The 70,352-nt window shown below is 53.4% G+C and overlaps 1 protein-coding gene across 2 annotated transcripts; it reads right to left on the reverse strand.

The window, feature by feature from the left end:
• Window positions 1–20,550: 20,550 nt before the first annotated feature.
• On the reverse strand, window positions 20,551–45,723 carry SDC1 (syndecan 1). 2 transcript variants are annotated; one of them, XM_039476772.2, is made up of 5 exons: window positions 45,364–45,723; window positions 25,686–25,767; window positions 24,217–24,695; window positions 22,844–22,979; window positions 20,551–22,692 (listed from the first exon to the last, which is right to left on the reverse strand). In XM_039476772.2, exons 1-5 carry the CDS (start codon window positions 45,427–45,429, stop codon window positions 22,523–22,525), a joined length of 933 nt encoding a protein of 310 aa, XP_039332706.1. In that variant the 5' UTR covers window positions 45,430–45,723; the 3' UTR covers window positions 20,551–22,522. The 2 variants fall into 2 exon arrangements, with proteins under 2 accessions (XP_039332706.1, XP_074250522.1); XM_074394421.1 differs by lacking the exon at window positions 45,364–45,723 and adding an exon at window positions 28,899–29,132.
• Between the last annotated feature and the right edge of the window lie 24,629 nt (window positions 45,724–70,352).

Genomic DNA, 70,352 nt, shown 5'->3' on the forward strand with positions numbered 1-70,352 from the left:
GTTCTGGCTCCCACGATGCCCTCATTCTCTCAGGACGCCCAAGGCTCCGGCCCTGATGTCTGCCACTCGGCCTCTTTGCAGCCTCTCTGGGCTAAGCCCTGAGGATGAAGAGAGTAGAGAGAATGAGCTCGCTGCCCCTGGGGACTGCACCCCAGTTGGGGAACCAGGCATGGACACGGGCCGCGCAGCACTAGCTACCATGATGAGGTCCTTAGCAGCACCGTCTGTATACCACACCTTGTTCTGAGCAGGTCACACGTGTTTGTTTGTTTGTTTGTTTTGAGATGGCGTCTCACTCTATCACCCAGGCTAGAGTGCAGTGGCAGGATCTCGGCTCACTGCAACCTCCACCTCCCAGGTTCAAGCGATTCTCCTGCCTCAACCTCCTGAGTAGCTGCCTGCCACCACGCCAGACTAATTTTTTGTATTTTTGTAGCAACGGGTTTCACCTTGTTGGCCAAGCTGGTCTCGAACTCTTGACCTCAGGTGATCCACCCACTTAGGCCTCCCAAAGTGCTGGGATTCCAGGTGTGAGTCACTGCACCTGGCCAGCATATGTTTAATTATGTATTGCATGGGCTTCACAAGCCTGTGAAGCACATAGATCATTTCATGACCACCATTTTAAGGATGAGGGAAAGGCATAGAGACATTAAGACACTTGCCCAAGGATGTACAGCTAGTTCAGACCCAGGCAGCCGGTCCCACACCCGGGCCCTCAGTCTCTGCAAGATGCTACTTTTGGAGCAACACGCTCCAGGAAGACAGGGCCAGGGGCAGCTTTCAGAGAGTGTGGACCAGAGGGCGGCAGCACTTGGCCCTGAGGTGTGATGGGATTTTGTGAAACAGAAGCAGCTCAGGGGCAACCCAGACAGAGGGAGCAGAAGCAGTATCTGCAAGGCTCGGAGGTGTTCATGGCAACTGCCCCAGGAAGGAGGTGGGGACAGGGGACTCCTGATCTTTCCCCCACACCCTTGCCTTGTTAGAATCTTCCATAATGTGCATATATTCATTAATGACACTTGAAATTTAAACACACACAAAAATACAATGAAGACTGAGTTGTAAGTCACAAAGCCATACGACTCAGCAGGAGTTGGCAGAACTTTCCTGTAAAGGGTCAGATAGTAACTACTGGAAAATATTTTCAACTTCTCAACTCTACCAGGGCAGCTCACAAGTGGCCATAGACAGAAGACACACAAATGGGCGGGGCTGTGTTCTAATAAAACTTTATTTATGGACATTGAAATGCCACATGGTTTCACATGTCACAAAATATTCTTCTCTTCAAGTTTTCAATCATTGCAAATGTAAAAAGCATTTTTCCCTCACAGGCCATACAAAAGCAGGCACAGAGGCAGTACTGTGGCCCGCGGGCCGTCACTTGTACACCCCTGCCCAGAAGGCTCAGATAGGTGAGAGAGCAGAGAGGCTCCAGAGAAACAGTCACTCAGATTGGCTGCAGCCTGGGAGCCCCAGGACCAAGGAGCGGCAGGGCTGGGTCAAGAGTGAAGAGGGCTGAGGACAAACCCACAGGGCCTCGAAGGCCCCAGAAAGAGGTGTTGTCACAGCTGACTCAGCCCCACGCTTAGACTCCGGTGTTGCCAGGTCCTGGATGTCAGATGCAGGCAGCTGCTCCTCTGAGCTTCAGTTGCTTCAGCTGTAAAATGGGACACCGGCATTGAGCTTGAAGGTCATCATGCACATGGAACGAGAGGGTTAGATCTTGTGAAAGGGGCCGAGGCTGGTGCCTAGCCCACATCAGAGACCCACAGGGGTGGCGGAGGTGTGTGTTGTTCATTCACACCATTGTCTTGGTTATTCTCAGGATGTTAAGCAGGCTCATGTCCAGGTGTGTGTTTTAGAGATGTCTTGCTGGTGCTGTGTGGTGAATGGGTCTGCAGCTGTCTAAATACCTTCCCTTTACCTTCCAGACCCATCCTCTACCCTTCTCTCTGCTGCCCTGTGCTAGGAAGACCAACCTGAGCAGACGGCTCCCTCACCCTCCTGCGGACAGATGAACTCAGGCACTGGGGAGACCCACCAGCAGACGGTGGGGGAGGAGAGCGGGGTTCTCCCTGATCCCCTCCTGCAGGCTATGTGTCAGCTGGCTGCATCTTTTCAGAAAAGTCACAGAAAAGTCACAGCACTCTCCTCAGCTCACCTCAGCGCTTGACGGGTCTTCCTGCCCCTTGCCCACATCTCTATACACTCTTCTCAAATTACCCAAATTTGAGTTTGACCTGCCTGATTGATAGAGGGCATGAGACTGAAGAAAGATATCAGTTAAGAGACTACTGCTGTCATCTTGATGAAGGAAAATTAAGCAGTAAGCCAGGAGAGTGGTGGTGAGTGTGAAGGAAGAGCTGGAACTGAGACATGTGTAGACATTGAACAGGTGGAACCAGGAGCATTCCAGGGAGGGAGGAAGCCCCGGGAGCAGCTGCATCTCTGGCTCAGGAAACGGAGCGGATGGAGATGCTCAGAGAGGATACCCAGGGGAGAGGCTGGTGTTTGGGAGGGAAATGGTAACTTTGAGGCAGCGCCTGCAAGATATCCAGGTGGCTAAATGCACAGGTGTACCTGGCCTTCCTGAAGCCCTGATTTTCCACCACTTTTAGCCAGGACCCATCCAGTTCTCCCAGACAAGCCATGTCAGGGATGGCCTGGGAGCCATGAAGAGGGGTCAGTGACTAGACCCCTGGCTTCTTCTTTCCCCATCAGATGCAGGAAGAAGGCTCTTAGATGCATGAACTCAGCCCAGAGCTCCTGGATCTCCTGCTGCGCCCACAGGAGAGGTCCGGGAGGCCTCCATCCCCCGAGGTGCCAGTGGTGAAACAAAGCCAGAGCTGCCAGCCAAACAACACCTATGCCCATCAGCCAGCGAAGCTGAACAGGATGGAGTGCTTCCATTTGGGAGGTATTGGCTTTAGATCTTCCTTTAGCTGCCCATTCCTTGGGGCTTTCAGGAGGCAGGAAGTCAGATCTAGGCTAGGCTTTCTTTTTTTCACTCTGTCACCCAGGCTGAAGTACAGTGGCACGATCTTGGCTCACTGCAACCTCCAACTCCCGGGTTCAAGTGATTCTTCTGCCTCAGCCTCCCAAGTAGCTGGGACTATAAGTGTGCGCCACCATGCCCAGCTAATTTTTGTATTTTTGGTAGAGATGGGGTTTTACCATATTGGCCAGGCTGGTCTCAAATTCCTGACCTCGTGATCTGCCCACCTCAGCCTCCCAAAGTGCTGGGATTACAGGCGTGAGCCACCGCACCTGGCCAGATCTAGGCTTTCCTTGGAGGTGGGCCCTGGCGCTGGGGCAGGATCACATGTGGCAGAGGGTGGGGGCTTACCTCCTCAGGCCTCAGTGGTCGTTCCTAATTGGACTCCCTTCTGATAACACTGTTCTTTCAAACAAATACTTGATGGCATATTTCTCAGTTGAGTCACTGCTCAGTTTGCCTTCTCCTAGGAAAGCAAACACTCTCAGGCTTCACCTCCATCCTGACCACAATCATGCCTGAGCCTCTCCTGGGATGGCCTCAGAGGCATTTCTACCCTTTCTCACCCACAGAATACCCTGTGGTCAGTCCCCAGAAGGGATGTGCCAGGTGCGGCCTTAGAGGCTTATCTTATACTCACTGCTTCTGAGCGGGTGGTAGTTTGCACCATGTGTCTGTCCACCTAACCACGATGACTGACCATGTCTCTCTCTCACTCCTAAAAGGCCAGTCTACCTTGAGCCCCCCATTCCCACCACCTCTACCCCCAGTCTGGTATTCATTAGTGTCTGTCAAGGCCTGAGCCGGGCACATGCTTCATAAGCAGCCCAGCGGGCAGACAGCTAATGCTGTGGGCAGCCCAGGTCTGACCAGCTGGTTGGTCACATGCGATGTCATGCAGCTAACGGGCAGCTGTGTGGACGTTAGCCTTGGTGGGCTGAGACAGTGTCAGGGCCCATGGAACAGTGCCCTGACCTGCCCCAACCTGCCAGGTGATGCTGAGACTTTGAAAAACTCAGGAAGGCTTTTCTCCCAGGGAGCTCCAGGCTCCGGCACAGGCCAACAATCACTCCTGCTCTCCGCGTACAGCATCAGGTGTGGAAGCCGTTGAGCGTGGCAATCTGGATCTTTCTTCTTGGGCACACTGGAGACTGCCAAGGACCAGGACCTCCCAGAAGACTGTCAGTCAGGGGGTCACCAATGGAACCCACACCATACTGGGCATGAAGACATTAAAATATAATTCCAGGGTTTCAGTTGTGGGAATCAGGATGGAAGGTGGAACTTAATGTTGCTACCCAAGAAATTAGGGTCTCTGTGCTTCTTCCAAAACGTTTTCTGCTCAGATTCCACACAGGAAGCAGGACTCCCCACCACAGAATTCTCCATAAATACTGGGAGGGATCATAAGCCCCACAGACTGCACCCTCAAAGCTCAGATGAGAGCTGGGGGCCCACATCGTTTATCGGAATGGCCGAGGTACGGAGTTGGAGGACTGCGCGGTCTCGGTAGAAACCAGCAGGCGGAGACTTTCTTAAAGCAAGGCATGGACCGCCCAGCCCAGAGACAATGGTGTTGAATAAGAGCGCTCAGGGCGGGAATTGGCCAACCTGGCTTCACAACGGCCCCTGGTATGGACAGGGAGGGAGTAGAGAGTGGGCTGAGCCTACCGCCCATCCTTCAAGGTAAGTAAGGTCAATGACAGCCACGGTCCTTACTAGAGAAGGACCTTGCTTGGTCATTTGCAGAGAATTTTCTGAGGCCCCCAATAAACCCTGAGTTAGGAGCCCAGGGCAGATTTACACACGAGAGGTTCGGGGCCCAAAGACTCAGCACTAGAGTCCCAGAGCCCTTTTTAACACCCAATTTCCCTAGTGCTTTGAGGAGGGTGGGGGCAGCAGAAGGGCCTCTTGCTGGGAAGATCTTCTTCCCATTGGCATCCCTCTTTTGACGTTTTGAGCCACTGACCACAGGGCAGGTTCCACAGCAGGAACTCAGAAGAGCCCTCTGGAGTAGGAGAGCTGGTGCCCCGGTGCCCAGGGCGGGCCCAGCCTGCAAGCAGCTCTGCTCAGAGAAGTCCCATTTCCTCGGATGCATTCCGACTACGAACATGACACTTTCGGGAGTAGGTCAAGAGCCCCAGGGGTCATTGGAACAGGAAGTTCTCAGGTCACATCAAATGTTCCATGTTGCAAACCCTCCATGTAACCCCTTTTCAGGAAGTCATCAGTCTCAATGACAGGGTAGGGGAGAGCCTGGCAGTGTAATTGTCATGAGTCTCCGTCTCCAGTGTCCCTCTGTCCAGTGCATTTGACTAAACCCCCAGCTGTATGCACTGGGCCCCCAGGACTGCCTCTCCCAACACCCCCCCACCGCAGCCCAGCATGGGGAGAAAACATCCTAAAATCACCAGGGGCTCCAGGGAAAAGCCACGAGGAGGCACCTGGCCAGTGTGAAAGTCAGGAACCCCGTGTGTTCAGGATGGTGGAGGCAATGAGGAAAGAGTGGCCCAACTTCTCTGTGCCGTCCCTGTCACTCCCACTGGGTTCTAAATCCCCCAGCATGTTCACGGGCAGCTCGCTGCACCTGGAGACCCCACCAGGCAGATCAACTCCTTTGTCCCACAGACAGAATTCCTCCACCTAGTCCTGCCTTCTTCTCCTGCTGTCACCCTCACCCCACTTCCAGCTGTGCCTGAGGAGAATGTGGGGGTCAGAATGAATGGAGGGTGGGGAAGGAGAGGCCGAACTGCCCCATTCACAGCCTTCAGGACTGTCTCTGTCCTTGAACTTGAACTCTGTCAAGTTCCCTGACTCCTGGAATTTTCTAGAGTCCTAGAGAGGTCCTCCTGGCACTCCAGGAACCAGCTCAGGGCCTGCCTCTTCCCGGAAGCCCTTCTTATGAGTGCTGATGGTCTTGAAGTCAAAGCACAGCTGCTGAGGAAGTACCTGGGAAAAGCAAAGGCCAGAACTTCAGGGTTGAGGAGGAGAAGGAGGAGGGAGACGGAGAAGCCCACAGTTCATCTCCAGGGCTCCTCCCGGAGTCTGGCTGAGAGGCTGAGTGGCCCGAGGACTTCCTTTCCCAGGAGGCTGCCCCACAGACTTAGAGCTGTGGGGCAGGGTGGCAGGTGAGACCGAAGGCTGTCTCCTGAACAGCACAAAGGAAGCATCCAGGGGGCCCAGGACAGCTGTCTCACTGTGCTGTCTGAGCACCCCCAGTCCAGGCATGTGAGTAGAGCTAATTCTTGCAGGAAGTGGCCCCGAGCTGGGAGGGAATGGTGGGAAGGCCGTCTGGAAAGTGGGGCTCAGGGGGTGCTCCTCAGCCTGGCCCGGACGCATGGGAGCCCACGGTGGCCGTTGAGGGTGGCCTGCTCTAGCCCTCTGTGCAGCTGCTGCAGGGGAACAGGAAACGGGAAACCAGCATTGCCCGTAGCCTCCCGCCCCAGCTCCCACCTTCCCACCAACTCACCTCCCTGCCCGACCTGAGTTTCCTACTTTTTCTGTTCTCCAGACTTTTCCCATGGGGAAATCCCACTCATCCTTCCAGGCCAGCCAGAAAGCCCCTCCCTGACACCTGGCCAAGCATTTCCTGCTGGCTCTGGTGGGGATCTGAGTCTGGCTCATAGGTCACCAAGTCCCCGAGGTCTGATACGTGTCTTCCCAGCAGGATGCTGGGATCTCCAAGGGCAAAGTCCCTGGGGGAAGCCGAGCTGTCACCATGTTGGCGCTCAGCAGGGCCTCGAGGCAGGACTGCTTCCCAGGTCAGCCCCTTGTTCCTCCACCCTGGCTCCCATTCCCTGTCCTCCCCTCCCTCCCTCACCGGCCTCAGGGAGCTGACCAGGCCAGTGGCCCTTGAATTCCTGCCTGAGGGCTCAGCAGTGCCCCAGACCTCACAGAGCATCTTTGTGTAGGTCACTGTTGCTGAGCTTTCGAGCCCAGCACAAACCTGGGGCCCAGTCTTGGTGACTGACCCACCGGGGAGCTCCCAGTAACTTCTCTCTGCCAGTCATGGGCTGCTACGCCTTCCCTTTTGAGGAACTAAGGACTGTTCTGTGAGTCAGTAACTGGGGACAGAGGGAGTGGTGACAGACTCACTGTCGATGTCATGTGAACACTGCAGCCGTGAAGCCGAAGACGTCCCTGCTTCTGCTTCCCCAAGAGGACAGTGTCCTCCCACGGGGGAGGTCCCCAGTCGCTATATATTTGTGGCATCTAAACTAGACGGGCTAGAGAAAGCCACTCTGCACAGCAGGAGCACTGGCTGGGAGCAAGGAGTCTGGGCTCCCCACGGCTGGCAACTGACTCCCCTTCTCTGAACCTCAACTTTGAAGGGTTGGCCCTCAAAAACCCTAAGAATGCTCACAGCTTTGTGACCTCTTGAAGTTCATGCACATGAAGCAGCTGCGGGGCCAGCCACATCCTAAAGGATCCCATGAGAGATGAGTCCTGGTCAGCATCTGTCTGCCCTGACTCCTAGAGAAACTCATGATGCGGCAATGAAGCGTTGAAGTCAGGCAGTCCTGGGTTCAAGTCCCGGCTTTGCCTCTTACCAGTACATTTTGCACCTTTCTGAACTTGATTTCCAGATGAGGAGATCTGAGGCCCCAGGAGGGAAGGAAAGCACCCAAGATATCAGGCAGGGCCCTGGGCCTGCTGGCCTGCAGCTCTGCGCTGCTTCTGCAGGGCTTGCCCTAGAGGGCCAATGGTCAGAAGAGAAGCCAGGGTGCTGGGAAGGCGGTTCCACTCTCAAGGGCTGAAATGAAGGTGGTGGTGTCTCACAGCCAGGCTGGCAAGTTCCTCTACCCCGGAGCATCTGTGGATACACCACAGACACAGTGAGGGGAGCAGACAGGCTAGGACCACCTGGCCCTGGAGGGAAGCCCTGGGAAGACTGGCTGGGTCTCCTCCTGGGCGGCAGCTGGAGTTATAGCTGGTCCTGTGGCTTTCATCTGCAGATACCAAGCCTCCCTCCCCACATGGTGCCCAGAAGGCCCTCGGGGGCTTCCTCTGCTGAGAGCTGCTGTCGGCAGGGGGGTACGCCTCCCATAGCCCTTGAAGTGGGAGCATTTCTGCTTTTTTTTTTTTTGAGATGGAGTTTCGCTCTTGTTACCCAGGCTGGAGTGCAATGGCACCATCTCGCCTCACCGCAACCTCCGCCTCCTGGGTTCAAGCAATTCTCCTGCCTCAGCCTCCCGAGTAGCTGGGACTATAGGCGCGCGCCACCATGCCCAGCTAATTTTTGTGTTTTTAGTAGAGACGGGGTTTCACCTTGTTGACCAGGATGGTCTCGATCTCTTGACCTCGTGATCCACCCACCTCGGCCTCCCAAAGTGCTGGGATTATAGGCGTGAGCCACCGTGCCCTGGCCCATTTCTGCTTTTATAGTATGCCCGCCCCAGGCCCCAGCCCCTTGCATCGCTTTAAGATATGTCCATTGGGCTGGGTGAGGTGGCTCACCCCTGTAATCCCAGCACTTTAAGAGGCCGAGGCGGGCGGATCACAAGATCAGAAGTTTGAGACCAGCCTGGCTAATATGGTGAAACCCCATCTCTACTAAAAATACAAAAATCAGCCAAGCATGGTGGTGGGCACCTGTAATCTCAGCTACTCAGGAGGCAGAGGTTGCAGTGAGCCCAGATTGTGCCACTGCACTCCAGCTTGGGCAACAGAGCGAGATTCTGTCTCAAAAAAAAAAAGAGAGAGATGTCTATTACCTGAAGAATGGGGAATGGGGCAGCCCATGAGTGGAGGAAGGGCAGACAGGGTGTGGAAGCAATAGCTGTGTTTGGACAAATGGAGCCCTCCCCGCTGGCCACTGGAGGACGCGCTCGAGGGTCCCAGGTGTTTCTGTTTAGATTGGTCACCGCACCTTCGCTGTGTCTGCTTGCAGCAGTGCCCTCTTTTCTAATTTCAGTAAAGCCCATGCCCGCTCACCAAGCCAGGTGTCTGCCCAGAGGGGATCTTCCCCAAGGGAGCGCTGTTTCTAATGTGCACGGAGACACTCCCTGTGCCCCTGCCTGCCCTGAGACTGTGCCCGGGCAGAATGTGGGTGGGGAGGAGGGCGCAGAAGGTGCACAACAGGTGGAGCTGAGTTCACAGATGAGCATGCCCCAGGACAGAACGTCCTTTTTCCAAATCCCAACCCAATTGTTTGGTGACCACTAGCATTCCACCCAGGAGCCTGAGTCCGATGCCAGCCAGCACAGTGCCCAGGAGCCCATGGCTGCTTCCAGGCCAGCCCTGAGCCATCTTGAGTAGCCAGAGAGCAATGCTGCCTGCCTGGAAGTGCCCGCCCACCGGAGGCAAGTTCTGCCTCTTCAGCGCCTCCCTCCAGGGAAGGGTGGGCTGAGGGCCTGCAACCCAGCCCCTCCCACAGATACCCCACTCTCCAGGCTTCAAAGGCTCACAGGTAATTTCTGACCTGGAGGCCAGCCTGGACAAGGCCAAACCCCAGTGGGCTGTGGATCCACCATGTCTCTTTCTGGGATCTCACATGCTCTGTCTGCAATAGTCTCCAGCAGGAAGGAGAAAGGCTGAGTTCCACCACTCCAGCGGGAGAACCTCAGCCTTCAGCCTTCCTGCATTCTCACCAATCAGCTCCTCCCCTCTCCTGACTGCAATGTACACACACACACACACACACACACACACACACACACACACACACGATTCTGCAGGGAAGGGGAGACCCAGGACCTAGCCCAGTCATGACTCTGACACTGTGACCTGGCCTGGAAGCTTCCATAGAGTAAGCATCAGTCCATGAGGCAGGTGCCGGGTCAGTGATCCCTAGTGGCCCCTATACTTCCTTAGCCCCTTTCTTCAGCTCCGCCTTCTCCCAGGGCCAGGCGCAGAGAGCTGGGTGAAACAAGAGTTCATGAATGAACAAATGAATGGATGGAGCAGGGTCCCTCTCCACCCTCACTTCCGATCCCCTAATCCCCTTCCCATCCCCATCTCTAGGCCTGGCTCGGGGCAGAGCCCCAGGTGTTTTTCATTAAGGGTTTTACTGGGATTCTCAGGCTCTAGCTGAGGAAGGCTGAAAGAGCCACCTAATCCTCTGCCCCTTCCCCAGGCTGAGCCCCACAGCGGGAGTCGGGTTACACAGCGGGAGGCTGGGGCCTATCCTCTCCCACTCCCCAGACCTTTCCTGGGCAGCCTTGCACCGTCTCCAGGAGGTCACCCAGGGCCCAGCTCCAGTCTCCAAGCCCGTTCCCCTCCATCTGCTCTTTATCCCACAATAGCCAGGATATCTTTCTAAGAAACAAAGCTAATTATCTCATGCCCTTACTTTAGAATCCACCCAGACTGCCCCCTTCTTCCTCTTCTTCTTTTTTAAACAACTGGCTCTGATTTGTGGCACTTGCCAACGTCCATGGTATACATATTCCCATCATGGCCAATTTCAAACTACCTTGTGAGGTCACTGAACCCATGAGCTCAGTCAGCTCTCAAAAGCTAGTAGAGCCGGGCGCGGTGGCTCAAGCCTGTAATCCCAGCACTTTGGGAGGCCGAGGCGGGTGGATCACAAGGTCGAGAGATCGAGACCATCCTGATCAACATGGTGAAAACCCGTCTCTACTAAAAATACAAAAAATTAGCTGGGCATGGTGGTGTGTGCCTGTATTCCCAGCTACTCAGGAGGCTGAGGCAGGAGAATTGCCTGAACCCAGGAGGCGGAGGTTGCGGTGAGCCAAAATCGTGCCATTGCACTCCAGCCTGGGTAACAAGGCAAAACTCCGTCTCAAAAAAAAAAAAAAAAAAAAAAGCTAGTAGAGCCGGCTCCCTCACCATCAGCCACTCCCTGTGCCCTTGACCTTGAAAACCAGCCCTCCTTTGCTGGCTCCAGTTGTCCCTGCAGCCTCACTTCTCACTGCTTTTCCACCCCCAATATAGATACTGCACACTGGAGGGGGATCCTTTGGGTCCCGGGGTGCACCTAGCATTTTCCAAGAATGCCTGCCTCTCTCCTCTTTTGCCATGCCAGCCCCTTTGACAAAACCCCATTCAGATGCCTCCTCCTCCATGCAGTCTTCTCTAACTCCTCAAGCTGGGTGGGGTGCCCTTCATCTGTTTCTGCAACATTGCCCTTGGACATCTGTGTGGTTTAAAGATGCGTGTGTGTACTGCCACAAAACTGTGGGCTCTTCGGAGGCCAGGGCTGTGCTCCTGTTGTTCATCTCTGGGTCCCCAGGCCCTGACCCAGAGGAGGCCTCAGTGACTGTGCTGAAGGAGTGAGGCGCACGTAGGGACGTGCTCAGGCCACCGGGCTCCAAGGGAGGAGCCACCTGGGGGGCTGCAGTGATTCTCTTGGGCTTCCCCAGTGCCGCCTACATAGATGGCTGCCTGGGAGGCTGCAAGACAGACAGAGGGCACTGCCCATGCTCACCCCACCATGGAGAAAGGGGTTGCTCCCCAATTTCTGGATCTAACAGACACCAAGTGACATCTCCCACCTGCTCGCTGGCTCATAGGGACACGGAGCTGCCTGAGGCTAGGCAGAAATGAGCTGCCATTTGCCCCCCTGGCTGTGTGTGTACTCATGACTATGGTCCCCTGCAGGGAACCTCAGTATTGATGTGGTGCCAGCGCCCAGGCGTGTCAGGGAGGCCACCCTTTCCCATGCCTGGGAACCGCTTCGGGGCTTGCTGGGGCATCTCCAGCCTGGAAGAGCCTCTCCCACGCCTGGCCAGGTGTCCTCTGGGACAGAGCGGGTAAGCAGGAAGCAGCTGCGGCACAGGAGCGGCTCAGACCCGGGTCTGCAGGTCCGCTTGGCCACTCAGGAGCTGCGTGAAGAACCGGCTTGGATCTCAGTTTCCTCATTTGCAAAAAGGGGGTATCAATTTCTGCCTGTCAGCGATTCTGTGACCATCAGAGTCATAGCCACTATTTGTGCTGTACTTGCAAAGTGCCCTCACCAAAATGCTAAGCAGTTTACTCCCATTACTTTATATAACACCCCTAGGAGATGAATTCATTTCACAGATGAGAGAGCTGAGGTTCTAAAGAGATTACGGTCCCACAGCCAGTAAAGTGGGGTTGAACCCCAAAGCCCCTGCTTCTGCCACTGTATTACTCTGTCACTGAAATCGGAGAGTAAGCATGGATAGGGCCTGGCATGTTCTGGGCACATCGGAAATGGTTGTCCTTATTCAAATTCACCAGAATCTTGATGCCTGACCTTCACTGGCAGGCTGCATTTTCTGAAATCACTTTCGAAGTCTCATCTGAGTCTGAAGGTGGCCACCGGCCCTCCCGCTTTTCCTGTAAGGAAACCGAGGAGGAAGGACTCCCCGTCAGGCCTGGTTGAGGAGTGTCTGAGCAGCCAGGCCAGCCCCTGCAAGCAGTCCCACTTCCGTCTCTATCAGGGGCCACAAAATCAAGTCCAGCAGGTCCCGAAGATCCAGGCCTGCCACTTTGAGCAAACCCTCATCCTCTCCAGACCTGTTTCCTCGCCTGCAAAGTGGGAGTGGTAATAAGGCCTGCACCACCACGCAGCTCCAGAGTTGGTGTGAAAATACGGTGAGGGAAGGATGCTGATGAGCCCCAAGCACTGTGGACGCGAGCCTTCTCTGTGGAGGGGTCCAGCCCTGGCTGGTCAGCCTTGTGTCCCTGAGAAGCACATCTCAGCGACAGCTAAGTTCCCTGGGAGCAGGGACTGTGCCCCATTTCATGCACCAAGCATGCTTAAGTTCCCTCTGAGAGAAGCCCTGCTGTGTGTCCGGATTCTGAGGCCTGAGAGCCCTTATCTTTCACACCAAGAGAACAGACTTTTCTAATGGGTTCAAGTGGTAGCACATCTGATAGGGCAAAACAGCTTCTTTAAAAAGAGAAAAATAAATAAAAATGTTAGACAGCCTTGAGAATCTCGAGACACAGAAAAAAGGAGTTGGAAAAAGTCTTCTTCCTTCTGCGAACTCTGTCCAGGCAGCCCTGAGCTGGAACTTAGCCCAGCCCTTGTGCCCAGGGCTGTTTTCCAACCTCAGGAGTATCGAAGCTGGACCCAGAGGGTAGGGGGGCACCCAGGGGCCAGTGTGGACCTTCTCCCCTGGCCCTCAGGCTGCAGGAGCAATTATCAGGAGGATGGGGCTGGAGTCTGCATCCTTGAGGCCCCCCAGCCTGGTTCTCACTAGACCTGGTTACCCTGCCCTGGCAGAATCGTGGGCAGTGTGAGAAGTCATCTCAGCCGGGGCCACATCTGATGGGTGGGGGGAAGCTGAGGACCAGAGGGAGGCAGCCCGGGTGAACAGACGTCTGAGCTGGGGCTCCGAACTCCTCAGCCTGTGGCGCTGTCACTGGGCCAACAACGACGTCCATCAGGTGCTGAGAGGCTGCAGTGGCCCACGTGCGGCCATGCCACCCCTCACCCAGGCTTGCAACAGACACCCTGTGCAGTAGATCACGAGGCTGGAAAATGCCAGGACCAGGATTTTGAAACCAGCCATCTTGCTACGGAGTCTTTCTCTGACCCACCGCCTCCTCCATGAGCTCTGAAGGAGTGACCATGTTTTTTTGCTCCCCGACACCCACCTTCATATTAGGTGCGAACATGGGGGTTAAAAGCCCCCACAGAGGGAAGCTGTTTGCCCTCAGGTGTCCCAGCTGATGGCCCGTATGGGTACGGTCTGGTCAGGGATCTGTCCTAGAAAGGGCTCTGCTAATTTGAGATTGAAGATCCTGGCTGGGCTCAGTGGCTCTCGCCTGCGATCCCTATTTGGGAGGCTATTTGGGAGGCTGAATCAGGGCTATTGCTTGAGGCCAGGAGTTTGAGGCCAGCCTGGGCAACATAGACCCCATCTCTAATTTAAAGAAGAAGAAAGATGCTGCCCCGGAAAGGTCTTTCCGAGGTTGCCCGCAGGGGGCTCTGAGGCCACCCACGGGAAATCCGGCAGGCTCAGCCCTATGCTCTCATGAGGACAGCCAGCCCATCGGCTGCCTTCTGGCTCTGCAGGTCTCAGGACTTTTCAGCCTTAAATCCAGTCCAAACCTGGACTGCCCACAGGGCTGTGCAGGCTTTGCCAAGGTCAAGGAGCCAGTGGGGGCTGAAATCCAGGTGCAAGGCTCCCCGGCCTGGAGAACAGAGTGACTTTCTCTTACTGGTCAGAGCTGTTGTCTGCTAACCGAGCTGGACCCCACCTGAATGGGGATGCAGAGGCGCCATGTGGACTGGGGCTAGGCTTGCCCCAAAAAAGGCCAGTCAGCCCAAGGTCCCTGGAGCAAGTGTCCTCCTGCCCCCCTGGCCCTGGACCTGTTCACCTCTTCAGGTCACTTCTTAGCCTCAGGCAAATAGACTATGCTTTTTGGATTCTAAATCAAGATTCGTAGGGACAAAGAAAGTATTTTGATTTATGAATCTAGAAATAAGGAAAATATGCATAGTTGAAGAGCATTTGCATTTTTCAGTTTTGAGTCGTTACAAAGTCATCATTTCCACCCCATGGAATACTACTCAGCAATGAAAAGGAACTCACTCCTGACGCACACGGCTTGGATGGAGCTCAGCTGCGGTCTCCTAAATGAAAGAAGTCAGACTCCAAAGGCATCATACTATATGATTCCACTCACAGGACATCTGGAAAAGGCAGTGCCTATAGGGACAGAAAACAGATGAGTGGTTGCCAGGAGCAGGGGTGGGGACGGGATTGACTACAGGGTGTGCAGGGAAGTTTTGGGGATGATTAAACTGTTCTAGATCCTCATTGTAGTGGTGGTGATACAATTGCATGCATTTGAACGAAGACTGTATAACAATAAGGGCAAATTTTACTGTGTGTAAAATATACCTTAGTTTTTTTTTTTAAGAAAAGCAAAAATTACATTTCCTTTTTAACATTACATGCCCCCTTTTCCTCCTTATTTTGACCTTAACATAAATTTGAATTATTGAAAAATTTCAGATCGAGTAAAGTGGCTCATGTCTGTAATCCCAGCACTTTGGGAAGCCTCGGTGGGCAGATCACCTGAGGTCAGGAGTTCAAGACCAGCCTGGCCAACACAGTGAAACCCCCTCTCTACCAAAAATACCCCCCAAAAATTAGCCAATCATGATGGTGGGCACCTGTAATCCCAGCTACTCAGAAGCTTACTCAGAACAATCACCTGAACCTGGGAGGCGGAGGTTGCAGTGAGCCGAGATAGCGCCACTGCACTCCAACCTGGGCAACAGAGCAAGATTCTGTCTCAAAGCAAAACAAGACAAAACAAAAAACATATGAAATGATTCCTAACCTTATTTGCAATTAAATAAAGGAAAATCAACATAACCATGTGATATCATCTCCACCCTCCACTCCAGTGGAAAGAAAAAATGGAACCATTTGAAGGAGTGGTCTCCGGGACTCCCACCTGAAGTCTGGGGATGGTAACAGGTGTGGCCAATGGGTGAAGTGTTTGGAGGGCAATTGTAAAGAATATCTCTTTCCATCCAGAGCCCACTGCGAGAAAAGCCTCTGAGGTGTCCGCGAGAATGATTTACTAAAACACCTGTACTTTTTTACTAAAAGAGCTTCAGTCCAGCACTGCCTGAAACAGCAGAAACCTGGAAATGAGGTGCTCACCAATAGGGAAGAATTAGATCAGTTGCAGTCCATCCACACAACTGAATGCTCCGCAGTCATTATACGAATGGGGTAGAACTGTCTGCACGTGCCAAAATGAAACTAGGTCAGAAAAAGGAGCTGCAGCTCCCGGTGGATAGACCCATCCCTTTGGTGTAACTTTTTAAAAGCATAGATTTATCCTCACAGGTATGTGCACAGAAAAAAATTCTGGAAACAGCAATCAAAAACCTATTAAATGAAATTGCCTTTGGCAAGAGACAGGTAGGGAAAAGGAGGATTTCACTTTTCATTTTGGACTTTTCTGTTCTGCTTAGATTTCGAATCATGTGCATGTGCATATTTTAATTTTTTAGAGGTCATCAGAAAATATCTAGGTGGTGAGATTTGAGGTCAATTTAATTTTCTTTTTCTACTCTATTTTAAAAAGAATCAAAATCAATGTGTTTAAATGTTTCAAAACAAATAAAAACTTCCACTGCTTTGGGGATAAAGCCCACAGTCCTAAGCATTACGCCCAGGACGGAGTTTCTTGAGCCTTTACCTCCAACCTCCTCGTGCTGAACTCCTGGCCCCAACCCCAGCCAACCCCATCAACTTCTCCACACCACAGGCCCTTGTGCTGTCTTACCTCTGGGCCTTTGCCTATGCTGTTCCATCTGCCTGGACTGCTCTTCCCACTCTAGGTCATCCCTTCATTTGACCTTGTTTCCTTTGGCTTGACACCAGGTGCCTGCCAAGTGTTTGGTGGTATTGGCCTGCCCAGTGGCTCCCCCTGGCCTCACCTCCATACCCCCAATGCTCCTACTATGCTGCCAGCCTCCCTCACTACCTTGCAACAGCCTTGAAGGTAAGGACAGGGCCTGGGTCATTGACAGTGTCCAGGGCTGGGTTCTGTGCCTGACACGTAGTAGGTTTCATCAACATTTGTTGACAGAACTGACAGATGACTGACTGAATGAATGAATAAGCAGTGGCACCCCAGGCTTATCCCTAAGCAGTCCTGTTTGTGGGGTGGGGCTCCTGGCAGGGCCCCAGACGCCGGGCCTGGGCACCTGCGGAGGCAACCTGGAGGGGCAGACACGGCCGCCGGCAGCAGAGCCGCCCGCTCGACTCCAAGGTGGCTTTTATTTCCTCTTCTTCGGGTGCCAAGTCCCTGAACAAATATTTTCCTGGAGTGGAAGAACGGCTTAGCTCCCAGCCTTAAGTGCTGAAAACACCGGCTGGGCAGGGCAGGTTCCAGGAACCAGAAGAAGCCGAGGTCTGGCTGCAGCTGGGGGAGGGGCTCCCGAGGGCTGCCCTCCAGGCAGTGCCCACCCTCCCGCTGTCTGAAGAGGGGGCCTGCCCAGCTCTCCCCATCAGGCCCAGGGAAAGCCGCCACTCGCTTGCTCTGCTCAGCACGCAGCTGTGAGAGGCTTTTGCCCTGGGCCTCTTTGCCCATAAATCAGAATCCTCTGGGATTCTGAAGAAAACGTAGACCATGTGGGCCTCCCTCATTTTTGCTGAAAAAGCTACAGTGAGATTTAAAGGAACTAATTAGAATCTCAGAAGCCCTTTTATAAGCATTTTTCTTCCCTTTAACTTTCTTATTGAGAAATAACATACACAGAGTGCATTCATCTACGCGTATAGCTTGATGATTTATTTACATATATGCTCACCCTTGTAATCACCACCCACATCAAGCCTGAGAACATTTCCGCACCCCAGGTTTTTTGTGTCCCTGCCTAGTCAATACCACACCCTCAGCCCGAGAAACCCACTGGCTTCTATTATCACCAATTAGTTTCGCCTGTTCCTGAACTTCCTACAAACGGAATCGTGCAATGCTGGCTTTGTTGTGTCTGGCTTCTGGTGCTTAATAGATACGCCCTTGATGTTCATCTCTGTTGCACTTGTGTCTGTGGCTTGTCCCTTTTTGTTGCCGACTAGTATTCCACTGTGTGAATACACCACAATTCATGCATCTATTCTCACCGTCAAGGGCATTTGGGCTGTTTCTGCATTTGAGCTCTGATGAATAAAACTGTTACACGCATTTTTATACACACCATTCAGCAGACATATGCTCTCATTCTGCTTGGATCACAGGGTAGGTATATGTTTAGCATTAGTAGGTATTTCCAAGTAAGTTTCCAAAGAGCTCCTATTAATTCTCACTCCCTCCGACAGCCTAGGGACACCTCCCCACACACATTGCCCATCCCTACATGCAGCCTTTCTGGTCGTAGGAGATCGGTGTGGTGGTGACTTGCGCTATTAAAAATCTTCTAGCCGGGCACAGTGGCTCATGCCTGTAATCCCAGCACTTTGGGAGGCTAAGGCAGGTAGATCATGAGGTCAGGAGTTTGAGACTAGCTGACAAACATGGTGAAACCCCGTCTACTAAAAATACAAAGTTAGGCCGGGTGCAGTGGCTCAAGCCTATAATCCCAGCACTTTGGGAGGCCGAGGCGGGTGGATCACGAGGTCAAGAGATCGAGACCATCCTGATCAACAAGGTGAAACCCCGTCTCTACTAAAAATACAAAAATTAGCTGGGCATTGTGGTGAATGCCTGTAGTCCCAGCTACTCAGGAGGCTGAGGCAGGAGAACTGCTTGAACCCAGGAGGCGGAGGTTGCAGTGAGCCAAGATTGCTCCTTTACACTCCAGCCTGGGTAGCAAGAGTGAAACTCTGTCTCAAAAAAAAAAAAAAATACAAAGTTAGCTGGGTGTGGTGGCACACACATGTAGTCCTAGCTACTCAGGAGGCTGAAGCAGGAGAATTGCTTGTACCTGGGAGGCAGAGGTTGCAGTGAGCCAAGATGGTGCCACTGCACTCCAGCCTGGGCAACAGAGCGGGACCCCATCAAAAAGAAAAAAAAATCTTCTAAATGTTGCTTGAGTTCCAGAGCAGGGTAGCAGTTCCAGCCAGCCTCAACGAGCAGCCCAAAAGCAGAGCCCCCTACTTGCAGTGAACCCCTGAATCCCATGCCTCCTGCCAGGCTGCGTAAGGAAACATCCACCCTCCAGGAGCGCCAGGGTGGCAGGAAGCCAGAGATACCTGCTGTTATGTGGCAAGAGGTGCCCCAGAGGCACGACCCGAAGGACTCCAGTGCCTCCCCAACCCTTGGAGGTCAGGTGTGGGGGGGGCCTGCTGAGGACCTGCACTGGGGCACATGCAAATCCATCCTTGCACATGTGCCAGCCACGAGTGGGCGCGGCTCCTGTACTGGGGAGAGGCAGCAGGGTTGCATGGTGGGAGGAAGGGACAAAGCCGGGGAGGGCTGGTCCCACGGCCAGGCAGAGCCAGCAGAATGGGACCCTCCAGCTCCAACAGCTGTAGGGCCTGTGGGCGCAAAGCAGTTTCTAAGCCCCCTAGACCCCTCACTCATTCAGCTTCGGGTGCCAGTGGCTCACCTCCTCCCGAGGCAGCCCAGCCTCCTTTCTCTTCTGCCAGGCTAGAGAGAAGGGGCAGAGGGTGAGGGTGATGAGAGTGAGGGAGAGGGTGCCTCAGCAGAGGGGGTGCAGTTCTGGTCCTGGGGCTCCTCTGTGCAGTCGGTACCTGCAGACCCATTTAAAAAACCCTTTCTCCCAGATGCTATGTGGGGGGCCCACACACCAGCAGTACCTCACCTGGGAGGGAGCCTGAGATGGCCCATCTCAAGGCCCAGCTCTGGGACTACTGTCCCTTCCGCCCTAGATGGCCCACTCAGAGCACAGCCTCATCCCCTGGCTCCCCTGCAGGAGAGCAAGGAGAAGCAGGGTCACGATGCCCAGATGCTGCCAGTTTTGGCTCTTACCAGTCCCTCCTCAACACCCATCCTACACAGTCATCAACCCTCACCTCTGCTCGGTGGCCAGGCCTCAGCCCCCAGCCCTCTGCATCTTCTTCTTTCCTGCAGCCCCTCAGAGGCACACCTCTCCCTTGTGGCCAGCCCCACTGCTCTGCATTCCAGCCTCTCCCTCCTGTACCTGCCCACACTTCAAATTCTCTACTGACATCCCTTCCCCGAGTGAGAGGCTGACTCGAATTTGTCCTTCCAGACTGAGTTCAACCACCCTCTGGCACCTCTGTGATCCAGACGCTGTGCAGATGAGGTGCCCTGTCGCCCTGCAGCCCACACCGTTTTGTTATTGACACCACTCTGTCACTCGTCTGCTCCCTCTGGCCACAACCTCCCTGAGAGCAGAGAGCAGAATAGAAATGCGGGGTCTTTATTCTGGCTATGAAAAAAACATACCGAGCAAAACTCCTAAGGCAAGAGAGGCAAAAAATGCAATTTAAAACAGAAGCTGGCTGCTTATAAGAGTTTAGCATGATCTGAGAGATGGTGGCTCATGCATTTAGAAAATAACTTGGGAGGCCGGGCGCAGTGGCTCACACCTGTAATCCCAGCACTTTGGGATCATGAGGTCGAGACCATCCTGGCAGGGAAGAAATGGTCCCTCCTGCTCTGCATGGCCCAGGCCATGCCTGGGGTCTAGGATCAGGGGCTGACCTGCACCAGGGCCAGAGTGGGCCAGCAGCCTGGACAAGGCTGGGAAGCCAGCTCTAACAGATGCTCCAGGACACTGGGGACCCCTCTGCAATACACTGCGCTTCCTCAACCTCCAGGTCTTTCACTGTCATTTTTCCCTACTCAGCACATGATTTTTTTTAGATCTCTGGCACTTAAGACTGTTGCTACTGAGTATACAGAAACCACAGTGAGCAAACAAAATAGAAAGCTTTGAAAGTCAGTAGGGAGCCCATCATGTCCTTGAGGAAGGGAATAATCTAGCTGGAGCCTAGGGAACAAGGAGTGCTGGGCAGGAGGGCCAAGAGCCCCGGGGGGAGGAAGGCGAGATGCTGAATGCCTGCACAGGGGGTTTTGGGAGGAGGGACCAGCATGAATTCTGCTGTTCTGTACCAAGCCAGAGCACAGCCCAGAACCAGGCTCCCACCCCAAGGCAACAAGGCAGGACATTGCCAGGCCAAGAAGAGACTCAACCACCACCACAGCAGCCATTGCCCGAAATGACAAGTACCGTTTATTGCCGTTACACAAATGGACCCAGCCTCTGGCTTGGGCACTGTCCCACAGAGCAGCAGCTGAGCATGGTCAGCCGACCCTTTCCCCACCCCCAAGTCACGTGCAGTCATATGCTCCAGGCAGAAAGTCGCAGTATCGAATACCAGGCACAGGCTCCCTTCGCTTGGCGGTGCGTCTCTGATCCACAGACTGGCCCCTGTCTCTGAGTGGCCAACAGAGCCGCTGAAACGTTGGTAAATAAGCCCGTGCAGGAGTCTCCAGGAGCCCCGGGCTGGGGACCTCTGGCCTCTGCAGCAGGGTGGGAGGAGGGCATCCAAAGTATCTGCGGGGCAGGCTTTGGCTTCACACCTCCGCCGGGACCACAGCCTCAGGTCAAGCTGTGCTGGGGCTATACACCTTCCTTTGCAATTTAGAAGATGGGGCTTGAAGCTTGGCAACACAGAAATTGGCTGCTGTTGCCTTATAAAACCTTGGCTGAACCTACTGACCTCCAGAAGAATTTCGGCCGAAACAAAAAAGCAAATGCACAGAGGGACCCTGGAACCAGAATCCCTCCCCATGGGAAAGACGAAGGCACAGAGATGCGAGCCAAGTTTTCCAACACGTTGGTGTTTGCAGAAAAGTCCGGTCAAGTCCATACACAGCACAGAGGCAAGAAGCGAAGGCAGTGGCATTCACAGGACTACTTTATATTAAAGTTTATTACACTTGGGAAATCTACTGTACAGGGAAAAACCCATTGGATTAAGTAGAGTTTTGCCAAAAGCAAAAGACTATCACTCTTTGGAAAATATTCCTGATTCCAGCCCAGGGCCCAGGGTGGGGCTGCAAGAGCTAACGGAGAACCTGGCCTTGGATGGAGGTGCTCAGAGCCAGCTCTGCCCAAGATGCTCCTTGTCAATTTCCAGGAGGAAGACGCATCCCTCGGAGACGGCGCCACAGGCAGGATGGGCATGGTCTGCAGGAGGATCTCCGGGCCCCTGCCGCCCACCCTACAGTCCTCTGTCCATCTGAAGGCTGAGCCACCAGCATTCACTTCTCACATGGGCTTCTCCAACGTGGCAGCAGCCCAGGCCTCAGCATGGCCCTGAGCTCATGGACGCAGTCATGACTGCTCAAAAGAGGCAGCAGCCCCACGGCAGCCTGGACTGGCCAGCCCGCCAACAGACTACCAGAAATGGGGCCACCAGACAGACAGTCCATACCCTGTTGCACACATGAGCGACAAACTCAGAGACAACACACAAACTAAGCCGATATTTTGGCTTCCAGATTTGGTTCTCCTAGATAAAAGAAAAAAAAAAGTTTAACCCTGATGCTGTCTCCTGACCATAGACTAGGGAAGCAAGATGGGGGATGCCGAATCAACTTACTTAACTTACCTCAGAAGTAACAAAGTCTACTGGGCTATGAACAAAGAACTAGGGGAAACATGTGCAAAAACAAGTTGATATCTAGATTAGACCTCCCCACGAAACAAAGCGGACTCCTGTCCCCTGCCACTCAGCGGCCACGCCCCCAAGATGCTTGGTCCTACCAGTAAGTGCTATAGATGTGTGAGCCCCAAGCCCCACCTGCAGGATCTTCCAGCCACAGGAGGCCATTTAGGTCCAAAGCAGTCAGATCTCCCTCCCCTCCAGAGCTGGGCCTGGGGAGAGGCTGCTTCAGTTTGGAGAAACCGAGTCAGAATGGTTCAACGCCAGGTGCTGGCTGTGGTGGAAAGGTCCTATGCAAGAAACCCCTGGTGCCCCAAGTCAGGCAGAAGTCAGAGAAGCAGAGTGGGGCTCCCAGCACACCCCAGGACTCCGTGGGCAGGAGCAGCCAGACGGACTGGAATGCTAGGGAGGTGGCCTGGTGGCAGGGGAGGCCGGGGCCTACAGTTCTTCAAGGAAGAGGCAAGTGGGGGCCTAGTGAGTGGCAGGGCGGAGGGGGCACATGGCTCCCACGTCAGGCGTAGAACTCCTCCTGTTTGGTGGGCTTCTGGTAGGCCCCACCGTTGGCTTGTTTCGGCTCCTCCAAGGAGTAGCTGCCTTCGTCCTTCTTCTTCATGCGGTACAGCATGAAACCCACCAGGCACACAGCAAAGATGAGCCCCACGAGGCCTCCGGCAATGACTCCTAGGGCGGGCAGACAGGGCCAGCTCAACTCAGCAGCTCCTTGGGCTCCGCCACAGACCCTCCCCCAAGTGGTGGCCTTGGCTGTGGTCAGCCCCACCCCCACCCCACAGCAGCAATTCACCCCCAACCACCCCCCTGAGAGAAAACTCACCTCCCAGCACCTCCTTCCTGTCCAGGAGGCCCTGTGAGGCCCCCGTGGCCCCCTCATCCACAGGAGATTGGTTCCGGTGGTCAGACTCCGCAACCACTACAGCTGTGCTCTCCCCGGAGGTTTCAAAGCTGAAGTCCTGTGGGAGGGCAGGGGCAGATTGGGTTGGCCTAGTCACTGCCAGCAGCAGCAACCAGCTCCACTGCCGGACCCAGAAGCAGTTCCTGCCTCCCTGATGTTCGCCACCACCCACTCAGATGCACCCAAACCAAGACCGTGCAGGGCCCGAAGCCAGGCCTTCCTGCCACGTCAGCTCTGGACCCTGGCTGGATCACCGCACAGATATCATGAAAAGTGATAGAAAGCACACATTTTTGTTTGGAAATAAGCAGGCTTATTTTAGTGTAAAGTGTAAAATCGCCGGGCGCGGTGGCTCAAGCCTGTAATCCCAGCACTTTGGGAGGCCGAGGCGGGTGGATCACGAGGTCAAGAGATCGAGACCATCCTGGTCAACATGGTGAAACCCCGTCTCTACTAAAAATACAAAAAACTAGCTGGGCATGGTGGCGCGTGCCTGTAATCCCAGCTACTCAGGAAGCTGAGGCAGGAGAATTGCCTGAACCCAGGAGGCGGAGGTTGCGGTGAGCCGAGATCGTGACATTGCACTCCAGCCTGGGTAACAAGAGCAAAACTCCGTCTCAAAAAAAAAAAAAAAAAAAGTGTAAAATCCCCACGAAGCTGTAAGATATATATAGGATGGCCGGGCATGGTGGCTCACACCTGTAATCCCAGCACTTTGGGAGGCCGAGGCGGGCGGATCACAAGGTCAAGAGATCGAGACCATCCTGGCTAAAATGGTGAAACCCTGTCTCTACTAAAATACAAAAATTAGCTGGGCATGGTGGTGAATGCCTGTAGTCCCACCTACTCAGGAGGCTGAGGCAGGAGAATTGCTTGAACCTGGGAGGTGGAGGTTGCAGTGAAGCGAGATTTCGCCATTGCACTCCAGCCTGGCGCCTGGCAACAGAGCTAAACTCTGTCTCAAAAAAAAAAAAAAAAAGAAAAAAAGAAAAAAAAAGATACATAAAGGACTTGGTATAACACTCTTTCAGCAGGGGCTGCAAGTTTGCTGTAAGTTTGGAGAGCCCTCTCTTGGATGATATTTAAGGGCACTTTTGCTCTGATCTCATAATTAGTCTGTCCTGCTCTGATCGAGGCCCTGGGAGCAGGGGATGGTGGGCCCCTGTGTCCTGTCTTCCTGGTGAGGAATACAAGATGCCCACAGGGCACAGGTGTAGGGCCTGTTGGGTGCCAGGCATTAGGGCCAACCTGCCCATTGGGCACCCAATGTCCCAAGGAATGCAGAGGCCACTCACCGGCTCCCCAGATCCCTCTGCTGATGGGAGCTGATTGGAGGCTCTGTCCTCAGCAGTCTTCTTGGTGGCAGAAGGACCTCCATCCTCTGTGTGGGGAGTGTGAAGGTCAGGTTGGCTGGGTCCTGCAGGAGCTGAGGTCTCATGGTGGCCAGGCTGCATGTCCCTGTGGGGGTGGGACGTGGTGGGCTCCTGGGCTTCAGTGGCTCTGGCCGTTGAGGCCTGATGAGTGGTTGGGAGCTGTGTGGTCTCCCTGGATGGGAGGGTGGCCTCCTGCTCCTGGGCGGTGAGGTCAGGCTCTACTTCCAGCAGGACTACGGCCTCTCCCTCCTTGGGCCCCTCTTCAGCCAGCAGGGTGGAGGTAGAGGCAGCTGTGGCCTCCAGGCTGGTGGGCTCCAGAGCCGTGGGAGTAGCTGTCAGAAGCCACATGTCCTTCCAGGTGGAGGAGGTCTGCTGTAACAAGGTGTTATGTTGCAGAGCACCTGCAGGACCAGAAGCAGAGTGTGTTGGGACGGGGGAGGCCCCAGAGCACCTGGGCCCACCAAATTCAGGCTGCAAGGGAGACTGGTGCCTAGGCAAGGCAGCTGAGGTTAAGCTCCTTGGAAAATGGACAAGGAGAGCTGCCCCTTCCCACTGTGTGTGTCCAGGGGCAGCCTGGTCTCTGGAGCCATGAGACAGGCTCCTCAGCCACCTGGGAAGGAGCTTTCCTGAGACCATAGGAATGGAGTGGGCATCCCTCCAGGGCATAACTACTTCAGTTATCCTACTTAGCCCCAGGGCACACACCTCTCTGACCCCTCCCTGAAAAACCACCCCCCACACACAGCATTCCCACCACCCCCATCTCCGCTTCCAACAACAGATATCCTGCCTTGCAGCTCTCCGGCCTCTGCCTCCATCACTTCCCCAGGGATGACCTCAGCCTCCTTCCTTAGCTCTCACCCCTCTTCTGAGGTCCACTCAAGAGCTACCTCCTCTGGGAAGCCTCCCTGACCACCTCCAGCTCACGGACTTCTCTCCCCCAGGGAAAGGGGAAGTAGAGAAGGGAGCCTGGATGGAAGAGCTACACCCCAGCAGGTTCTACGCTGCCTTACAGCTCGATGAGCTTATCGGATCAAGATATTATTCCCATTTTGCAGATGAGCAAACAGAGGCTCAGGAGTCAAATAACCTGAAGGGGGTTCCAGAGGTTTCCTAGTGAGAACAGGTATTCCTAGTGAACATGAGCCTGTGTGCCGCAGGCAGCCCTGGGGCCCTCTGGAGCCCACAGCCTTCACCTCACCGCCAAGCATGATTTCTCCTTAACCAGGCAGCTCAGGGACCCCAGTCCTCTCCTCAGCATTACCCTTTGAAGCCAGCTGGGTGGAGATGGGGTGGGCAGGGCGCACTTGGTACATGCTTAATAAACATAGGAGACATGCCCCCAGCCATGACCTGTTGCTGTATTGGGTGGAGCCCCCAGACAACCTCACCTGCACCTGAGCCAGAGAAGTTGTCAGAGTCATCCCCAGAGCCATCTTGATCTTCAGGTGGCAAATTAGTAGCCACAATTTGCTGGAAAAGGATCAGAACATGGTATGAGTGATCTCGGCCGGGGCTCTGCCGCTCCTGGGTCCTTTCCTAGAGAGCTGAGTGGACTCACCCGACCTGTGCTGCACGGGCACACAGGGAGAAGCCTTCTCGTGGGGCTCTAGGACCCTCAGCTCTGGGCAGCACTTTGGTCCCCACGCCCAAACCCCTGATGCTACAACACAGCCTGGTGCCAGGTGCGGGGGTATGGGGCACAAGAGAGCGGGCAGGGCCCTCACCCCAAGAAGCTCAGTCTGGTGAGGGAGCTCCAGACCTCTCAGAAGGGCAGACAGGGAGCTGTTATTGGGAACAGAGGCTGTGGCCCCCATGGGAGCCCATGAGCCCACTCTACACTGAGAACCAGCTCTTGGGGACGTCAGCCAGGGAGCGCTGGGGTCAAAGACTGCCGACCCAGCCCCATTAGGGGCTTTCAAAAAACCCCAAGAACAATCTCAGGAGAAGCTAAAGGCAGAGAGGCAGCCTCTAGGCATGCTGGCCCCCAGATGTGGACACCGAGGGTGACATGAGGCATGAGGGGCCAGGCTGGGCTGGGCACAGGGCTGTCTGTGCTGGGGCAGGTCTGCCCATGTAGGGCAACCCCAGGCCTGGCCCCGACGTACCTTCCCACACTCAGCCCAGTTCCCATCTACAGTGAAGACTGGGTACAGGCCCTCTGGTCAGAGTATTGCCCTCCTTGGGGAAGGAAGGACAGAGTGCCCCTCAGGCAGGGGACATATAAGGCTAATGTGGAAGGGGCCCTGCACTGAGAAAGCTCCAGTTAAGTGGGTTGTGGGCCTGGGGCAGGACCTGCTTGCAAACAGCAGCCCCAGGAATCCTATCAGCCTGCCCAGCTCCAAGAGGCTGCAGGCAGGGGCCAGAGAGTAAACATACACCTCTCCCCAGTTCGTGAGGCCGGGACTGACTGGCAAGACAGGGGGCAGGGGTGGGGGGGCAGGATCACACCACACACAGTGAGCAGGCCTGTACAGAACCCTGGTCTGCATGGAGGGCAGACGGTCAGGACCGCCTCTGCCCTTCACACCGGCCCCAGGGCCTCAGGTAGGGAAGGGAGAACCCAGCAGCCAGGTGGCAAGAAGCGTGGCTTTGAGAGCCCTATTCAGCCGCGAGATTTAGACCCAAAGACCCCACTCACTACACAGTCTATCTTGAGAGGGCCCCAGTCTCTGGGACCAGAACAAAGAATGAATAAAGATGAACAGCGCCGTCCAGTGCGCGAGCTTTAGGGACTCTAGACCCCACCACTCACTAGATGCATGGTCCAGGGAAGTCATTAAGCCTCTTACAGCTTCAGTCTCTCCATCAGTAAAATGGGAAAATAATAACATCTACATTCAGGATTGCTGCAAAAATTCAATGAGGCTATGCTTAACACAGCCTGGCACGTAGTAGGCACACACAAACAGTGGCCATTGTCTAACTAAGGGAGACTCAGATGCCAGCAGACCTGCCTAGAAAGACGGTGAAAGAGAGGGAAACAGGGTTTCATGAGAAGCGGGGACAGGAATCAGTCAGTTCATCAGGAGCCTCTGCACTGACTTGCCAGAGGGGGGCCCGCCTGAGGCTGGGCTCCAAAGGAAAAGGGCCTCCTCAGCCCAAGAGGCCTTACCAGGCCCTGACCACAGGCCCAAGGGTGTCACTCCTGGGTAATGCAGAGCAGGGAGCGACAGACAAGACCTCCCGCCTCCTGAGGCAGAGTCAGACCAGGTGGAGGCTCTATTTCCAGGGGCCTAGGTCAGAGGGAAGCGTCAGACACGTGCAGAAACCAGAAGGTCAGAAATAACACTGAACTTCCTTTGAAAGTACAAAAGCAAAACTGTACCTTCCTTCCCTCAAGAGAAAGGTTTTGACCCTAGAAGGGCCCTTCATGGCCCACCTACAGTGAACAGTCACATTCCACCAAGGCTCATCTACAATGAACAGAGTCCACCAAGGCCTATCTACAATAAGCAGTCATTGGCCAGGCACAGTGGCTCATGCTGTAATCCCAGCACTTTGGGAGGATCACTTGAGCTCAGGAGTTCAAGACCAGCTTGGCCAACATGGTGAAACCCTGTCTCTACTAAAAATGCAAAAATTAGCCACACACACGGTGGCATGTGCCTATAGTCCCAGCTACTTGGGAGGCTGAGGCAGGACAATTCCTTGAATCCAGGAGGCGGAGGTTGCAGTGAGCCAAGATCACGCCACTGCACTCCTGCCTGGGTGACACAGCGAGACTCCGTCTCAATCAATCAATCAATAAAAACAAACAGTCATAGTCCATGCTCCCCCAGCATCCACACAAGGCCACATTTAACCACCCCATCTCCACGTGGTGCTGCAAACACCAGTACTGCCCCACAGAGCTCTGAAGCTGCCCTGGCCTCCCTCAAGCCTGTCTCCTTCATCAACAAAGAATACCGCCTGCCAGGGGGACACAGAGTGGGTACCCCCACCCATATTCACTGAGATCATGGCTTCATTCTCACCCAAGAACTCTGCCCTGCCCTCTCCTGCTGCACCGCCCACCTCAAGAGAGAGCTGGAGACGCGGCAGGGGTGGGGCAAGGGTGGGCGCTGCGATCCCACGTGCCTCCGCTGCGTGGAAAGAGCACCGAGCACCGAATCCTAAAGCAGAAGTCAGTCACTGGATCCCTGCCTCATTCAACAAGTGAGGTAACCAACGCCCACAGAGCAGACACGCGCACTGGGGCCCATGTAACCTGGGAGGCACCGCCCGGTGAGACCCAGGAACGCCAGGGAGGCCCCAACAGGCTAACAGGTTCCCAAGAGCAGGGCTTTTCTCCTGACCAGATAAGCATTTCAGTCTGCCGGGTCCCTAGAAACAATTTGTTCCCATAGCTCTGCCGGCTTATCCCTCTGCAATCTTATTTACACAACAAGCTCTTAAACAAACATTTTCTCCACTGAAACCAGCTCCCTGGCCTCCAGGGGCTTCTCCCCTCTCTGGGCCTTTGGTCTCCACTAAGACGATGGGCTAGAGAGACCTCCCGAATCTTCTCCAGCTTAAACCTTCAGTGATAGCCCCTCAGATGAGGAGAAGGTAAGATTTCAGGCCCCTGGGGAGCAAATTAGCAGAAACTGCTGAGTTCGAACCTGGATTACTAAGGTGCCAGCTGACTCCAGAGTTCTGGTGAGGCTTCCGGTTTCCTTTAGCAGGCCTGCTGTGCTGACAGCCTGCAGCACACCGCCTCCAGGCCTCCTGGGCAGCTCCCTCAGCATCATCTCCAACTGGGTGCTTCCGAGGCTGCTTGGCCACTGCTCAAGGCTGCTCAGGAACAGGGAACCTCAGCTTGGAGCCCACCTCATGCCCTGCCTAGGAAGGCAACAGGCAAACCAGACTTTAACCTCTGTAAGTCCTAGAAAAACCAACTGTCCATAGAACAAATCAACAACTTCGTGCGAGGTAAGGTCTAGGCTTCCACTCGTTCTGTTTGCTCAAAGCAAGGGATGCCTTGCTCCTTCCCTGCCCACAGCGGAGACCCTGGAAGTTCATTGATTAGAAAGCCCAAGGTTTGGCTCACCTGGAAGCTTGGGGATCAAGGGGCAGCTGCCAGGAGTCTGGGAAAGGGAGTAAGAGAGGAATGGTCAGGTCAGCCCAACTCCATCTCGGCTACACCATTCTCCTACCCACACCCCAGGGACTGTGGAGAGTCCTGGAGTGAGGGCTCTGACCCAGCAAGAAAGAGGGTGTGAAAAAGTGAGGCCTTCTCTAAGGCTGGAAACACTTTCCACTCATTCCTTTCTCATCCCTGCAACTCCCCTGCAGATGAGGCAGCAGGGCAGAGATCACTGTCTCTAGCAGATAAGGACTAGAGCCTCTGAAAGGCGAGGGACCCGTTACCCAGGCTGGAGTGCAATGGCGTGATCTCAGCTCACCGCAACCTCCGCCTCCTGGGTTCAAGCAATTCTCCTGCCTCAGCCTCCTGAGTAGCTGGGACTACAGGCACGCGCCACCATGCCCAGCTAATTTTTTGTATTCGTAGTAGAGACGGGGTTTCACCATGTTGACCAGGATGGTCTCGATCTCTCGACCTCGTGATCCACCCGCCTCGGCCTCCCAAAGTGCTGGGATTACAGGCTTGAGCCACCGCGCCCGGCGGAGCCCAGCAGTTTTAAGGGAAACCCATTTAAGACTCCTCAATGGGACAGAGCTTCACTGACTAGGAATCACTGAGCCTGCCCCAGTGATGAAGCTATCCAGGGACCAGCCCACACTTGCGAGGTGGAGAGGGAATGGTGTGGACCAGAACAGGACCTGTGCCACCAGGGATGGGGAGTTATCATCACCAGCTGCCAGCCACTCCAAAGAGCACATCTGGAGTCTGTGGGCAGAGGGCTGGCAGAGAAGCTTCCAGAAGGCAGCCTCAAGCTAACTGCCAGCTGTCATTCCCATAGCAGAAATAAAAAGGGCCACCCTCCTGGGCAACCTCTGTCTCAGCAGAGCCCCTTGCCCTGGGGAGTACCCTTGAAGCCCCCAACCCAGGAGAAGATAAGGAGCTGGGGCTGAGGCCAGCAGTGCTGCAGCTCCTCTGCAAAACAGCTCAAAAGTGCCTTGGCTGCATTAGAAGCCAGGATGTCCAGTGGGCATTTCAGACAGATTGAAGGGAAGGTGGCAGGCCCAGTCACTAACCTGAGAGACTGCCCATCCATCCCTACCCCATCAGCCTGAGGCCACCAGGTCAGAAGGCCTTTGGTTTCCAGCCCGTACTCTGAATCACTGACATGGGTCACCTGCTGCTTAAAGTGAGTGATGAGTAAAACCCAAACTCCTTAAAAGGCATTACTGACAGAGGGTGAGGTGGCTCACGTCCATAATCCCAGTACTTTGGGAGGCGAAGGTAGGTGGATCACCTGAGGTCAGGAGCTCAAAACCAGCCTGGCCAACATGGTGAAACCCCATCTCTACTAAAAACACAGAATTAGCCAGGCATGGTGGCGCACAGCTAGACTCCCAGCTACTTGGGGGCTGAGGCAGAAGAATCACTTGAACCTGGGAGGTAGAGGTTACAGTGAGCCGAGATCACGCCAGCTTTGGGAGAAAAGAGAAGAAATAGTCTGGTCCTGGCCCGGCTGAGCTCTCAGCCACCCAGGACATATGACCAGGTGTCCGGCTCTAGGGGGATTGAAAATGGGGGCGCTTCAGAGGCTGGAGTCCAGAGGGCTGCCCTAAGGAGGGTGCTAGGGCCAGGCCTTGAAGCCCCTGACCCAACCCAGGAGAGGATAAGACAATGCTCATCCTGGGCACTAACTTGGGCAGCGTGGGGGGCCTCTGATTCCCAGTTGTCCTGTGGTGGAGCAGGAAAGAGAAGCTGACCTGTCCGCTGCACCTGCCCTGTGCGGTCATGAAATCCCCAGCTTCTGTGGGAGCTGAGTCACTGAATCAACAAGCCCCATTAGTCACAAACCAGGGATAAAGAGCTGCCCCTTATCAAAGGAGCTGGGTCACAGCCTTTCACAAGCAGCCTGGACCAGGGGCTGTGGCACTGGTTCTGGGACCTGTTCCAGGAGCCCAGGCTTCAAGGTCAAGAGGCAGGAGGACCCATGGTCATGGCAATCTGGACACCCACCCTCCCCATCCCCAGATTCCACACAATGGCAAATGTCCCCGAGAGGCTCGAAGCAGGGTCACAGCTGTTTAGAAATCTTTTTTACAGCTCAGTGTGGTGGTTCACGCCTGTAATCCCAGGACTTTGGGAGGCCAAGGTGGGCAGATGACAAGGTCAGGAGTTTGAGACCAGCCTGACCAACACGGTGAAACCCAATCTCTACTAAAAATACAAAAATTAGCCAGGGGTGGTGGTGCATGCCTATAATCCCAGCTACTCAGGAGGCTGAGGCAGGAGAATCTCTTGAACCTGGGAGGCGGAGATTGCAAGGAGCCAAGATCGTGCCACTGCACTCCAGTCTAGGCAACAGAGCAAGACTCCATCTCAAAAAAAAAGAAAAAATCTTTTTTACCCCCTCGGTTTCTCATTCAGATCTACAAATGTAAGGAAAACTGGCTGACTCTCCCCTCCCCCAGACTTCAGAACTTGGAGTCTGAGGTCTCTGAGCCTCAGAGCCCCAGCCTTCACCTCCACCTCTGCATCAAGATGCCATACCGGCTGAGGGTGATATCCAAACATCCAAACCGTCACCTGCATCCAGACTGGGGGCTCTCAGCTTCAGGGTCTCTAAGCACCACCAGGAGACCACTACAAATGCAGTCTTCCCAGCTCCCCACCCAGAGGCTGATTCTGCCATTCACAAGCCCCGGGTCCTGTAGGGGGTCTTCAGACTGCACTTTGAAAACAATGAAGAAAGGAAAAGGCATCTCCCAGAGTGGCCCAGCCTCGGGGAGGCAAGAGCTGGCTTCACTTAAGTCCGGTGTTCAAAGTCAAGGCAGTGAGTAGCAAGAGAGCCCCATGAACAAGCTCTCATGGCAAAGGAACCAGGGCAAGCCCAGCAGTGTCCTCTCTGCATCTCCGACACGTCCACTGGCACAGACAGCACACCATGGTGGCGGCCTGGCCTCCCTCCCCCCGGGGCTGAGGACCCACTGAACATCCAGGGGCACCTATATGACTGGGAAAGTATCTACTTGAAGCTGAGCTGAGGCTCCTTCCTGCCTGGGGCTGAGCCCACCGCCTTCCCACCAGCCGGCCTGGCTGGATCCAGTGGAGCGAGCAGGAGAGAGCTATTGGAGCTAAGAGGCAAGTCGGCTCCAGGGACGAAGGCGGGGCCTGGAGGGCAGCATAGGCTGAGGAGCTGGGCCTGCTCCTCCAGGGGCAGCAGTGGAAGGAGAGGGAAGAAAAAGCTGCAACAGCCCCTCCCAGTCCCACTGCCTTCCAAACACTGCTGTGCCCCTGGATCTGCAGCTGCCCTCCCTCTGTGGGGAGACTTGTAACCCTCTCCTTCAGCCCAGACTGAAATGGCCTAAGCACTGAGCAGGCAGGTCAGAGCAGCGCGCCCAGGAGCAAGGGCCTCCGGGAAAGGGCTGGAATCCGCCACGCGGCTGTGCTGGGGAACTGGGCAGCTCTCAGCCTCTCTCTAGACCTGTTCCCCACCTTGACGCCAGAAGGGGCTTGGTGGATAATGCTGAACTGCCTAAATTACGGCCAACAGGCTGGCCCTGCCAGCTGCAGTCCTGGTGCTGCTCTGGGAACTGCACAGCGGTTCTGTCCCCCAAGACTCATCAAATGCCCCCTCCTCAGGTACCCACCGCACTGACCACTAGAGGGTGGCCCAGGGAAAACGACCAGGTCCAGCATGGGGACGGTCTGGTGATAGTTTGGTATCTGTCCCTAAATTACTAGATGTTGCTGGAAACACCTTGCCTCAAGTTGCCCATCTGTACAACAGGGGTTTGGCCAAAATGGTGGGACCTGTGGGAGTGGGCAGGAGGGCAGGGCCACAGGCCAGGAGACTGGGCTCCCCCAGCCTTGGGGTTGAGGAGGAAGTGCTCACTAAGGCCTGTTTCCTAACTCAGGAGCCGGGAAAACACGGCCCGCCAGGGAGAGAGGCTGAGGCCGCAAATTGGGTCTAGGCCTCAAGACCCGGAATGTCCCCCACTGAAGCCATTCCCAGGAGGAAGGAGCCTCACCAGCACCTCAAGGCAGCATCAGCATTTCCGATGACAGGCACAGCAATTTATCAGCTCACTGGGTCTCTACTGAGAACCAGGCAAGCTGGGGCCTGCTGAGGATATGACAGGCAAGGAGTAATGGGCCTGGCCGGGGCAGGAGGAGGACGGAAATGGGCAGGAAGAGGAGGGTGTCTCCAGCGCATTTCCGAGGGGAGGAGCACCTTTCAGAGACACTCTGGATGGCACTGCACACACACAGCCCCACACTGCCACTCAGAGACGGACCCCTCACTGCGCTGGGGGCTTCCAGGCCAGGGCCGGGATGGAGGGACAGCATTCACACTTGGCCTTCAAGACTGCTTTCGGGTAACATTTTCCATGTAACGTGATGTCAGGGCTTTACAGGTGGGAAACCTGAGGTCAAGGTCACAGACCCAAGCCTCCTGGCCCTGGGCCCTCTGCCCTGTACTGCACTGCCTGCTCACAGTACACCTGGGGCATTTATTGAAAGAGGAGGGATCCTGGCAGCCCCATGCCAGCTCTGATGCCCAAGCCAAACCAGTGCTGCCCCCGGCATCCTTCCACAGAGCCGGCGCCTGCTTTGGCAGCCCACATGCCAGGACTGGTCTCAGAATAGGCTCAGCTGAGGGCTGGGTGTGGAGCCGTAGAGCTGGGAGACCAGTTCCTCTGCTTTTTTCCACCTGGCAGAACCTGGGCCAGGCCAGGCAGGGCAAGATTTCACCCAGGCAGGCATTGAGCAAGACAGCTGAGCCCAGGCCCTGCAGCCTCAGTGCCTGGTACCGCTCCGGGAGCCAGACAAGGGTCTGTCTGGCAAGACTTGTCAAACACCCCCTCCTTAGGGACACACAGGGACACCTGATCACACTGACTCAGTATCATCACCCTCAGCTTCCCAAGGGGAGTCATGGCTTAGGCAGGATGCCAGAGATACCCTAAATCAAGGTGACTATGGGGCAATGGGCACCCTATGGGGACAGAGGGGGCAGCCAGGACTCCAGAGCGCTATCCCTTCCCCAGCCCTGGCTGCCCCTAAGGAGCCCATCAAGGCCAGAATCTCAGCCAAGATTTCCCCAGTCAGCCCCTACTGGGAAGCATAGCCCCATCAGTCCCCAGGAAGTCCCCTGGAACAGGTATCCACTGGGCCTGGGGACTGGACATCTCTGCCATATGGACTTCTAGGGACATCCTACCCTTGGACTTGCTAAATCAAGTGTCCTCAAGTTTCGCAGAGGCAGAAACTGCAGCTTTTGACACACCTGCAGCCAGCCAGGCCTCCAGCTGTGTGTGAAGGTGGGGGAGGGGAACAAGCTCCAACTTTTACCGAAATCTCTTCTATCAGTGTCCCTGTCCTTGTACAATATCCCCTTGAAAACAAGTCTTCTGAGAGGGCTAAAGGGTGCCAGCACTCACACTACAGCATAAATCACTTCCAGGTGGGGACGGGCTAACTCTGGAACTGGGGCACTGAGGGTGGGTGGGAGCTCAGGGAGATGGGACAGGATTACAAAAGAGAGGCTGAAGGTGTCAGGGGCAAATTTTTTAACCTTTGTCAAAATGTGGATGCCAGCAACGCCATACCCAGGAACGGACAAAATTCTTTGCTCTTCCTAGAGCCATGGATGTACATGGTTTCTCCTCCCAGGTAGACAACAATGGGCTAGCCTGGGAACGTGCCTCCTAGATAAAGCACAATTCAGACTGAGCAGGCGCTGAGGCTGCTGGGAAGCCCAGAGACACAGGAAGGGCAGTCTTTGAAGGAGTCCCATGGGAGGGCAGGGCTGGTGCCTCCTGGTTTGGGTGATGGGAGACAGAATTTTCTGTGAAGGCTGTGTCTGAAGAGGCTGGGTCGATCCTCCAGATGACTGGTGGAGCCCCAAGCCAAGTGGCTTGCCCTCCCTCTGATGGGCTGGCACATCTGCCCAGCCTTGAACCCCCAGCACAGAGCTTCTGGCCCTCACAGCCTCTGCACACGGTTGGTGCTGAGATGGCTGAAAGGAAGACTGTGGATACAGCTCCCGTCTGAAAAGCTCAGCGTGATCCTGGGAAAGGGAAGGAGCCATACGCCTTGCCCAGATCTCAGGGACCACCAGGATGCTGGGCAGGGCGGGGCGGTGTGGCGGGAGAAGAGTCTAAGCATCCGACCAGGGCTGGAGGTTACTTGAAGAATAGAAACAACTGAATTAGGCTCTCGGGGGCAGAGTGAATAAAAGTGACCACAGCTAATGTTCATTGAGTCCTCTGGGCCAGAGAGCTGGCAATCAGTTTTCTCCAAGGACTTTCTCTGAATTAATTAATTTCATCTTCATGATCACCTTAGGTTCTAGTACCATGCCCATTTTACAGATGAGAAAATTGAGGCAAAGGAGCTATGTCATCTGCCCCAGGGCACACAGCCACAGAAGCCAGCAGTCTTGCTCCAGCAGGCATGCCATGAGACACCCATCACAGCGAGGCCCACAGGGTTCTCTCACTCTCAGGAAGACAACCACCATGGCTTCCACTGGCGGCACCCTGCAGCCTGGCCCCGCTCTGTCAGTGGCCATGGTGAACCCAAGGCTTCCACTCCAGGACAGCCATTAGTCTCAAGTTCTGAGGGCCCTGCCCGGCAGGCCTGCACCCCTACCGGGGTGCCCCAATGTCTGGGTTTGCCTGGCCTCCCCTCCCACCTGCCAGCCCAACCCATACCTTCTCAGGTCAGAAGGCAGTCCCTGGCAGAGGCTGGGGTGGAAGAGAGCAAAGTCTGGCCTGCCAGTGAAGGCTCACGTTTCTGAGAAGGGGCAAAAGCCATGTTTGCGGGTCCTGTTAACATCAGCACCACTGGGGGTCAGACCAGCGGGCCATTCACAGAGTGACTCCACGTTTAGGCTGGGTCAGACCCACCCCTTCCCACAGGTCAGCCTCAGTGCTCCCCTAGACTTGCTTCTCCGTGCTCCAGGCAAGGAAGGGACCCCAATCATATCACATGTGGTATTTCAGGGAATCTCTGCAGAAGCCCTCTGGGGCAGGATATGAGAAACCCCATTTTACAGATGGGGAAACTGAGGCTTGGGGTAGGTGAAGAATCACACTCAAGATGACACAGGGAGGAAGTGATGAAGTCCAGATGTGATCCGGGTAGGCCAGACTCCATGTCCTGCGCTCTTCCCAGCCTCCACAACACCTCTCTGCTCCAGCCCGAGCTGGGACTAACCAAGCCAGCCAGTTCTGTCCCACCTTGCCTGTCAAGCCCCAAGGTCTCAAGACTCAATATCAGCCCTCCAAAGGCAGGCAGACCCAGACCTTCAGACTCAGGTGACTACCCTCACATAGAGAAGACAGGCGGGCACACCCAGCTTCCAGATAGGATTTATAAGAGTGAGCCTCATTCACGGGGGCACGGGGAGGATGGCAGGGGGCTGTATCCCCTTCCTACAATTCTCTGAGCCCAAGACACCCCAATTACTGCTGCAGATTCACCCAGGGAGACTCAGGGGTGAGATTCCTGGACTTTCCAGGCCTGGCCCCAGGGAAACTCCTTCTGTACTCTTCTCCCAGGCCCCAGGTCCCTTTCAGGGAGGGAGGTGGAGGAGGTGCATCCCAAGTGGAGCCCATGGCTGGTCCTCAGCCCTGCATGCCCTGGTCAGTCTCGAGGTCTTGCTGCCAGGACCCTCCCCGACACCCCGTCCTGGAAGAGACATGGTCACCGCCACAGCAGCACCACGCCCTGCGGCTTTCTCTGGGAGAAACTAGAGTGACGTCAGCCTCTAGGACAGTCTCAGAGGCTCCTGAAACACCCCACAGCCTCGGGCTCCGGGCTCCGCAAGCCCAAACCTGACCATTGTATTCATCTGGAACACTCCAGAGAGATGGGTCCTCTGAGGTCTCGGACAGTTTCCTGGGCAGTCGGGATGCCAGGAAGCTACTGGAGGTAGAGTCAGTGCCACTCTGACACAATCAAGTTCCCAGCCAGGTAAGGTCCCTGGAGCACTAGCAGCCACCACTGGCATTGGTGGCATGGGAACAGCAGGGCCAGGGCCCAAGTCCAAAATAGCTTTCTGGGACCCAGCTCATGACAAATGCCATGGGCAGGCAGGAGCTCCTCGGCCCTCCAGGAGTTCCTCCAGCCTCCCCACATCCCACCCTGGCAGACATACAATCCGCACCCTACACCTCCCAGGCCAGGCGCCAGAGTGCTGTCTCTCAGCCTGCTAGGCAGCACAGAAGATGCTCAGAGAGAGCCAGGCAGCCCCGGGTGGAAATGACTATGAACTCCAGCTCACCCCACTGTGGGAAGAGTTCCCTTAACACCTGTGAAGATCCATGGTACACAGAAGCGGTCCTAGCGCAGGACAGGCAACTCTGCAGCGCCCTTGGGAAGACCCCCTGCCCTGACACTTCCCATGGCCAGAAGGCTGTCCTGCATGTTTGGGGCTCCATAAAATGTCCTGGCTGACAGCCCAGCTCCTAGTTCGATACTGCTGTATCACGGGACTCTGGGGCAAAACCCTTCCTCTGACTGAGAAGACATGATGGGTGCTGAATCACGGACCCTGTTCATCGTCACTGCCACTCTGGCCTATCTGCAGAGATATCTGTACCTCTCTCTATCTCTATCTGCACCTCTCTCATCTGGTTCCAGTAACAGCCACCCTCTGTCACAGGAATCCCCTGGACCAGACATGCACCTCTCCCCACCGCACAGGGCTACACACACAGCAGATGCCCAGGCTCTGGGCTTTAGATCTTGTCAAGCCAGGTAGGGCTCATGAAACTCTCAGAACTGGAGGCAGCAGGAGCACAGGCAGGCCCTCAGATACCCACCAGTCACACGACACAGCCACAAGAGGCCACGCGCACACAAAAGCATTGCCTCTCTGCCCCTTCCCTCCATTTCACAGATGGGTTCACTGAGGCCAAGAGAGGGCTCTGTACACAGCCATTCGACAGTAAAGAGGCAGGGCCAGGAGGGAAAGCCAGGCCCCTGGGCCCCAGTCTGTGTCTTGCTGCACTCCCCGCCTCGTGCCAGCCCCCAGAGGGCTTGCAGTGGGTCAGGGTTGGTTGAGTGAGTCTCTGGAGAGGACCCATGGGCCTGGTGCCATGACTCAGCTGATGAGTGGACTGATCAACCGCCCACCTTCCCCACTGCCCCAACCTGCCCACCACAGCGTTCATTCCTGCTGCTAAGCGGACCTCGGGCAGGTGCCAGGACGCCTGGGTGTGTATGCAGAGAACATCACGCAGCCCCACCCCTGGCCTGACCTCACCCAGGTGCCTCTGTCCACAACAGCTCCCCAAGGAGCTCAAATCCCCGCCTCAAGCAGGCTGCCTGCTCTCCACTGGCTGGGGCCATCCCACCAATGGCCCCTCGGGAAACCAGTTCTCCCTCAAGTCCCCAGAAGGAATCTTGGCAGAGGAATGTGAGCCCCCAGCAAGTCCTTCAGTGCCACCTCCGCCCTTCCCAAGATAAGGTCTCTCTCTAGCCATGTGGCTCTCAGAACTGAGGAAGGGAAGAAGGACCCTTCAGCAGAGGAGGAAACTGAGGCCCAGAGGGGCAACAGCCTGCCATAGCCACACAGTCGAAGCTCAGCTAAACCAGGAAGGTCAGGTGGAAATAACTTCCAAGGCCAAGTCCATGAGAAATGTCAGCGTCACAGTGAAAAAGGGAAAAGACCACCAGCAGAGATAGGAGGCAGAAAGGAAGCTGGTGTCCAAAAAGGAAGCTGCAGCCAGGTAGTGAGCAGGCTCCCCTAAAACTGAGGCTGCCACCTGACAAGCAGGAAGGCCCAAAGGGAAAGAGTCAGGGGTGCCCAGGCAAGGCATAACTTCAGTGTCAACCTGTGCAGTAGGCACCCCACACACACACACACGTGCACACACACACACGGAGAGATACACAAGCACACAGATACACACATACAAACAGACACATATGGACACACATACAGACAAACACAAACACAGTGACACAAACACACAAACACAGGGATGTGGACACACAGAGACACACACGCGCGTGCGCGCACACACACACACACACACACACACACACACAGAGGGCATCTCATGGGGTTGGAACCCGCAGGTGAATCACTGGGCAGAGTTTTTCACAGGGCCGATGGTCAGAGGAGGCGCACCCTCTGCGTAGAATTAGGCAGCCATGAAGCCATAAAAGCCAGGAGCTGAGAGACCCTTGAGGGGCTCCCATGGGGAGAGGAACCGGTGGCAGCCGTGGGAAGCCTGGAGCGCAGCAGGAGCGGTCACCGGGCAAGTGCAGGAGCAGGTGCGCCCGCCGTCTCTTCTGCTCTTCTGACTCAATGGCCCCAAGTCCCAAGATTTCCCCTGGCACACCCTGCTTTGTCCTGTGAGCTTGCCCCCACCCTTCCAGGCCCTGCGAAAAAGCAGGTCACTTTCCAGGGGAGTCTCAGACCATCCCTCCCCAAGATCCCCACAGCACTGAGCACAGGCGAGCTGGCCCGGTGCGCCCGTCTCAGGAGTGCCCGGGACCTTCTCATACTGTCTCCCCACCCAAGTAGAAGCTTCCTGAGGGTGGTCAGAAGCAGTAACATCACAGATAAAGCTCACCCTTCCAGGGGAGGTGACAGCGTGGGCTCCCCACGACCACCTGCAGCTGGACATGACAGTTGCTGAAGCGGCCACAAGCCCAGGGTCTTGCCTCTGCGGCCTCATCTCCACGACCCCAAACATGCCTCCTTGTGGCCCGCCCCTGGAGCCTATCATGGTGTGTCATGTCCCACTCAGTGGAAGATTCCAGAATGCATGCTCCCATCCAAAACCCAGCCTCTGCTGGAACAACTGAGAGAAGTGACCGGGTACAGAATCCTGGTGGCAGAAGCCCTCTTTCCACAAACTCCCTGAATCTCATTCTCCTCTAGACACACTCAGGCAGGGCCTCAGGGGCCCTTTCAACCCAAGACTCCAAAACTGGCTGGTGAAAAGAAGAAGGCAATCGGGCAGCAGTTCAAGCCCAGAAATCATTTAATGACCAGTTCCTCATGAGCTGCCCCGCCCCCAAAGGACCTGGCGTTGGAGGGAACCAGGAGGTGACTTTGGCACCAAAGCCAGGAGTCCTGAGTTCTGGCCATCACCTGTGCCATGCTGCCCGCCTCTCAGGCTTACAAAAGAATCTGCTAATTCCATGAATGTTTCCTCAGCGCCCAAGGTAAAAGATGGTGCAAGCTGGGCACTACCTGGGGCCTGGCCTGAGGATGCCATCTAAACAGGCCCCTCCACACCCAGTCCACAGTTCCCACCCGGCTCTCTTAGCTCCCCCTTTTGATCCTATGAGGAGCTCTCGCCTGTTCCTGAGCGGTCATCAGTTGAACCCAAAACAACTCCAGAATGTTACCCAGTGCTCAGTTTGCCTGATGGCACCATTCGGGCCAGCTCAGCCCGGCCTGGGCCTCTCCGCCCAAAACGCTCACACCCATGGTTCTTCAGGACGAACAAGCAAATGCCCAGCAGAGCCTTGCAAGGTTCAGCCAGTTCCCAGATGCCAGGCTTCTCAGGGCAGACCTGACAGCCTTGCAATGTATTCACACCATACCCATACACACGCACACACACACAAACCCTGGCTCAGCCAGTGGCAGGGCCCGCCACCCTAGGCCTCAGCTTCCTCAACCACAAAATGGGGCAATGATACACATTGTAAAGATTTGGGGTCAAGTTTAAATAAGAATGAAGGAAAAGTACTGAGCCCTCAACAGTAGGCGCTCAAAACAAGGTAACCTTAATGATATTGACAGCTAACTTTCCTCAGGCAGTTTCATCACAAAGTACTTTCACATATCTATTATGAAATGAATATGCAAATGACAGAATGAGGACAGGGAGAACAGGTATCATGATGTCCGCTTTACAGATGAGGACAACAAGACTTGGAAGAAAAGTGACTCACCCCAGATTAGGGAGTAAATTAGTGGCAGAGTTGAGACACAGTCCTGGGGCTCTACTTAATCTAAAGCCATTTCTGGCCTGCCACACAGTATGGATGCAGATTACATAGAAACAGGAACTAAAATCCAAATCAAACGTGATGAAGCTGAGCGTAACAGTGAAGGCTAAAGAATAATGGTCCTCAACTGTCAGTCCAGGCTACCTGTGACAAGCAAGTCACTTACAAGTTGAACCAGGTCGAAGAACTTGAAACATGGGGGCCAGCAAGCACTTCCCCAAGAGGTGAGAGCCCCTAAAGGCCTCATGTTGGCAGCACTTCTTTGTTACTCTAGGTGGGGTGCAGCGAGGTAAAGGGGAGACCAACAGGTCCCAGCTGAAGTTCATGAAGGGCACAAAATCCACATATCACAGATCAACGGTCTCACTCACAGGCGAGAACCTTACTCAGAGCCTAAAACTCTCAGCCTGGAAATGAACCTAACCCAACTGATTAGTTTCTTAGTGCCACTGGAGAAAAGTAACAATTTGAACAGCTGAAGTAACAGTTGAAAAGTTCTAATTTGAACTGAACAGAAAAGCTGCTGGCTACACTCAGGCATGTAAATGTCACTTCTGGCTGCTCTCAGACAGAGACTGAAAAGGGAAAAAGACCAGAATTCAAAACAGAGCGACCTGGGACACCAGGCACAGGGGCAAAGTGCTCTTCAGAGCACAGTAAATCCAGGAGACAATGTCCTAACCTGGCACTAATGAGGTCAACGACCCTGGCATGCAGAGATTAAATCATGCCTAGCATTTTTTGGTTGACAAAGGGAAATAAATATTTCAGAGAGTCCTGCCCAGAGTAAGAATACTTTTAAGGGTAATAGGGATTCTTAGATCAATGAAAAAACATGAATACACAGGACAGATCATTCCTAAGGGATTTCAGGAATCCAAAATTCTGCTACAACAGAAAAGATTCCCCTAAAAAAACTGCAGAAATCAAGCTTTTCATTAATTCTTTCCAGGCTCTCCTTTCTTACTGTCTCCCTACCAATGTGTGTTAATGAGGTTTTACTGGAACCCATCAGGAGCCACAGGTAGAGACTTAAACCAGCTCCACCCTCCTTGTAGAGCCCAAGCCAGGGGTGACATCACTTCTAAAAGGCTCTGAGCCTGAGCGGAGGCAGCTAGTGCCTCCCCCTCTACCCTCTCTGCCAGGCTGTGGGAAAATGTCTCTACTAGCCCCCATAATTAGGACAAAAGGGATTTTATGCCTTTCAAGAAAGAGAAGAGAGAAAGGAAGAAAAACAACAAATAGCTATTCCAGAACAGGCAATTTTTCTTACATGGCAGAAACAAAAGACCACAGGAAACACACACACACACTCACACGCACACAGAAAGAGAGAAAGAGAGAGAGAGAGAGAGAGAGAGAGAGAGAGAGAGAGAGAGAGAAAGAGAGAGAAACCTTTTTAGACAAACCTGTTTTAGTCTCTTGGGAGTGGTTTTGAGCAACCTCCTCTCCTAGCGGCCTCCCCTCACCCATTCAGTCGCTCCCTGCCTCCCCAGTCCCCAGGGGGTTTCTGACCTGCTTCCCATTGGGGCCATAGTGAACTTTCAGAGAGGGGCAGATCTCTGCCACTTTCGGACACCTTCTCCCATCTTAAGCAAATCCCAGCTGCCTGATTTCTTTGAGGAAAGGGATGTCAGAGCTCTGGGAAGGCACTGTGTGTCCCCACCTTTAACCCAACATGGACAGTCACTGTAAGAGGGAGAGGGCAGAACTGGGAAAGAAAAAAAAAACTAAACTTTGTAAGACCAGATAAAGCAAAAGGAACACCTAAGCTACAAGCCAGAGTCTGACCCCAAAGCTCAGGTGGGGCTTTCACGCTCAGCTCGAGCACCTCCTCCAGGAATCCTTCCCTCCCTGCAGCTCCAGAGAGTCTCCCTCCCTCCTTTCCCTTTTTGAGACTTTCCTGCCTCCTGGGCCCTATGACCAAGTTTCTGGGCAAGAAATAACGCCTCACACTGCAGCCTCTGCCCCAGCCCACAGAAAACTCCAGGAAAGGCAGTCCACAGGGAATCCCAGACTCCACCTGCCTCTGCAGCCTTAAGGGATGCCGTGGGATCCCAGGGCTCTGGAATGTCTGCTACTCTACCCCAGGCAGGCAAAGGAACCAGCAGCCCTCCTAAATCCAGCGGGAAATAGGTAGAGGACCCAACTTCAGCCGCCCCTACTGAGGCCCCAGCATGTTCCTGGAGAGAATGGGGCAGTGAGGTGATGGCAGGCGGTCGAGGAAGGTAAGCCACGGAGCTCCACTCTCTTCTCTAAAGTTGGAGCGAAGACTCCAAGCACAGGCTCAGTCCCACAGAAACCACCACCCTAGAGAGCAGCTTCTTGAACCTGAAAGCCAGGAGTGCGTGAGACCCAGCTCGGAAATCATGGCCCTCCCCGTACTCCCAGATACGGCACCCCACACAGTCCAGCCCATCCGCAGTTCAATAGGCACTGGGACCTTATCCGGGACCTGAAAGTGTCTGGAAGCAAGAGTCACCTGGGAATCAGGAGGGCACTTTACACATCAGCCTCAAAAACGACTGTCTCCACCTCACCTCCCATGAGCCAGACCCTGTAAAAACGTCCCCAAAGCGCTCAATAACTGGCAGCTATTAGAGAGGGCAACCCCTACGGAGGGTCAGTGTTGCTGGGACTTGTCCAGATGTCACATTAGCAGTGAAGGACTCGCGTGCTCACCCTGCCCCCGCCCCTTCCCTGCCCACGTGCCTCCCTTTGCCAGAGCTGGGGAAGTCGAGCTGTCCAGATGTGGTGGCGAGAGACCGCCACTTCCGGAAGGGGAAGTGCCCCTGGCTCTGCACCTCCGCTCTGCATCCCTGGGGATGGCCAAGCCGGCCCACCGGGAGGACCCCGGGACGTCAGCACCGGTCGCGGTGACTGGGGAGGAGGACGCGGGCACCCGGTGGCCCGCGCTGACACCTGGCAGTGGCCCAAGTCCCAGTCCCCGTTAAGGCCGGCGCTGCGGGGCGGTTCCCAGGAAAGGGTTACAGGGGCCGAGAACAAAGCGCCCCCATTGGGGAAGGCGGACTAGCGGCCGTAGGCCGGGGCGGGAGAGCCACTTTCTGGGGACCCTCGGGCTGCGCTTTGTCGGCCACGTCCCTGTTTAGTAGAGCCTGAGTCCCGCTGAAGGTGGATGCTGCATCTCCCTCCAAAGGCCTCCTCCAGCCTCGAGCTCCACATCTGTCCCTCTTTCCCCCCAGCTCCACTGGGCGGGCCAAGGGACCCGCCTTCCCTCGGCGCGGCTTCAGCACAAAGCCTAGCCGAGGAGCAGGAGGCCATTCCCGGGTCCCCTCGCGTGGAAGGCGCCCGCGCCCCGGCCATCAACTTCAGCAGCCCAGAAGTTGGGCTCCTGCGGGTCTCCAGCGTTCCGAGGCCAACTTCCCGGAACCTCCCACTGCCGGGCCGGCCCCGCTTACCTCCAGCGGCCCACCGCAAGCCCAAGGGCCCCGGAGCCGCTCGCCCGCGTCCCCCACGCAGCCCTGGCCCGTCTCCCGGGGCCAACACGCCCGCCAACCGGCCCACTCCCGCGCCGGCTGCGCTGCGCCCAAACTTGCCAGGGCGCAAGGGGCTGAGCGCCCGGGATCGGTGGCGCCGGGGCGCAAGCCCGCGGGTCTGGTTTGAATTAGGGTCTGAGGGAGGGGCGTTGTGGCCGCGGTCACTGCATTCCCCCGGGTCGCCGACGAGGGCGGCGGAGCGAAGGGGGTGGGAGCGGGCGACCCCGGGCGTCGCTGTGGGCTGGCGGGCTCCGACACATGTGGAGACGTTTTACATAATTGAGCGCGGGGCCCCGGCCCCCTCCTCCCCAGCGCGGGACCAGTGCGGCGCCCACCGACAGCGGAGGGAATTGGGGCTGGAGCCCTGGCCTCGGGGGCTCACCGTCCCGGGACCCGCCAGACCAGCGCGGGAAGAAGTCCCGCTCCCCTTCCCCCTCCCCCTCCACGTGCAGCCGCCGGCATCGGCGGGTGACCAGCCCTGGCTTTCCGCCGCCTCCCCGCCGGGCCGCGGGCCGCACTCACCGGCAGGGCTGGCTGCAGGCTCAGCGCCAGCGCGTACAGCCAGAGCCAGAGCGCCGCACGCCTCATGCTGCCCGGACCAGCGGCGGGAGCGCGGTAGGCTGCGCGGGTCGCGGCTGCGGGCCGGCTTCGCGGGTTGCGCTGCTCGATGCTCTCTTGGGCGCCTGACCAGCGCGCCGCTGTCCCAGGCGAGGGCTGCTGGGTCCGCCGGCTGGAGTGCGCTCCCTACTGCCGGATTCCTCTCCGCTCGGCTCGGATTCGGCCCGCACCTTTCCCGCCGAGCTCCGCCTTATAATAAACCCACAGGCCGTTCCTTAGCCCTTGCGAAAACTAGCCCCCCACCCCCAGCTCTGCCAGGTCTCGGCCAGCCCCAGCCCACACCCCCCAGGACCCCGCCCCCCGAGCCACCCCTCCCGGCCCCTTTGGAACGCCCCGCCCCGGCCCCAGCCCCGCCCCCGACCCGCCCCCTAGGGTCAGTGCCCGCTCGGCTCCAGCTTCGCGGGTGGCCGAACCTCGCGTCCGGGAGCTGTGGTCCCCACACGCCGAGGTTCTGGGCCTTTCAGCTCGGCTACTCCCTAGGTGGTGGAGCCGGGGCGCACCCCTTTCTACCCGGGCCCGGGGTGCGGAGGTGCTGCCCGGGAGAGGAGCTGAAGGGGTGGCAGTTAGTGCCCGGGCGCGAGTTCGCAGCGCCCTCTGGACGTGGACGCAGAGCGCGCTCCAGGTGCGCAGGACTCCTGGCTCTCTTGGGGAACGCTTAATGGGGCTGGGCGGGGACCCGGGGGGCGATGGGGCCTTCAACCGATGGGCAAACACACACCGACACACCCCGACTCTCCTCCGGCTGCGGATGGGGCTCCCCGCGCCCGGCCGGCCCAGATTCTCCCTTGTGCTTGCGTTCTTCCAGCACTCCACAAAGTGCTGGAGACTCGGGGCCTTACTTTAAACAGCTGCACCCGCGCGGAAGGGCTAAGAAAAAGGGGGACGAGGGCGGAGTTCGCAGCGTCTTTCTGTGGAAGACAACGCCCGCTCTCTTCGTCTGAGCTAAAAGGAAAAATAAGTAACTTCTTTGTTCCCCGGTGACCTCGGGCACGCGGATCTGAGGAGCACCGTGCAGTTCCTGCTCCTTCGTGATTACCTGCGAGGCCCTGGGCCTCAGTCCAAAGATGGAAGGCCTGCGGGTGTAGGGGAAACGGCCGAGAGAGCAAAGGGAAAGAACCTGACGGGCCCTGCCCACATCTGGCAGGCAGGAAAGATATCTGGTGCCAAACGACCTTCGCACCTGGGCTCTGAGACCAAAGATGGCCTCTTCTTCACCTGTCTTCCCCAGGCCGAATGCAAGAACTGGGTCGGCCTGAGCTGGGGACCAAGAAAATCTTGGGAACCGTCCAGTGTTTCTTTTTAAAATAATTAAACCTTCCCGAGCCAAGCAGGAAGTGATCATGGGACCCTGGGCTCTCCTCCACCGTCTACCATGGAGCAGGCTCTGGAGCCCAGCCGCCCTCTGCGTCCCCATCTCGTCCCCACACTCCTCTTCACAACACTAAAAGATGGTGGCCCAGCAGACAGCACAGCCCTGCTTGTGGCCCTGCTCCTAAACACCTGTTTGACCTCAAGCAACTCTCGCTTTGGGGATCTCCGTTACTCCAAGTATGTCTAAGGGATAGGAAGACCCTCATCAGGGTTCTTGGGGGCCGAAGTGGGCTCGCTGAGTGCCTGAGTGATGGATGGTCTCATAGCACAGCACCACGGAGGTCCAGCCAAGCTCAGAAAGTCCCCGTGGATTAAAAATGCCCTTTTCGACGGCCTCTACCAGAGGGTAAACTCCACAGATCCTTCAACCCAGTATGGTGAAAAAATAGGAATTTTCGACTCTTACTTTTCTCTACTGCTCAAAACAGACAATTAGGGTCAGGGAGGATTTGCTGGAGTCTTTTCATTTCTTAAAAGTCACTCATGGCTGGGCACAGTGGCTCACACCTGTAACCGTAGCACTTTGGGAAACCGAGGTGGGCAGATCACCTGAGGTCAGGAGTTCGAGACCAGCCTGGCCAACATAGTGAAATCTTGTCTCTACTAAAAATACAAAAATTAGCTGGACATGGTGGCGGGTGCCTGTAATCCCATCTACTCAGAAGGCTGAGGCAGGGACAATCGCTTGAACCTGGAAGGCAGAGGTTGCAGTAAGTTAAGATCGTTCCACTGCACTCCAGTCTGGGCAACAGAATGAGACTCCATCTCGAAAAAAGAAAAATAAAGCCCACATATGTGTTTTTATTATACATATATACCCACCCATACTATATACTTGTATGCACACACGCATACTATATATATGTACACACACACACAATAACTGTATGCACTAAAAATGGTCCAGGCAGGATGATGGGATGGGGACAATGAGGAACTGTTATGTTTATTCTGTATTAGTCAGTGTTTATAAGAGAATATATATATTGTTTAATTTTTAAAATTAGAAGCTATTTACTGAATCGATTAAGATGCTTTCTTTTTTCACCAGATATGTATATTCTTATAAGTTTTTTTTATTTCAATAGGTTTTTGGGGCACAGGTGGTGTTTGGTTACATGAATAAGTTCTTTAGTGGTGATTTCGGAGATTTTGGTGCACCTGTCACCTGAGCAGTATGTACTGTACTTAATGTGTAGTCTTTTATCCCTCACTTCCCTCCTACTCTTTCCCCTGAGTCCCCTGAATCCATTAAGTTGTTTTCAACCTCAACCAATTAACCTCCCCTCAAACAAGTGGACAATAGGACATTTATTGCTTGTACCTGTACCTGCATTACCCACCATACAACCAAAAACTCAACAATACCAGCACCTAAGCTCCCGGACCCTTCAGCTCTGCCCTCCCTTGTGTGGTTTCATTCTCTGGATAGTAGCAATATGACAGCATTCCTTCCAGCCATCACAGCTAACGCAGCTGATATAGTTTGGATATTTGACCCCACACAAATCTCATCTTGAGCCATAATCCCCAATGCTGGAGGTGGGGCCTGGTGGGAGGTGTTTGGCTCATGGGGGAGGATCCCTCATGGCTTGTGCTGTCTTTATGATAGTGACTTCTCCTGAGACCTGTCACTTAAAAGTGTGCTTGCTCCTGCTTTTACCATGTGACACACCTGCTCCCACTTTGCCTTCTGCCATGATTGTAAGCTTCATGAGGCCTCCCTAGAAGCTGATCAGATGCCCGCACCATGCTTCCTGTAAACACTGCAGGACCGTGAGCCAATTAAACCTGTTTTCTTCATAAATTACCAAGTCTCAGGTAATTCTTTACAACAATGCAAGAAAGGCCTAAATACAAAAACTACGCCCAGAAATGAGGCCATCTCCTCCTCCTGTTCTTACAAGTGAGGAAATAGTTCATTGAATCCCTTCCCACCATTTATTTTTCCATTTCCCTGGCCTGAAGTGGGTCCTCAGCCCTCCTGAACCCATCTCTGGCAAGGGGAGTTTGATTACTGGATTTAGCTTAGTCACATAGGGCTTGGATTTGGGGGAGCCAATAGCATATCCACCAAATATTTTGACTTCTTAAAGAGCGTCAGATGCACGTAAGGGCATTCTTACTCCAAGATGATGCAAAACTCAACTCTTTAATACCAACTTCTTCCCATCATCCAGCATTTTAAAAGACAGCTAATTGTTTTATTGTGAACATTTTGAACATACAATAAAGCATACTACAAGGCCGTTGCGGTGGCTCACACCTGTAATCCCAGCACCTTGGGAGGCTGAGGTAGGTGGATCATCTGAGGTCGGGAGTTCGAGATCAGCCTGACCAACATGGAGAAACCCTGTCTCTACTAGAAATACAAAATTAGCCAGGCGTGGTGGTGCATGCCTGTAATCCCAGCTACTCCGGAGGCTGAGGGAGGAGAATTGCTCCAACCCAGGAGGCAGGCAGAGGTTTTGGTGAGCCGAGATTGTACCGTTGCACTCCAGCCTGGGCAACAAGAGCGAAATTATGTCTCAAAAAAAAAGTAAAAAAGAGGAAGAAGAATATAATCAACACCTGTGAAACTACTACCCAGTTTATCAAGTCCTAATATGACAGCAATTTTTTCTTCTACCCTTGTTTATGAAGTGGAGCATTACAAACTGTGATGGTTAACTTCATGTATCAACCTGACCAGGCTAAAGGACGCCCAGATAGCTGGTAAAATATTATTTCTGGGTGTGTCTGTGAGGGTGCTTCCTGCATTTGAATCAATAGATTCAGTAAAAAGATCCACCCTGTCCAATGTGGGTGGGATTTGTTCAATCCATTAAGTGACTGAATAGAATGAATGTGTGGAGACAAGGCAAATTCTGTCTCTTTCTCTACTTTTGAGTTGAGACATCCATCTTCAGCTGCTCTTGAACATTGGAACTGCTGGTTCTCAGGCCTTTGGACCTGGATAGAGTTACCACCAGCTTTCTTGGGTCTCTAGCTTACAGATGGCAGATTGTGGGACTTCTTGGCCTCCATAATCTCATGAGTCAATTCCCATAATAAATATATTCATGTATGTATCCTACTAGTTCTGTTTATCTGGAGAACTCTCACTAATAAGCAGATACAATCAAGTTTCCCCAACTTAGGTTTTGAGATTTATCCACATGAATACAGATAGGTCTGGTTCATTTATTTCAATTGCAGTATAATTATGTATTGCATTTATTTGCATCATAAAAATTCTTCAATGTGTTTCTCTATGGATTTGTGGTTGTTTTCAGGGTTTGTTTGTTTTTTTAATATTACACACAATGCTGCAGTCAGTTCTTACACTTTTTTTTTTTTTTTTTTAGACAGGGTCTCCCTCTGTGGCCTAGGCTGGAGTGCAGTGGCGTGATCTCAGCTCACTACAACCTCTGCCTCCCAGGTTCAAGCAATTCTCCTGCCTCAGCCTCCCAAGTACCTGGGACTACAGGTGCCCACCACCATGCCCAGCTTATTTTGATATTTTTAGTAAAAACGGGGTTTCAGCATGTTGGCCAGGCTGGTCTTAAACTCCTGACCTCAAGCGATCTGCCCGCCTCAGCCTCCCAAAGTGCTGGGGTTATAGGTGTGAGCCACTGTGCCTGGGCATATGTTCATTCTTAGATATTGAGAAATATGTAACCAAGTGTGTCTGCACTTTCATGCCCCGGTAGCTCAAAACATCTGGGGATTTGTTGTGTAGCAAGTAGACTGGACTTTATGTCCTGCTTCTCTGCTCTCAACCTCAAACCTGCCTCACCCCTGTGCTGACTGTCCCTTTCTAACTTATAATTTCCCTCACCTTCTAAGTTGCCTCTAATATTTGGTAGCAGGGGAGAGAGAGAGAGAGAGAGAGAGAGAGAATGATACACCTTTTGTAGATATCACTGGAATTTACACATGCAAATCAGAGTATCTACTTCCCCAAAGTGACCCCCTCAACAGACCCACCTTTATCACCTGATGGTGCCCATCATCCAAAGGAGGCCTAGAAACCCTTTGTCTATGGGAATAGCTTTTTGTTTTGGAGGAGGAGAGTGGAGTACAGTTCATTTATTTGATAAATGTGTCTAGAAATGCAGCGTTGCCCGTTCCAGGAAGCACGATTTAGTGTGTTCCATGAAAATGGTATCCTGGCCTGGCATGGTGGCTCACGCATGTAATCCCAGCACTTTGGGAAGCCAAGGTGGACGGATCACTTGAGACCAGGAGTCCGAGCCCAGCCTGAACAACATGGTGAAACCCTGACTCTACTAAAAATAGAAAAATTAGCCAGGCATGGTGGCACATGCCCATAATCCCAGGTACTCGGGAGGCTGAGGCACAAGAATCCCTTGAACGTGGGAGGTGGAGGTTGCTATGAGCCGAGATCCAGCCACTGCACTCCAGCCTAGGTGACAAGACTGAAATTCTGTCAAAAAAAAAAAAAAAAAAAGGAAGAAAGGAAGGGAGGGAGGGAGGGAGGAAAAGAGGGAGGGAGGGAGGGAGAAAGAGAGAGAGAAAGAAAATGATATCCTCTGGAACCGTGCTCCCAGGGTTCACAATCCACAGCATCAGGCATGAGTGGTGGCTGTGGAATTGTGCAATGCAGCAGTGCTATGCTGCTGAGACCCCACTGGGAGCCAGGCCCAGGGCTGAGTGCTGGAGATACAAAAGTGAAAACATAAGGTTTTCATTTTCTCAGACTTCACAGTCTTTGGGAGAAAACTGAACTAAACCATCATTATAAAACAAAGAAGTGCATGCAATACTGACCTGTTCATCAGCAGCAGTAAGGAAATGATGGATTCCGGATGCAGGAATAAAGTTCCCAAAGGTTTCAATGATGAGGGAAGGTTGAGGGTGGGTGGGAAGCCATTAAAATCTGTCCTTGGATCAAGAAACAGGATTTGGGCAGTGTATTCGATTCCTATGGCTGCTGTAATAAATTTCTACAAATTTGGTGGCTTAAAATAGCACCCACTTGGGCTGGGTGAGGTGGCTCATACCTGTAATTCCAGCACTTTGGGAGGCCAAGGTGGGTGGATTGTTTGAGCTCAGGAGTTCGATCAAGACCAGGCTGGGCAACACAGTGAGCCCTCCTCTCTGCAAAAAAAATTAGCAAAAAAATTCAGTTGGGTGTGGTAGCACGCACCTGTAGTCCCAGCCATTTGGGAGGCTAAGGTGAAAGAATTGCTTGAGCCTGGGAGTTCGAGGCTGCAGTGAGCCAAGATCATGCTGCTGCACTCCAGCCTGGGCAACAGAGCAAGACCTTGTCTCAAAAAAAAAAAAAAAAAAAAAAAAAAAAAAAAAAAAATCAATTAACACTCACTTCCTCTCTTACAGTTCTGGAAGCCAGAAGTCCAAAATCAGTTTCACTGGGTTAAAATTAAGGAGTGGGCTGGCTTGTGCTTCCCCCCAAGGCTCTAGGGAGAATCCCTCCATCGCTCCTTCCAGCCTCTGGTGGCTGCTGGTGTCCCATCACTCCAGTCATCAAAGCCGATATCTTCAAAGCTCTCTCTGCTCCATCTTCACATTGCCTTTTCTCGGTATAGTGACACCTCCCTCTGCCCCTCTCTTGTAAGAATACAGGCTGGGCTGGGCGTGGTGGCTCACGCTTGTAATCCAAGCACTTTGGAGGCCAAGGCGGGCAGATCACCTGAGGTCAGGAGTTCAAGACCAGCCTGACCAACATGGTGAAACCCTGTCTTTAAAAAAATAAATAAATAAAATAAAAAAATAAAAAGAATATAGGCTGCATATAGGGCCCACCAGATAATTCCCAATGATTGCCCGCATCTCAAAATGCTTCACTTAATCTCGTCCGCAAATCTTCAAAGACCGAGCCCTACCACCTTTTATTGTTTGTTGTTCTGTAAGTGAACATTCACAGGTTCCAGGGCCTGGGATATCACTATCTTCTAAGAGCAATTATTCAGCCTACTCCAGGCATATATTGCAGGGAAAGGACATTCTGAATAGGAAACCCAGGAAAGAGCAGGCAAAGAAGCAAGACAGAGTTTCAGGATGTTCAGGAACTGGAAGGAGGGAGTCTGCAGTGGGCTGGACTGATCAGGCCACAGGACCTCTGGCAAGGGCTGTGTCAGATGGCGAGAGCCTCCACAGCCTGTGCTAGCAACAGGCCACACCCAGGCTGGAGGAGCCAGTGAATTGGGTTTGCGTTTTGGAAAGATCCTCTGGCCACTGTGTGAAGGACACGCTGCAGGGAGGGCGACTGTGGGCTGCGACACCCTAAGCAGGGGCCTTGAAGGTACAATGTGAGGAGCCAGGACTGAATAATACGGAGGAGGTAGGATGCGATGTTTGGAGACCGATGAGCGAGATGAACAGTGCAATGTTGAAAATCCCTCGTGACGGTACATTTCCACCTGGTCTATGTAAACGGCTAGTGCGAGAGGGGCCGAATCAGTGTGTAAAGAGGCTGCCCAGGCTGGGGCAGTGCTGGGTGCTGAAGTCCTGCGGTAGACCCCACCCCAGGGCACGTGACTCAGTGCTGGGCTACCTCAAGCACCAGCCTTTGTTGCCTTTGTTGGAGGCTTGGACAGGAAGCTCTCCAGCAGTTAGGAGTGCCAGCACCAGCCACACCCTCCCAGGTGAGCTAGGCAGAGTCACCCTGAGCCATTTCCTGGAGTGGGGCCACTTGGCTCACACCAACCTCAGCCCCGCAGGGCATCATCAAGGACCTGGGGTCTGAGCAGCACCCAGATTGCTCTGACTCAGCCCCTGTGGGGAAGGGGAGCCGATGCTGGTGCTCTTTGGGCTAAAGCAGGGAAGTGGGGTCCCGCCTGTCCCAGTCACCACCCCACCTGCTCAGCTAGAGACAGACTTTACAAAGCCCCTGCTATTTGCTGTATGCAATATGCTATTTGTTGGGGGGAAGGGGGCAGGTTTTGTTTTTGTTTTTGTTTGAGACAGTTTCACTCTCGTTGCCCAGGCTGGAGTACAATGGTGCAATCTCAGGTCACTGCAACCTCCGCCTCCTGGTTTCAAGCGATTATCCTGCCCCAGCCTCCCGAGTAGCTGGGATTACAGGTGCGCACCCCCACACCCATCTAATTTTTGTATTTTTATTAGAGACGGGGTTTCACTATGTTGGTCAGGCTGGTCTCAAACTACTGACCTTAGGCAATCTGCCCATCTTGGCCTCCCAAAGTGCTGGAATTACAGACATGAGCTACCACTCACTGCTATTTTTTTGTTTTGTTTTGTTTTGTTTTGTTTTTGAGGCGGGGTTTCACTGTGTCACCCATGCTGGAGTAGTGCCATGACATATGTGATCATGGCTCACTGCAACCTCTGCCTCCTGGGCTCAAGCGACCCTCCCACCTCAGCCTCCACAGGCACCCCCCACCATGCCTGGCTAACCCTGTAGAGATGGGGTTTTGCCATGTTACCCACGTAGTACTTCTCCACATTCTTAGAGCTACTGTAGCTATGTGACTTCAGGCAAGCAGTAACCTCTTTGCTCTTTAATTTGCTCCTCTGTGAACTGGAGAAATCCTAGTACCCACCTCAGAGATTCTTAATGATTGAATGAGCTAAGTCCTCCGTGGGACCTGGCACACACGTGTAAGTGGCCCCTGCATGCTAGTGATGCTGAAGATGGCCATGTGGGATTCACTGGGAGAGGCAGAGAGACTCATTTTAGGCAAGCATTCTGAAACAATACATATAAAACTCTTATCACTTCACCTGGCACAAAGTGAGACCCTAGAAATCACAGAGAAGTTGGACAGTCTGCAGCTCCCCCAGGGGAGAAATCTGGGCTGGGCTCTGAAGAGCTGCCTGAGGTCATCGCAGCCAGGATGTGTAAGTCATAGTATTCTGTTGGCGCCCATACCTGTGTGTAGCTCATATGCATGCTCCTTCACGCACACAGGTGTACCTTACCTCCAGCCCCAGGATGCATATGCAAATTCACATGACAGATGAGTAACTGAGTTTACTCAGCAGGTGAGCCACTGACTTTGTATTCCCTAAGAATGGGACAGAGGTTGCAAACGAACAGCCCCTAGGGCTGCATTTGGCCTGTAGAAGTGTTTTGCCTTCACACTACTTTATTTTGTTTTTGTTTTGCCCTTATGCTACTTTTTTTTTTTTTTTTAGATCAAGTCTCGTCCTGTCACCCTGGATGGAGTGCAATGGCATGATCTTGGCTCACTGCAACCTCCACCTCCTGGATTCAAATGGTTCTCTCACCTCAGCCTCCCCAGTAGCTGGGATTACAGGCATCTGCCATTATGCACGGCTAATCTTTGTATTTTTGTAGAGACAAGGTTGCACCGTGTTGACCAAGCTGGTCTCGAACTCCTGATCTCAGGTGATCCACCTGCCTCAGCTTCCCAAAGTGCTGGCATCCAGCCTACACTATTTTAAAAAGAAGATTTTCATCAGAGAATTGCATGTAAGAATCGAAGATTTCTGACTTTTCAGCTAGGCACGGTGGCTCACGCCTGTGATCCCAGCACTCTGGGAGGCTGAGGCAGGTGGATCACTGGAGATCAGGAGTTCAAGACCATCCTAGCCAACATGGTGAAACCTCATCTCTACTAAAAATACAAAAATTAGCCAGGCATGGTGATGGGTACTTGTAATCCCAGCTACCCAGGAGTCTGAGGCAGGAGAACCACTTGAACCTGGGAGGCAGAGGTTATAGTGAGCCAAGATTGCACCATCGCACTCCAGCCTGAGTGACTAGAGCAAAACTTTGTCTAAAAAAAAAAAAAAAAATTCTGACTTTTCTAGCTGAATCGGAAGAGCTAGTACGCTGGACCCACATCCAGTCAAAGCAAAGAGCAGCATGGAAGCCGCAGCCACAGTGTGTGGGTTTCTAGCTCGTCTACTACCCAACTGGGCCCTGTAGGGATCTGAGCTTGAGAGCCCTAGCATGGAGGTTGAGTGTTCGCTCTAACATCAAACTGTCTGGATTTGAACTCTGGCCCGGCAACCCTGGATAAGCCATACAACCTCTCTAAGCCTCAGTTTCTTTACTTGTAAAATAGGTATAATCTCAGTACCTTCCTCACAGAGTTGTCAAGGGTGAAATGAGATGACACATAAAGTGCTGAGTGCCTGGCATGAAAATTCATAAATTTTCAGCTATTGCTGCTATTACTGCTTCTGGAATCAGCCCCTGATTTCAAGATCATCGCCAACCTCTACAGAGATTGGCAGGGACCTTCTTTAACTGATACAGCGTGTTTTCCCCAGATCTCACCTTGCAATCTGATCATCTCTGGAGATCGCCCTGCAGGACGTGGAATCTCTTCCGGGATCTCAGTGTTTCTGTGTGTCTGCATGCTGGCCACCCAATGCCCCCCCACACACTAGTCCCTAAATGGGAAAAACACTTGTTGACACAGCCCTGTGAGCTCCCATGGGATATCGGATTTCCCATCTTTCTTCCCATCTTTCTGCTGAAATCCCACAGTGTGAAGTGTTGGTAGAGCTGGTAGTGCTGAAAAGGAAGCCCTTTCAATGGGGATGCTGGGTAAGGCCATCAATCTCCTTTGCACAGAGGATCCCACTTCCTGCCTGAGATGAAAGACAGGCCCTCATTCAAGAGACTGAGCCTGAGATGAACCAGGTGAGTTCAGAGAAGGGCACCTGAGAAGGTGGGTGCCTCTGAGGACAAGCAGGGCTCATCCAGACAGAAGAAAGGGAAGGTGCCCCCAGCAGATGGCACATGGTGTGGACAAGCGAAGAGAGGCTGCAAAGAGCCATGTTTTACTGGGAACAAGTCTTGGGGCTTATGTTGGGGAGGTGGGATGAATGGGGTCCTGGAAGGCTGGGGATGCTAGCTCTGGGTGTCCCTCACCCATGGGTGATGGGGGCCGTCTCTAATGAGAAGGCCCCTTTCCTGCCCTTCTCCTGACCTGGCCAGAAGGGCCTGGGCCACTGTCCTCTCCTCTGAACAAGCTAGGGGTGAGTCCCACCCCCGAAAAAGTCTCTTAATTTCCTCATCTCATTCATACATTCATACAAACTCTGCTTAGAAAATAGGTTTTATTCTGCAAATCAAGAGGTCCCTAGGCCGGGCGCGGTGGCTCAAGCCTGTAATCCCAGCACTTTGGGACGCCGAGGCGGGTGGATCACAAGGGCAAGAGATCGAGACCATCCTGGTCAACATGGTGAAACCCTGTCTCTACTAAAAATACAAAAAAAAATTAGCTGGGCATGGTGGCACATGCCTGTAATCCCAGCTACTCAGGAGGCTGAGGCAGGAGAATTGCCTGAGCCCAGGAGGCGGAGGTTGCAGTGAGCCGAGATCGCGCCATTGCACTCCAGCCTGGGTAACAAGAGTGAAACTCCGTCTCAAAAAAAAAAAAAAATAGAGGTCCCTGGTTAAAAAAAAAATTATTAAAATAAAATAGGTTTTATTGTTTTAAGAATAAAATTAATATTTGCTTGTCATAACAAATCCAAACAATACCAAAGCAGGTAACATAAAACTTCAAAGTTCCTGTCCCTTCCCTGCTCCTCAGGAATAACCACTGTTAAAAAATTTTGTTACAGATTCATCCAGATTGTTTCGTATGTATACACAATTGCATGTGTGTTAACTAAATGTTATTTCCAAATCAGCATATATAGCTTTATCTCATTTTTAAAAATACAACTAATACATGACCACAGTCAGGCTACAAAAAAATTTAACAATAGGCCAGGCGTGGTGGCTCACGCCTATAATCCCAGCACTTTGGGAGGCAGAGGCGGGTGGATCATGAGCTCAAGGGATTGAGACCATTATGGCCAAACAGCGAAACCCAGTTTCTACTAAAATTACAAAAATTAGTTGGGCGTGGTGGTGTGCGCCTGTAGTCCCAGCTACTCAGGAGGCTGAGACAGGAGAATTGCTTGAGCCCGGGAGGGAGAGGTTGCAGTGAGCCGAAATTTCACCGCTGCACTGCAGTTTGGGCAACAGAGTGAGACTGTCTCAAAAAAAAAAAATTAATAATACAGAGGCATATGGAGGAAAAAGTAACCCCCTTCCCACTTTTCCCCCACTTCTTTTCCTCTCCTCTCCACAGTTTGGAATGGGTGTATTGAGAACTTTTCCTATGCATTTGCATGAAGAAATGATACTTATACAAATAATGATTGTGTGTATGTGTTGTTTAGAATCTTCTGCCACTTGCCTTTTGACCTAACAATGTGCCTTAGAAACATCAGTATCTGGTGGCTGAAGCCTATAATCCTAGCACTTTGGGAGGCCGATGCCGGCGGATCACCTGAGATGAGGAGTTCCAGACCAGCTTGACCCAAATAAATGGTGAGAACCCCGTCTCTACTAAAAATACAAAACATTGGCCGGGTGCAGTGGCTCACGTCTGTAATCCCAGAACTTTGGGAGGCCAAGGTGGGCAGATCATGAGGTCAAAAGCTCAAGACCACCCTGGCCAACATGGTGAAACCCTGTCTCTACTAAAAATACAAAAATTAGCAGGGCATGGTGGTGCACGCCTGTAGTCCCAGCTACTTGGAAGGCCAAGGCAGAATTGTTTGAACCTGGGAGGTGAAGGTTGCAGTGAGCCAAGATCGCACCACTGCACTCCAGCCTGGTGACAGAGCAAGACTCCATCTCAAAACAAACAACAACAAGAACAAAAATACAAAAACTTAGCTGGGTGTGGTGGCAGACGCCTGTAATCCCAGCTACTCAGGAGGCTGAGGCAAAAGAATCATCTGAACTTGGAAGGTGGAGGTTGCAGTGAACCCTGATCCTGCACTCCAACCTGGCAGTGGAGTGGGACTCCATCTTGAGAAGGGGGGGAGGGGAAGGGGTGGGAGAGGAGGAGGAAGGGAGAGGGAGGGGAGGGAGAAGAAGAGGAGTGGAGAGGGAGGGGAGGGAGAGGAGGAGGAGGGGAGAGGGAGGGGAGGGAGAGGAGGAGGAGGGGAGAGGGAGGGGAGGGAGAGGAGGAGGAGAGGAGAGGGAGGAGGGGGGAATGGGGATGGGGAGGGGAGGAGGGTGGAGAGGGGAGGGGAGAGGAATGGGGAGAGGTGGAGGATGGGGATAGGGAGTGGTAGGGGAAGGGGAGGAGGAGGGTCGGGGGTAGGGAGAGGAGGGGGAGTGGGGAGAGAAGAGAAGAGAAGGAGAAAAGAGAAAAGAAAAGTCATAACTATAGGTAAGACTCAGTCTTGTTAGTGGCTGCTTGGGTTTCTCAGTTTGGCTAGATCTTGATTTATTTAACCGTTCCCCTTCTGACAGGTGCCATTTTTAAAGGCTTTGCTGTCACAAACAATACTGCTGAATATCCTCACGTGGACTCCTTCCTTCCCACAGCTGACAAACCTTTCTTAGGACAGAAGTGGCCTGGCTGCCTTGGAGGAGATTCTGAGACCGCTGCTGCATGGCTCTCCCCAGGCACTGTGTTTCCACCGTCCTTTGGATGCTCTTAAATTGTAGTGAGCGCTGGCTCCCAGCCAGAGCCTGGCAGTGCATGGTGTCCAAGGCAGGCCCTGCCCTAGGGCAGCTGCAATCTTTGAGTCCTATGATGAGATGGTTCCAGAGCCAGGGGCTCCAGTCCTGGGGTCAAGGGGCAAGTTCAGGGAAGGCTTCCTGGAGGAGTTGATGTCCAGGCAGAGACCTGCCTGCTGAGTAGCAGCTTGTCAGGCTGAGGAGCAAGTGGGAAGGGCTGCTCCAGCTAGAGGGGGACTTGGCCAGCTGAGGCCCTGAAAGGGCCAGGACCTTCTATGCACCTCTTAGTAATGGTGTTCCCTAAATGCTCAAGGCAGGGGCTGAAGGGAGTGGCAGTGGGTGGTGCTGACAGGAAGCTGGGGCAGCTTGGCCTTAACCGCAGCTAAGGAGTGGGAATGTTGCCAGAGGCAAGCAAGAGACTTGATTACACACCCAAGGAAGTGAGCCAGAGGCTGGAGCTGAGAAAGGACCCCTGCCGGGGATGGAGGTTGCGCAGGAATTCACACCTGGCAAATGCCCACCAGGACCCAGGTTCCACGTGAGGGGAGGCCCCTCTTCCTCTCTTCCTCTCTTCCTTTCTTCTTTCCTTCTTTCCTCTCTCCCTCCCTTCCTTCCTACCCTCCCTCTTTTCCTCTCCTCTCTTCCTCCCTTCCTTCCTAAATTAATAGACTTTCTGAAAGATCAATATTACGTTTACAAGAGAAAAATTGAGCCAAAATGCAGGGAGTTCCCATTGACCTCTACCCAGGCTAACCACTGTTTCTCCTATGGGTAACCCGTTGCGTTGCTGTGATGCATCTGTTACAGCTGACGAACCAATGCTGACATACACAGACCATTCACTAAGCTCCGTCGTTCACTTCAGACTTCACCCTTGGTGGTGTACACGCGATGGGTTTTGACAAATGCATAATGACATGTCTCCACCATTACAGTAGCCTACAGAGTATTTTCATGGCCCAAACAATTCTTTCTGCTCCTCCTACCCCGATTTTTTTTTTTTTTTTTTTTTTTTTTTTTTTTGAGACAGAGTCTCACACTTCGCCAGGCTGGAGCGCAGTGGCGCCATCTCAGCTCACTACAATCTCAGCCTCCCAGGTTCAAGAAATTCTCCTGTCGGGGTGAGCCGAGATCGCGCCATTGCACTCCAGCCTGGGTAACAAGAGCGAAACTCCGTCTCAAAAAAAAAAAAAAAAAAAAAAAAAAAAAGAAAGAAATTCTCCTGCCTCAGCCTCCGAGTGGCTGGGATTACAGGTCCCCACCACCACACCCAGCTAATTTTTTGTATGTTTTTAGTAGAGGTGGTGTTTCATTATGTTGACCATGCTGGTCTCAAACTCCTGACCTCATGATCCATCTGCTCTGGCCTCCCAAAGTGCTGGGATTACAGGAGTGAGCCACTGTGCCTGGCCAATCTTTTTACTGTCTTTATAGTTTTGCCTTTTCCAGAGTGTCGAATAGTTGCAAACGTACAGTATGCAGCCTTTTCAGATTGGCTTCTTTCATCTAGCAATGTGGAGTTAGGGTTCCTCCAGGTCTTTTCATGGCTTGATAGCACGTTTCTTTTTCTTGCTGAACAATATTGTGTTGCATGGATGTACCCGGTTTATCTATTTCTGAAGGATATCTTAGTTGTTCTGAATGTTTAGCAATATGAATAACGCTGACATATGTAGGGCACGTTGGGAGCCAGATGTAAGGCTGAGTGCCCCACAGGGTTGTGGGCTGAGCCTTATGCTGTGCTGCGGCGCAGGATCTGAGAAATAAAGAGACAGGACACAGAAGTACAAAGAAAATGCAGCTGGGCTCAGGGGGCCACACCACCTATAAGCGGAGTCAGGCGAGGCCGGCTGGCGGGGTACCTGGCGAGGTGGCGAAGCCCCAAATATCCAGAAGCATGAGTATTTATTGTGTATAGGTTAGGGGGCAGGGCAGTGAGTGAAATCATCTTTAAGGATAGTGATAGGGTCGTGAGCAATAAAACATAGGGTCCACCCCCATTAGGTCACCTAGGCCGGGAGATGGACAGTGCGCAGCAAGGGGCCCATTCCCATGAAGGCAAGGGCCATGTGCAGTAAGGGGTCCACCCCCATTTGCTCACCGAGGCTTGAAGGTGGGCCGTGCGAAGTGAAGAGGGTGCAGAGTGTGATACTGCTATCTATGGGAAACTACTTCTAAGAAGATTTATTGGAGGATGCTTGAATCACATAGCAGTGACAGAGCTGTCAAGGTTACTGCCACCTACTGGCAGCTTCCAATGGATTCTATGGGAAGATGCTTTTCAAGCAACACAGTAGCAAGAGCTGATAAAGTTCACAGTCACCGAGGTGGATTGCCGGTCTGAGGGCAGCCTTCCACAAGAACTGGAGCAAGGTCCTACAATTCCTTTATCAGGAGGGGTGGCTCTCACCCCAAGCCTGCCATACAGCGGGTATCTTTATGACACTGAACGCTGCCGCCTGGGCCATGGATTCTTGTCCTGATAACTGTCTTCCCTTAAACCATGCTCTGCACTGTGTCTGCTCTAGGCATTCCTCCGATTATAAGCTGCTTATTCCTTAATTCATGCTCTGTACTGTGTCCACTCTAGGCATTCCTCTGATTATGAACTAAGATATAATTATAGGTATATGTGTAGGGAAATATTCTTCAGGCACTCATACTATCAACTATTATATGATTATTAGAGAGGATTATATAAAGGGAGACTACAAGCCCTATTTCTATAAGCTAATACATGATTATGTAAAGGATTATATAAAAGGAAATAGCTGAGTAGTAACACTACAAAGTGAGATATTCCTCAAACCTGAACTGTGCCAGGGTTCTGCTTAGCTGTCATTCCTCGGTGCCTATATGGGGGATTACCCACAGACATAAACATTCATATGCAGTTTTTTTAGGGACATAGTTTTCAACTCATTTGGGGAAGTATGGTATTTGTCTTTTTGTGGCTGGCTTATTTCACTTAGCGCAATGTCCTCAGGTTTCCTCTGTGCTGTGGCACGCACCCTGTCTTTTCAAGGCTGATTAATATTTCATTGTTTATTAACAAACACCGCTAGATATTGACTATTTTAATAAGATCCTGCTTTCAATTCTTTGGGATCTATTTCAGGAAATGGGATTGCTGAATCATATGGTAATTCTATTTTTAATTTTTCAAGGGAGCACCATACTGTTTTTTCCACAGAGGCTTCACCAACACTTCTTATTTTCTGGTTCCTTTTTTTTCTTTTAGTAGCTGTCAGGGTTATTGCCGAGTTTAAAATGAAGAAACTGAGGCCAGTATAAGAAAATTAAATGCCAATTTATTCAGCTCCCAGGCAAATTTCTATGGTCCCAGGGAAAGGGGCCAGAGAAGTTGAGCTGACTTCCTGGGGCATGGGATTTTTACAGCTAGGAGGAACGAGCAACAGCTGGGTGCTCTGATTGGGTCCAGGGGAGCAGGATTGAGAAGGGGTGGGCCGCTATTGGTTGGCAGGTTGTTGGGTGGGTTTTCCAGTGCCAGAGCCGGCCAGGGTTGCATTCGCTGGAGCCTTCCAGGGGAGCCATGCGGTGCCGGGTGCAGAGCCTGGTGCTGGGTGCAGAGGTGGGTGCGTCCGGCCTCCCAGCGAGGCAACCGGCTTTACATTCTGACCCTTTTGATGACATAGGAAGCCGCTTCTTTCTGGCTACTTCCTGCTGAATAGGGGCGGAGTGAGGGAGAAGGGTCAGTTGGCTGGTGCCTCGGTTGGGAGTCGGACATAGGGGTGAAGTAGCATCTGGTTTACGGCCACCCTGGAAATTTCCTTCATGCAGGCCTGTAAAAACCTGAGGGAAAAAAGGAGCCAACATTAACAGAAGACAAACGACGATAATGGAAATGATAATAGGGGTCAGCCAGGTTAGCATGGGAGATTGCCACCAGTTGAGAGGCGAGACTGATGCGTTTTGCTTTTTGCGGAGGTCTTCTTGGAGGTGATAGAGAGTGTTGACATTTTCTTCCACAAGGCCTGTTTCAGTAATATAATAGCAGTACTGTTCCTGAAGAAACAGACAGGTACCTCCCTTTTCTGCTGTCAGCAGGTCAAGGGCCCCTTGGTTCTGGAGAGTTACCTGGGCCAGTGACGTGATTTGTCGCTGGAGGGAGGCCAGGGAGGCGGCCGATGCTTCGATAGCCACGTGAAGCTTGTCCTTTAGTTGAGCGGCCGAGGTGACACTGTAGCCTACGGCACCACTACCCAGCTCGGCCACCACCAGAGAGGACGCTAGAGAGAGACCAACGACGATTGGGAGGAAGACTGCTCATCTGTCTCGGTGATTAGGGGAGGGTGGAAGGAGGGATAGAAGTTCAGCCTGTCCGTATACCTCTAACTGCGGGACCAAGGTGACAGGCACACAAGGGAAAGGGAAGGAGGCATTAATAACTTTAGTTAAGGTTCCATTACACCAGAAATATCCTCCTGGTGGCACGTAGAGGGAGGATTTTACCTTTACTGTGGTGTTACAGCTGGGACTGGAGCTACCGGCTGTCTCATAGCAGAGAGGGAAATTTTGAGGGTGTACTTGGAACAAGGGGATATTCGTTAAGATGGTGCCGGGTCCCATAGGTGACTGTGACAGATTGAACCCGGACCTGAGGGGAACTGCAGCTAAGGGGGGGCTGCTGAGAGAGGCACATAAAAAGCAGTTGGTGACATTCCCGGCCTTAGTTAAATTTAACCTGTTGGCTACCTGCTGTACTAGAGTCAACCATGAGAAAGGTTGAGAGGTGCTATCTGAGGGTTTGAATTGGTTAGTTAGGGTGGCTTCATTTTGCAGGATTGTGTGGCTTACGGAACTGAGCTGTTCTATTGCTTCAGCGACGATGTGGGTATAGGACCGGAATATCAGCCATGTTCCCTGAGGGTGGCTTCAGGTATAATCTTCATAGACTTTACCAGACACTCTTGCATCCCAGCGGCTGTGCCAGGGGTCGTGGATGTTGAGGGTTAAGGAACCATTGCTGAAGCGAGTGAGCATGTGGTTGGGATGGCTTGGAGGCTGTGGCTTGTGAATAACACAAGAGCCATATGGGCATCCCCCGTAGGTGGTGTTCCACCAATGTCAGTAGTCCTTGGTTTGATCATATAGAAAACACAGCCCGTGCTGAAAGTAAAACCCATGATCACGACTGAGTACCATGCTTTTACCATGTGGGATGAGGATGGAGACAGTAGACTAACAGCTGCCTGTTTGGCATTTTGCCTGTGCAAGATAATGGGTCCTGGTGGTGGGGCCCTCAGTCCAGGATTCCTGGGCTGCAAAGATCCTGGTCTGAGTTCTCAGAGGAGAACGCTGTCGTCCAGTTGGAGAGGCGCCCCTGGGTGGGAGTCCTCTGGTCCTGGAACAACAGGGAAGGAGCGGTCCGCGTGCTCCCTTATCAGGTGGTGGAGGAGGGAGAGGAAGGGAAGGTAGGAAGCCAGTGGAGGGGGGTTTACAGGGAGGTTGTGAGAAACCAGAAAAGGCCAGCCATACCTCAATTCTAAGGGACTAAGGCTTGTTGGCCCCCATGGGGTGGCCGGGACCTGGGCCAGGGCAAGAGGTAGGAGTGTGGGCCAAGAGAGTCTTACCTCAATAGCAAGTCTGGCCAAATGGTCTTTGAGGATGCCATGGGCTCGTTCAACTTCACCCGATGACTGAGGATGGTCGGGGATGTGCAGTTGATGGTAAGGGAGATGTTGAGGGACTTGGCAACTAGCTGGACTACTTGAGCCGTAAATGCTGGACCGTTGTCCGACTGGATGGTGGCAGGTAGGCCAAAGCAAGGGATGATTTCTTGAGTAAAGAGGGAGGCCACTGTGTCTGCCATCTCCCGGGAGGTGGGGAAGGCTTCAATCCAACTGAAAAGGTATCTACAAAAGTTAGGAGGTAGCAGAGCTTTTTGTGAGTGGGCATGTGAGTGAAGTCAACTTGCCAGTCTTGTGCCGGCAGGTTGCCACGCATTTGGTGAGTAGGAAACTGTGGCCGTAAGCCTCCCTGAGGCGAGACCTTAGAGCAAGTAACGCATGCCTTGTGAACCTGCTCAATTGTTTGTTGCAGACCTGGCGAGAAAAAGAGGGGCTGTACAAAGCAGTGTAATGCCTTAGGCCCTATATGTAAAGATTGGTGGATTTCAGCAATAATTTTAGGGGCCTGTTCCCAGGGAAGGGCGATTCTGTTATTTAGGAAGATCCAGCCCTGATTAGATTCTGTTCCACCCTTTAGTATAAGGGTCTGTTTTTCTGATGGTGAGTATACAGGCTGTGTGGCCGTGGTAAGGAAGAGAATAGGGATAGGGGTTAACTTGGCACTAATTAAAGATCTTGCTGCTGTATCTGCCCGCGCATTGCCCCGGGAGATGGCATCATGCTGGACCCGGTGTCCTCTGCAGTGTATGACTGCAACTTCCCTGGGCAATGATAAGGCCTGTAAAAGGTTGGAGATCGGTGTAGCATTGATTATGGGGGTTGAGGCAAGGAGTTAAGACAGGGCGTGGCGTCAGTTAGGAGTGGCAGTAGGAGGTGAGCAGATGATGGGCTTGAGTGTGGGGTGCCAGTGAGTTGGAGAGTGGCCCCCACAGTCTGGAGAATGTCTCATCCTAAAAGGGGGACTGGGCACGAGGGTATGATTAAAAAGGAGTGGGAAAAGGGGTGTCCCTCGAGAACACAGCCTAAAGGGTGGGTTTGATTAGGACAGGAAGGCTTGCCGTCAATTCCCAGGACTGAAACCTGGGAAGGTATGCTGGGTCCTGAGTAGGAAGGCAATAGAGAGTAGGCAGCCCCCGTGTCCACTTAAGGAGGAGACGGACTTACCTGCTACCTGCAGCGTTACCCTGGGCTTGGCAGGGGTGATGGGGGTCTTCGAGTCCGGGCTGTCCAGTCATCCAGAAGGCCGAGAAGTTCAAGCAATGGGATTGCTTCCTGCAAACCTGCCTGCCCTCCACATAGAGGTGCAGGGGGGCCTGTAGTCCGGGACGGGCAATCACTGTGCCAATGTCCAAGCTGCTTGCAGTCCGGGCAGGGCTTGGTAGGTGGTCGGGGACATGGACGCTGACGTGCCCAGTGTCCCTCCTGACTGCACTTGAAACAGGGCCCAGGCGGAACACCTCCGGAGTTCTTGGCAGGTTTTGATGAACCCCCTCCACCAGGCGCCTGGTGGGCTGCTGGCCTCAGAGCTGCCACAAGAGCTTGGGTTTGGAGGCTTACCTTTTGCTGTAGACGGGCCTGGCGGGTGGCCTCAAGCTTTTACTCTCGGCCATTAAAAACTTTAAATGCCGAGGCCGGGCGCGGTGGCTCAAGCCTGTAATCCCAGCACTTTGGGAGGCCGAGGCACGTGGATCACAAGGTCAAGAGATCGAGACCATCCTGGTCAACATGGTGAAACCCCGTCTCTACTAAAAATACAAAAAATTAGCTGGGCGTGGTGGCGCGTGCCTGTAATCCCAGCTACTCAGGAGGCTGAGGCAGGAGAATTGCCTGAACCCAGGAGGTGGAGGTTGCGGTGAGCCGAGATTGCGCCATTGCACTCCAGCCTGGGTAACAAGAGCGCAACTCCGTCTCAAAAAAAAAAAAAAAAAAAAAAAAAAAAAAAAAAAAAACTTTAAATGCCATGTTTACCAGTTCTCCTATGGGAGTTTGGGGCCCTCCTCAGCCTTTCTTTCTAATGTCAGCCACTGACTGAGAGATGAAATGGGTGGCTAGAACTGTAGCCCCCAGTAAAGAGGCCGGGTCCAGCTGGGTATGAAGGATCATAGCATTAGTTAATCGGTCAAGGAAGATGGCTGGGTTTTCAGTAGGACCCTGAGTTATTTCCCTTAACTTATCATAATTAACTACCTTTCGGGCTATGTTTTGCATGCCTGCTAGGAGGCACTGTAGCATTTGGTCTTGGCAGCGGTGGCCATCTTGATCAGTTCAGTAGTTCCAATTAGGGTGGGCCCGGGGGACCACTGCCACACCTACAGGCATTTGATTGTTTGTAAGATGTACCGGATCAGCGTGTGCCCAGGCTGCCATAAGGATGCGGTCACGCTCATCTGGAGTAAGGGTGGAGGACAGAATTACATAGGTATCATGCCAGGTGAGGTCGTAAGCCTGGGTGAGGTATCGGAATTCTTTGGTGTAAGCAGTAGGATTGGTGGAAAATGACCCTAGGCGTTTTTCAATGGTGGATAGATCAGAGAGGGAGAAGAGAACATGTACTCGGACAACGCCTTCCGCTCTGGCGACCTCAAGCAGGGGGCAAAGAAGGGAGGTTTTATTGTTAGGAGCACAGCACAAGCGAGTGTGAGCACTAACAGGAGGGGCTGGGTTGGAACCAGGAAGAGGAGGAGCTGGAGGGGGCTGAGGTTCCGCGTATGGCAGAGGATTTGTGAGTCGGGCGGGTGGAAAGGAGAGTTCTTCAGGTGGGTCGGGGTCAGAAAAGGAGGAGGAGGATGGTGAAGGGGCCAAGGGTGGTGAGGGAATTTCCTTGGCCAGGAGCCCCTTTGGGTGGTGCAAGAGGAACAGAGGGTGGGACGGGAGCGAAGATACCAAAAAGCCTGAACGTAGCGAACCTCTGACCATTTACCATTTTTTGACGGAAATTGTTTAAATCAGTTAGAATGCCAAAATCGAAAGTTCCTTCCAGTGGCCACTTGGACTGGTTGTCCAGAGGATACTGGGGCCAGGCCAGGGTGGAGAGGAAAAGCAACCTTTTCTTTCTATGGAAAGGCCCAGCTTGGGTAAATTTTGGACTAGACATCCCAATGGCGACTTGGGGTCTAGGCGGGACTCCTGATTACCCATAGTTCCCTCTCTGTTGCCGGATAGTCAGGAGTGAGGAACAGCGTCCTGGACCTCAACACCCGACTACCGGAGGTTACAGGGAAGGACAGGAGTATAGGGACGTCTCTACAATATTCCTGTCTTCCGGAACGGGGGAGCAGGGGCACCGGGACGTCTCCGCAAGGCCCACAGCTCAAGACGGGAAGGGTCTGCTTGGATCAAAGCAAACAGAGGATGGGGCTATGGGCAATAGGAGTCTTACCGAGTGATGGCTGTAGATCGGAGGGGTGGCAGTTCCCTGGTTCGGCTTATGGTAGAGGAGTCAGTTTCCCCCAGGAGGGGTCTTGAACTCCTCCCAGGTTTTCGGCACCACTTGTAAGGGTTATTGCGGAGTTTAAAATGAGGAAACTGAGGCCAGTATAAGAAAATTAATTGCCAATTTATTCAGCTCCCGGGCGAAGTTCTCCGGTCCTGGGAAAGGGGCCAGAGAGGTCGTGCTGACTTCTGGTGGTGGAGGGGGGAGGTTTATGGCTAGGAGGAACGAGCAACAGCTGGGTGCTCTGATTGGGTCCAGGATGGGGCGGGCCGCTATTGGTTGGCAGGTTGTTGGGTGGGTTTTCCAGTGCCAGAGCCGGCCAGGTTTGCATTAGCCAGAGCCTTCCAGGGGAGCCATGCGGCAGAGCCTAGTGGGCGCAGAGTCAGGTGCTGAGTGCAGAAGTGGGTGTGTCCGGCCTCCCTGTGAGGCAATCGGCCTTACAATATTTATAGTTACAGATATATTTATATTTTGAAGATACATGCTTTATTAATAAATATATTTCTATTTCTAAGATAGCTTTTGTTATTGGCGTCCAAAATACGGACTATTAAACGCATTTATTAAAGAGATTTTCCAAACAGGCTTTGTGTGGGCGACAAGGTCATTTTATTTTGCTCTTGGGTGCAAGCGGGCTGAATTCGAGAAAGGACTGGCAAGGGAGTAGGAGTGGGAATTGGTTTTATAGGTTTGGGCAATTTTTGCGGGGGCAGGGGGATTAACAGAGTAAGATCAGTTACAGTGGTGGGAGTAAGGGCGAGGAGTATAGATTACCATAAATTCAGTTACAGTGGCGGGTAGGGTAAGGCGTAAGAGTAGTTAAGATGGTAGAATGGGGCAGAGGGATACTCAGAGCAAGAACCGTTAAGATGGCAGGGTGGGGTTAGGAGTATTCAGATTAGCATAAGAACAGTTAAGATGGCAGGGTGGGGAGAGTAGCTTAATGTTCAAGGAAGCCCCACTGGGCGATCAGGGATAATGGTGAACGCAGGTGGGGGTGAGGGTCGATCAGAGGAGGCAGGCAGGACTTCAGACTTTCTGGGTCCCGACTGCACCTGGAGGCCTGACAGTTTTTCCCTCCCTTTCTAGTTCAATTGCATTCTATTCAATGAATGTGTCCTGTATGATTTCAGCTTTTTGGATTTATTAGGCTTTTCATTATGGCCTAATGAATACAAAGAAAAATATTTGAAATTTGCGTACTTGGCTTTAACAATGATTAACTCTTGGGAGGAAAATGAAATTGAAGGGCAGAGATAATGAGAGGAAGATTTTCTTTTGCTTTTGATTGTTGGGACCTTTTTTTTTTTTTTTTTTTGAGACAGAGTCTCACTCTGTCGCTCAGGCTGGAGTGCAGTGGCAAGATCTCGGCTCACTGCAACCTCTGCCTCCCAGATTCAAGCGATTCTCCTGCCTCAGCCTCCCAAGCAGCTGGAACTACAGGTGTGAGTCTTACTTTCTACTTCCTTTTTTTCTTTTATTTGCTAATCTCAATGTGTGTGAAATGATACCTCGTTGTGGTTTTGATTTGCATTTCCGTGGTGATGCTAATTTTTGTATTTTTCAGTAGAGACGGAGTTTCACTATGTTGGTCAGGCTGGTTTCGAACTCCTGACCTCGCCCTCCCAAAGTGTTGGGATTACAGGCGTGAGCCACTGTGCCCGGAGGGAAACTTTTTCACCATACGAATTTGCTCAAGTATAATGATTTTCAAAAATAACCCAGAGAACTTGGGAGTGTAGGCCCCTGGGTACAGCGTCCCAGAATCGTTGTATGACCGAGAGACACTGCCTTTAAAAACGCGCTTACTTCCTACTGGCTCTACAGTCGTATTTCCTAAGCACCTAACCTCAGGCTTTGGGGTAAAGAAAAACACACAATCTGACCTTCCAGCAGCTCACAGTGTGGTTGGAGAAACTGAAGAAAACAAGCAATTGCAATAATGAGCCATCACGCGATCGACCTTGTCTGTGGAGGAGCTGTCCCCGGATCTGTCTAGGGA

This window comes from Saimiri boliviensis, chromosome 1, assembly GCF_048565385.1.
Source record: "Saimiri boliviensis isolate mSaiBol1 chromosome 1, mSaiBol1.pri, whole genome shotgun sequence".
In the NCBI taxonomy this organism is placed as follows: domain Eukaryota; kingdom Metazoa; phylum Chordata; class Mammalia; order Primates; family Cebidae; genus Saimiri; species Saimiri boliviensis.

Coding starts and splice junctions, on each gene's coding strand:
- SDC1 (XM_074394421.1), bottom strand. CDS start 29,027: ATGATGCTGAGGGAGCTGCCCAGGAGGCCTGGAGGCGGTGTGCTGCAG. Junction 22,980..24,216: donor CAGAGGGATCTGGGGAGCCG/GTGAGTGGCCTC, acceptor GCCCTCCCACAG/GACTTCAGCTTTGAAACCTC. Junction 22,693..22,843: donor CAGGAAGGAGGTGCTGGGAG/GTGAGTTTTCTC, acceptor TGCCCGCCCTAG/GAGTCATTGCCGGAGGCCTC.